Source organism: Tenrec ecaudatus, chromosome 6 (assembly GCF_050624435.1).
Source record: "Tenrec ecaudatus isolate mTenEca1 chromosome 6, mTenEca1.hap1, whole genome shotgun sequence".
Classification (NCBI taxonomy): Eukaryota; Metazoa; Chordata; class Mammalia; order Afrosoricida; family Tenrecidae; genus Tenrec; species Tenrec ecaudatus.
In genome coordinates this window covers 145,068,004-145,140,092 of record NC_134535.1, presented here as the reverse complement: position 1 = coordinate 145,140,092, position 72,089 = coordinate 145,068,004, and the positions used below count along the sequence as shown (strand labels likewise).

The 72,089-nt window shown below is 40.2% G+C and overlaps 1 pseudogene; it reads left to right on the top strand.

Annotated features, from left to right (window-relative positions):
- The first annotated feature begins 34,529 nt into the window (after positions 1 to 34,529).
- On the top strand, positions 34,530 to 67,708 carry LOC142451697 (small ribosomal subunit protein mS35 pseudogene; annotated as a pseudogene).
- Positions 67,709 to 72,089: the final 4,381 nt, after the last annotated feature.

Below are 72,089 nucleotides of genomic sequence, written 5' to 3'. Positions count from 1 at the left end.
ATAATACTACAATAATAATCACAATAGTCTGGTTCAATTGTAAACACATTGACCAGTGAAACAGAATTGAGAAGCTAGAAATAAATTCATCCAATTAGGGACAATTGTTTTTTTTAACAAAGGGTCAAAGACCATTCAATGGGGGAAAAGAATCTCTTTAATAATGCAAAATAAATAATACAACCTGAGAGTAGAGCACTCCTTTAACAACCAGCTATCCACATGCAAAAGAATGAAGTTGTGCCAAATGCACACCACATACGAACAATAATTCAAAATGAACCTGTGACCAAAGTACATGAATTATAACAGACAACTTTAAGAAGAAAACATAGGAGTAAATCTTTGAACTTGAATTTGGCAATAGATTCCTAGATGTGGCACCAAAACCAAAAGGAACAAAAGAAAAAATAAATTATCTTCAACAAAATGAAAAGTTTTTGCATCAAAGAGCATTATCAAGAAAGGGAAAATATATTCTACAAAATTGGAAAATAATTAGAATCCAGATTATATAAGGCCACGTAACTCCTGCAACTCAACAGCTAATAGATAAGCACCTCACTTTAAAAATAGACACAGGACAAGTGTTTGTACAAGACAAAATTGATCTATATATACCTGAAGCAACAAAGGAAGGAAGAAATCCAGGAATGGAGAAGAAACTGGATTATAAATCTGTTTGTTAATCATCACATCCATACAGATAAGCCCAGAAGAACTGGATGATGCCCACCCACCATTACTGAACATTTAAATCAAGGAATCAATAGCTCATTCCTGATCAAAGGAGGAAATGTGGGACAGATTCTAAAACTCTACAGAATCCAGACTTGCTGGCTCTATTGCTAAGGAAGAAACTATTAAATCCATTGACTGAGAAGAGTCTTGTAACCATGATCTAAAATTAGCCTAAAGCATCTTGATAATAAATTGGCAAAGAATATTCATTATGAGCACTGCGCTTAAAAAAATACTTTTATTGTTGGCTCTTGCATCACTTATCACAATCCATACATTCATCCAGTGTGTCAAGCAAATTAGCACATATGCTGCCATCATCATTTTCAAAGCGTTATCTTTCCACTTGAGCCCCTGATACCAGCTCCTCATTTCTTTCCCCTCCATCCCCCCTGCACTATCTTACGAACTCTTGATAAGTTATAGATTATTATTTTCATATCTTACGTTGTCCTGTGTTGCCCCTAACCCACTTTTCTGTGTTCATTCCCCTGGGAAGAGGTTCTATGTTGATCCTTGTGATTGATTCCTCCTGTAGCCACCCCCCACCATCCCCTAATCCTTCTGGTATCTCTATTCTCATTGTTGACCTTGACAGGTTTACCTATTCTGGAGTTTCTGCTTTGCGGGCTCTTCTCTGTAGCAGTGTGCATGTTCTGGTCTAACCTGATTTTTAAGGTAGAATTGAGGTCATGATAGTGGGGAAGCACCAAAGAACTAGAGGAAAGTTGTGGGGTTTGTGTGTGTGTGTGTGTGTGCTATACTGCACCCTGACTGGATCATCTCTTCCCTGTAACCCCTCAGTGAGGGGATGTCCAATTATCTACATATGGGCATTGGGTCTCCACTCCATGCCCAGCCACACCCCTAGCCCCATTCACATTGGGTATGATTTTGTTTTGGGTTTTACATCCCTGATACCTAATCCCATCAACACATGGTGATCACAGAGGCTGGAGTGCTTCTACCATATGGACTCTGTTGCTTCTAAGCTAGATGGCCACTTGTTTATCTTCAAACCTTTCAGACCCCAGATGCTATATCTATTAATAGCTAGGCACCATCAGCTTTCTTCAGCACACTTGCTTATGCACCCATTTTATCTTCTGCGATCCTGTCAGAAAGGGGAGCATCACAGAATGCCAGATTGTTAGAATAAAGTGTTCTTGTGTTGAGGGAGTTCTTGAGTTAAGGATCCATCTGCAACCTTAATTCTTAACATACAGGTATGAGTACATAGTTCTATGCCCCTCTATATAGATATAGATATAGGTATGGTATAGATATAGATATATTTACATATGAACATGCCTATATTTAGACTTCTATAAATGTCCTTTTCCCCCTGGTTCATTCCTATATTTCCTTTTACTTTCTTCTTGTCCCACCATAATGTTTAGCTTTCATTTAGGTTTAGTAATTCCTCGCTGCTACATTGTCCTTGATTAAGCCCCACTTGGGATCTACACCCTTCTCTCCATTGATTTTAGTTCACTTGTTGTTCCCTTGTCCCTGGTTTGGTTCCCCGCGCCACTTCCTTCTCCCACCTCCCCTTCGCTCATATCCCCCTGGTCCCGTTCTTTACATCTCCCAATTATTTATCCCGCCTATCTTATCTATATAGACATGCAGAGACATTAATAAGAGCAAAATCCAGTCAAATGGAAACAAAACAACACAGGAAGCCAAACCCAACAAAACAATAACAACAAAAAAATCCAAACAAAATAATAACAAAAAGAAAGTCACTGACAAAAACGGAAATGCCTATAAATAGGTCAAGGTCTGTTTGTTGGCCTTGATGAGTGTTTTCCAGTCGAGTCTGATGGGGTGCCACGCTCCAAAGTCTATTGTTGGTATTCCCCTGGAATTTCCTCACTTTGTTCCCCTTGCTGTTCTGTTGCGTGTCCTTAGTGTTTTGCCCCAGGGTGATGGGGTCAGATTGTGCACTCTTCCTGCACTGGGTCTCCAGTGTTGTTCCCCACAGCGTTATGGTTTAGTGAGGGACATCGTGTGTCATGGTGGGTGCATTGTCTGCTCTGAGCAGTAATATCTTTCTTGGGGTTTCATGGGCCAAGATCTGTTCTCCTTCTTCTCCATCCATTTTTGTTTCTTCCATGTTCTCTAATCAGAAATGCCCCTCTCCCCAGTTCTGTCCTCTGAAGTGCATTCTTCTGGGGATGGAGGGTGGGGTCCACATAGTTGGGATTGGGGCTGACCTCTCAGACCTCTCTATTGGTTCCCTGGTACATGCCGGTATGTTTTATTCATGGCTTGGTGCATCGGGTTGAAGTCTGGTCTCTCCCCCTCTCCTGTGGATATATAAACAATACCCTCTGGTTGGGCGGGTTAGGAGCACTGCACTTTTTTTTGCAACATTATCTACTTGTCAACAATAACTCAAAAACACACATAAGATGTTTAGAGAGGAGGGAGTCTAAGTCAATGGTAATGGAATCAAACTAGAAAAAGAAATCCAAGCTGCACTAAAGGTATTAGTGAAAAACAAGCCTCAAGTAATTGATGGAATAACAATTGAAAAATTTCAATAAGCAGTGGAAGTTCTCATTCACTTATGCCAAGAAATTTGGAAGAGTGCTACCTGGTCTGCCAACTGAAATAGATTCATATTTGCAGGCATTTCAATAGCCTCACATGTACGTGACAGTTGGACATTGACTAAGGAAGACCAAAGAATTGATGCACTTGAGTTATGGTGCTGGCAAAGAAAACTTAAAGTAGCATTTACTGCCAGAAAAAAAAAAAAACCAAAGAAATCTGTATTGGAAGAAGTATAGCCAAAATATACTTTAACAGTGACGATAAGGAGACTCCATCTCACGTACTTTGAACTTGTTATCAAGAGAGACCAGTCCCTGGAAAGGGACATTATGGCTGTGAAAGTAGAAAGAGAGTACAAAAGAGGAGGACTTTCTACCAGGTGGATTGGTACAGTGGCTGCAGCAATGAGCTCGAGTGCAGCAAACGTTTTGAGGATGATGCAAGAGTGGGCAGTGTTTCATTCAAGTGTGCAAAGGATTGCTTTGAGCCGGAACGGACTTGATAGCACATAAACACAGCAACAATAATAAATATTACGGAATTATACATGTAGAAATTGACTAATGGGTATAGGTTCTGTTGTGCACATATTCACCAAAATGAATGTCTTAATGGGCTAATAATCTGAAAAAATTTATCTAAAGATGATGTAAAATGTCCATAAATGCATGGAAAGATGCTTAACATCATTAGTTGAACATTGAAGAAAACACCAATCAAACAGCAATAAGGTATCACATTCCATCCATAAGGATCTCTATAATAAATAAAGTTGAAAATAAAAGTTTGCTAAAATTTGGAGAACTTGTAATCCTCATCCTTTGTTGGTAGAAATAGAAAATGGTTCAGTCAGTTGTGTATGTGGTGTAGAAGTGGTTTTCAAAAATTTAAGCATAGAATTCCATATAACCCTGCAATTACACTCCTAGGTATGTACCCCTAAAATTTGAAAGAGTTGCTTAAAATGCATCTTCATAGCAACACAAACCATAACCAAATGTCTACCAACACAGGTCTGGGTAAACAAATTGTGGTATGTGCCTACAATGGAATATATTATTCAGTCATTAAAAGGGACGGAGTACTGACACATGCTGCATCATGCTATATCTCACAAGCATTGTTCTAAGTGAACATAATAATCCACAAAAGGTCACAGATTTTATTACTCCATTAATATGAAATATCCAATATACATAAATGATCAATGATACGACAAAATTTGGTGGTTTTCAGATTCTGGAAAAAAAGGGAATGGGGAGAAACTGTAAGTGGGTTAATTGGGGAGTCATGGAAATATATTTTAACTAGTGATGGTAGTGACACAATGTTTTAAATATAGTAAATAAAGAGAATTGCTTACTTTGAATGGCTAATTGTATGTCATGTGACCTTCACTTAAAAAGATTATTAGGAAAAAATTAACGGGAAGGTAGAGGCAGATGAGAATAGACTCAGACTAAACCATGGGAGCATTGTTGGGGAGTCCCTTGGCAGTCTCAGGTTTTGTGACTTTAGGGAATTGATCCAGGATTGAGGCTGAATTGGCCAAGATAGAAAATGTGTGTTGGAGACTAACATGGGACTCTAGTCATTTTTAAGCAATCAGTCTCTGAGTAATGAAAATAGTTAAGCCTTCAGTTATTAAACAAAAGGTAGGTGGTTTAACTCCATCCCTGACATCTTGAAAGCAAGACCTAGTGATAAACTTCTAAAGTTCACAGCCCTTGAAAACCATATGGTTTTCAATCCTCCCCATGTCTACACACATGTGAGACATCGCAAATCAATCAAGGTCCCATTTCCAATTGAATATTTTATATTCTTTCCCACAGGTAAGCAATATTGCCACTTGAAATAGTCATAAGAATTGAAACTCCTTTCCCCTATTATGAATCATGCTATATCCAGAATTCCCCCAAATACTCCAATCTTTCCTTTGCATTGACTATTCCAAATAACTAGACTGCCTGTCCTACTGTCAAAAAAACTGCTTTTGCTTCTTCAATAACTCAGTTCACATGCAACTTCCTCTATAAAACCTTCCCCACAGTTATCTGAGCCCAGGTTGTTCATCCTCAAAATACCTATAACATAACATTAACAGACTGGAAACATCACAGCAGGTGATATTCATGATGCATTCTGATGAGTAGCTGGATGTCTGTCTGCTGTAAACTACACCCACAAATTGAAATAAGAATCATCTTCTATTGATCTCTGATTACTAGCATCCAATCAAACATGCACAGGATCAATAGTTTCCCACAGATGGTACTCATCTGCCTGGTTGCATGCTGGACCACCACATGTCACTAAATACTTTATACTCCTTTTTGCCTCTCAGCTCAAAACCGGGGTTGGAAGCATTAATTGAGAAACTAGCACACACACACACACTATATATATATATATATATACTCTCTGTCTCTCTCTCTGTCTCTCTCTCTGTCTCTCTCTCTGTCTCTCTCTCTCTCTCTCTCTCTCTCTCTCTATATATATATATATATATATATATATATATATATAACAATTTTCTCTTTGTGTGCCCCACTCTTCATTCCATTTAAAATCTGGACAGAAAGCCCTGCTTTCATTTTGCATTGCTGCCCTGTCTTATAAGAGCCCATCATAGTTTTTGAAGAGGCTATGTTGCGTAGTGGTTACAACATGAACTCTGGGGCCAGCAGGCTTGACTTGGAACCTTGGAACTTCTTGCTATTTCTAAAACCTTTTTGTAAGATTCAGAAGATAGATTATAGAAGTGGCCACGCAGAAGGGAAAAGGATTCATGAAAGGAAAAAGAGTGGATATAGGAAATATTTTACCCAGGAAGTAGCTTTTAGGAAGGGGATTTTTCCAATGCATTTGATATATGTCCTCATTGAACTCGATTATCTGTAGAGTACTACCTGCCAAATTCAAATATTTTCATAAGTATCTAGTTGTAAAGTTGCTTAGGACAGCATAAAGACACAAAACGTATGCTCTGCCCACGTGGATCTTACAAGAGGAAAAAATATATATGCGTACATGCACACTCAGATGTGCACAAAGGTAAATCAAAAGTATTGGTACAAAATCGTGGGGACCTTTATTAAACAAAATCAACCTTGAAGCGACTGTTCCTTGGTGTAGCCTCCGTTTAAATATGCACGTTTTGAAGGCAAAGCTGCCATCTCTTCTCCCTGAGGAATTCTGTGCTGTTCAATTTATACAATGGAAAAACATCCATTTGGGTATCCCTGCTTTCATTTTCTCTTAGTTTAGGGACAAAAATACGTCTGAAGGGGCAAGATCAAGTCTCCAGGGAAGATGGGGTAAGGTTTCCCAATGAAATGGTCATAGTGAAGTTCTTGATACTCTGGGAGAATGAGCAGGTACATTGATGTGAAAGAGGGGGGGAAAATACCTGAGATAGTTAAGGTTTATTAGGTCAACATGGCCAGTGAACACATGCGGGATTATTTGGAGGGCGGAGAGAGAAATGGCTTGATGAGCCTCACCTTTCTTGGCTCTAGCTCTTTGATCATTGGACCAGTGTGCAGCTGCCTTACTTCTTCTGTGCCTCAGTTTACAAGCTGCACTACCCGTGGGACACCTAACCCATAGACTGTGTAGCTGTAATTTGAGCTTCCTTCAAGACCTGCTCCACCAGCGACTGGAATATACATCTCTTGAGGCTGGGGACTGTCAGACCCTGTATCTGGCTGCCTGTTGGTGACCTGCCTTGCTGTTTCCTGCCTGTGGCCGGATTGTCTGAACTGCTCTACAGAGGACTACCCAGCAGCTCTCAAGACTTGAAAGAATTCCAGTGAATTAGCTGTCTCACAGAAGTGAGTTGCACTGAGCCATTTGTACTGCTTTATAGATTAATTAACTGTTTATTTCTTATGTTATCTATCAATAAATGTATATTAAATTATTAGTGCCCTGATTTTGTTTCTCTATGGAACCCTGTCAAACATAATTGGCACCAGGTTCTAGAGAAATAAAATCTTAGATATGGGATTCTTAAATTGTCTCTCCAGCCAGATTAGTTTTAACAGCACTGATAATGCTATTTCTATACCTAAAGGCATGGATAAGCCTGCCACTCTTACTAATCTATGGTGTGAAATAGCAAAGCTAGTGTATTCAGTATCACCACCGATGATGAGGTGTTGGTTAAAGGAGAGGCTTTGGGTGATTGTATGTTGGATATTTTTCAACAGTTTTGTCATGATGACAAGTATAGGCAAGCTGGTTGGCTGGTGCTCCTTACAATGGAAAGTGTGATTAAGGAGAGGAATGGTCTCAGAGCCTCAGAAGCACACCTAAGTGCTGAGTAACAGACTTAAAAGATTCCACCTGTGCTACAAAGGAGAGTCTTCTCCCCTCTAGTAATAGAGCTGACATTGCTGAGAACCAGGTCCAGAGTCTCATTATTCAGTGAGTGGCTGAATTACAATGGCAGTTGAATTTCAGATCTACAGCAGTGTCTGATAGCAAAGTTAGGGCATTGATCAGAAAAATTTGGACCCTGAAACATGGGATGGGAACATATGGGCTGATGATCCAGATGAGGAAGATATTGAGCCTTTAGAAATAATTGAGTCAGCCCAGTCAATAGATTCACCCAGCCCAGCTGAAGGTATTAATCCACTGTCAACAGAACAAGCCACACCTGAGCAGATTAGCCAAACTGTTCAAGCTGAAATGCCTGGTGGGGATGCATCGGTAGCATTGCCTTAGGGAGATTCCTTACAAGATATTGTTCAGAGCACCCGGGAAATACTCTCACCACCCATTATTTCTGCTAGACCTGTCACTGAAATTAAGGCTCAGAAAGCGCCTAAAGGTGAGGTTGAGATGATTACCCAAGTGCGCTCAATTACCAAAAGATCTGCTGGAGTTTTCCAATATGTATAAGCAGAACCCTGGGGAATATCCCTGGAATGGTTACTAAGGGTGTGGGATACTGGTGCATGAAATGTAATATTAGATCAGTCTAAGTTTCTGGATATGGGACCCCAAAGCACAGATTCTTCTTTCAGTGTCTCAGGGAGTGAGGCTAAGAGAGGATATAATTTCTTATTTGGTTGGTTCGCTGAAGCATGGACTGCCAGATAGCCTAGATTAGATCAACTTGAGGTACCTGACCTACCTTGGTACACTGTAGAAGAAGGCATCCAAAAGCTTAGAGAAATTGGTTTGTTGGAATGGATCTATCAGGATATACCCATAGACCCCAAAGGGATGTCCTGAGGACATACCCTTCACCCAACCATTAAAAAAAAGTTTGTGAAGTGGCCCCAGCATCTCTTTAAGTCTCCTGTAATTGCTATTCTTTATGCACCAAGATTGACAGTGTGCACTGCCCAAAGCGAACTCTGACACATGCCCACAATGGGGCTGATTGGGCCCCTTGAAAGATGGGAAGGCTGGGGCCCTTTGAAGGCCGACCCTGCTACGTCACCAAATGTTTATACTGTTAGTCTTTCTTCTATCCTTCCCCAAAGGATCCTGCAGCTTTTCACAAGAATGACTGTTCATTGGGGGAAAGGAAATATCAAAAATCAAAATTTCTAGGGGTCCAGTGGTGTGGGGCATGTCGAGATATCCCTACTAAAGTGAAGAATAAGGTATTGCATCTGTCTCCCACCACGGCCCACCCCTGACAACTAAACAGGAGGCACAATGCCTAGTGGGCCTCTTCAGATTTTGGAGGCAACGTATCCCTCACTTGGGTGTTCTACTTCAACCTATTTATCATGTAACCCCAAAGGACTGCAATTTTGAGTGGGGCTCAGAACAAGAAAAGGCTCTGCAACAGGTTCAGGCTGCCGTTCAAGCTGCTCTGCCACTGGGACCATATGATCCAGCAGACCCTATGGTGCTAGAGGTGTCAGTTGTAGATAAAGATGCAGTGTGGAGTCTTTGGCAGGCTCCTATTGGTGAATCACAGCGTAGACCATCGGGATTTTGGAGTAATGTCTTGCCATTCTCTGCAAACAACTACACCCCCCTTTGAAAAACACCTGTTGGCCTATTATTGGGCCTTGGTGGAGACTGAATGCCTCACCATGGGCTGCTAAGTCTCCATGAGATCTGAGCTGACCATCATGAATTGGGTAATGTCTGACCCACAGAGTCATAAAGTTGGACGTGCGCAGCAACACTCCATTGTTAAATGGAAGTGGTATATATGAGATTGGGCCAAAGCAGGACCTGAAGGGCCCAAATACCCACAGTCTCCACTCCTGTCACATTGCCTTCTTTATCCCCATCGACACCTATGGTCTCCTGGGTAGTTCCTTACCATACTTTAACAAAAGAACAAAAAGTCATGCTTGGTTTACGGATGGCTCTGCACGATATGCAGGTGCCACTCATAAGTGTACGGTAGCAACACTACAGCCTCTTTCTGGGATCTCCCTAAAGGACAGCATGAAGGGAAATCTTCCCAGCAACCCTGTGTTCCTCAGGCCTGGAGGTCCTGGTCCCAAAGAAAGGAACTCTCCCACCTGGAAACACAGCATGGATTCCACTGAACTGGCAGCTGAGAATGCCCCCTGGGCACTTTGGGTTTCTCATGCCTTTGGATCAACAGGTCAGGAAGAGTGTCACTGTACTAAGTGGTGTGATTGATCCTAATTACCAAGGAGAAATTGTACTGGTGTTACATAATGGAGGTAAAGAAGAATATGTCTGGAATCCAGGAGATCCCATAGACCGACTCTTAGTGCTACCATGCCTTGTGATTAAAGTAAATGGTAAATGACAGCAACCCAATCCTGACAAGACATATAATGATCCAGACCCCTCAGGAATGAAAGTATGGTTCGCCCCACCAGGCAAAAAACCACAGCCAGCTGAGGTGCTTGCCAAAGGCAACGGTAATACAGTTGTTCAGTAGAAGAAGGCAGTTCTACTTATAAGTTATGACCATGTGATCAATTGCAAAAGTGATGTTTGTGATTGTCATTGTATTTTCTTTATATGTGCTTATTGAATATCTTTCTTTTGTTCATGTATGATATATCAGATACAATTGGACTCAGTGTGTTTTCATTTATATGTAAGGTAGATTTTTGATGTTATGTATAAGTGTGATTTCATTAATGTCTGGAAATTACACATGTCTAAAGAATTCTGTGCTGGTACCAAGTTGGCAAGGGTGGATTGAGATAGTTAAGGCTTATTGTGCCAACGTAGCCAGTGAACACATGTGGGATTAACTGAAGGGTGGAGAGATAAATGGCTCAGAAAACCTTGCCTTTCTTGTCTCTGGCTCTTTGATCATCGGACCATTGTGCAGCTGCCTTGCTTGTTCTGTACCTCAGTTTGCAAGCTGCACTACCTGTGGAACACCTCACCTGTGGACTGTGTCGCTGTAATTTGAGGTTCCTTCAAGACCTGCTCCACCACACTACTGGAATATACATGTCTTGAGCTGGGGACTGTTGGACCCTGTCATCTGGCTGACTGCTGGTGATCTTCCTTGCTGTTTACTGCCTTTGGCCAGATAGCCAGAATTGCTCTACAGAGGACTACCCGACAGCTCTCAAGACTTGAAAGAATGCCAGTGTATTAGCTGTCTCATGGAAGTGAGTTGCACTGGGCCATTTGTACTGCTTTATAGATTAATTAACTGTTTATTTCTTATCTATCTATCTATCTATCTATCTAGCTAGCTAGCTAGCTAGCTAGCCATCTATCTATCATCTATCTATCTATATCTTCTATCTAAATATCTAAATTTACTAGTGTCCTAATTTTGTTTCTCTAGAGAACCCTGTCTAACATAATACCTTAACCCAAGTTTTTTTTCTCACAATGATGTTATAAATTTTCTTAAAATTTCTTTATATTAAATCCCGAAGACCATTCTGTGCTCTTCGAAAATATCTTTATTTTTCCCCCAATACAGTCAGCATAAATTTCTGAGATTAACTTTTTGTCTTGAATATGCCTAGACTTTCCGAAGCCTCTATTTTGAGTGTGTCTTGCTCTCTGGATGGTGTTGACAAATTCAGGATTTTCTCTCTACTATGATCCATTCTGCAAAATTGTCTTCATTTGTGTTAATATTGATTAAAAGAATGATGGAAAGATAAGTTATTGAAGCTAGTTGATCTTCTGTAACACTTTAGGCACCCATGGATCCAAACGCTTTCTGAGGACAAGATGTTCACTAAAAATTGAAGATGCTGACACATGTGAAGACCTGACTTCAGTAGTTGTATTAATGGTAGCATGGTCGTCCATCAGTTTCTGGACATCAGCCAGTTTCTGGACATCAGCCAGTTGATGGTCTTCTCTCTCTTGTCTCATCTTTGAGGTCTAGCTTAAAGTGCTCTTTTATGTAAGGCAGAATTCTTGAACACTTGTTGCATCACTTAAATTATTCAGAAAGATATATCCTTGCATTTTGTTAAAACTATATATAACTCTTGACCCAGAACCGTTTATATTATACAAAACTTATCCTCTTTTTGAAAGCACTCTCACAATGCTAAGAGAAGTGCATGTATTAGCTGAAACCTTAGTCACAACACTTTTTGACTTAGGATTATTTATTATTGCTGTTGTTATTAGATGCTGCAATGAAGTAGAGATATTAATGTGGTTCTTCTTGTCCTACCCTTTGTTACTTCCATTTCTTGTTTGGTATGGGTATGAATATTTGGGAATACATTGATTAGATTATATGTTTCAGCTGTGCATGATTTCTAACAAGGTTAATTGGGATTGTCATCTTGCTTGGTATAAAATGAGTAAACTCAGAAGCAGAAAGGGAGTTTTTACTACCAACAAGAGAGAAGAGTCAGGAGTGGAGCACATTGTTTGAAGCTTCAGTATCCCTGTGTATTTAACATCCTTGGTCCAAGGGGTAGCTTTGATACATAGGATTGACAAAGGAGAACAGCAGAACTCGGTGCCAGAGCATGAGACAGATAGATATACTCCCCAACCTACAGAGCAAATAAAGCCAAATGCTTTGGGGCAGGAGGCTGGCTTGTAGAATGGGGTGCCTATGCACACTTAGTTGGTTGAACTGGGTTGTTAGCTCATAAAACGGGAGCTGAGTGCCTTTGAGTCGAGGCTAATAGCAGAAGTGGCATGCCCTTTCCTAATTCGATGTAAATTGTCTTTGATGGTATAGTAACTGTTTATGATGTTGAAAAAAGGGTATTTGCAAAGAATAAATCATGAGTCTTATGAATTTTATCATGTCATCTCAGGCATAGTGTCTATTATCAAAGCCATATGTTCAAACTATTGATCCTTCTTGTTTCCAACGTTGAGTTCCTATCATCAGTAATTATTGCATCGTGATTGCATGCTGCAAAAGTTAGTCAAATCGTCAATTTTCCCTATTTAGCATTAATAGTTGGTGCATTTGAGTAATAGTCATATTATATAATAGCCACTAATAGCCCCAGAGCTACAAGGTCTTTTTTATAGATGTATGGATATTATTGATCACTGACAATGTTGTGCTTCAGAACATATCTTAAAATGTTCGTTTTGATGAGCAGCGAGATGTTATTCCTCATCAATTTGTCATTTTAAACATTGTAGACCATATGATTTTCTAATTCATAATGGCCAATACCAGTTCATTTCTGCTCACTGGTGCCTGTGGTATTTATCTTTAGTGTTCCATTTCATTTTTAATAGGTTATTGTTTTCCTAGATTCATACCTTGTACGTTACACATTTTAATGATTAGTGGATGTTTACATCTGTCTCTTCTCATTTTCAGTCATTCCACATTCCCGAATGAAAGTCTTGAAAGCCTTCCTGCATTCACACCGTTATGAGCGGGAACTGACTTCTCAGGAGTTCTACATTTTGTCCTTCTATTCTTCAGATTAAGCAGTCTCCACCAATTTTAAAGGTACCGATTCTTCTCTCTACCAAAGAGGTCATCTAGAGACTTTTCCATTTTAGTTATTTCACTCTGAACTCTATAGTTCCCACTCGGTTCCTTTTTTGTAGTATTAATCTCTTTATTGATATTTTCTATTTGATGGTGTCATCATGCATTCCTTTACATCTTTAAGCATGCCTTCCTCTAGCTCTTTGAATGCACTTAAAATAGCTGTTTTGAAATAATTGTCTTCAAAAGCCAACCTTTGTGAATCTGCGCTTTATCCTGCGTAGGAATCACATTTTCATACTTCTGTGTATATCTGTATGACTTTTGTTTAATGGAAATTTTAAGTAACAGTAATTCTGATACTGGGTTTTTCTGTTTGTTTGTTTTTTCCCGGATGTTGGTTTGATAATATCTAGACATTTTAAGTAGCAGTAATTCTGATACTGTTTTATTTTCTGGATGTTTTCTTTTTCCTGGACAAAATCTATGCAATAAATGAGAGTTTTATTCAACTAAACTCAGACCCATTTGGAGGAGCAGGGTGATGTCAGTCATTTAGGCCTAAGACCCCAAGGGTGACAGCAACCATCTTAAATGTTTCTTTCCAAGTTCTATTTACTAAACTTCTATCTGATCTACCATTTTTCTTGGTGCTGTGACTATCACAGAACTAGCTAGTAAGTGTATCCACACTCATTATTTCACTAAAATCATAACTGTTTTCAACAACACCTTAGACATGACCCCCTCCACACTTGGTTGCAGATGAAATCATTTCCTTCAGCGAGTGTGTGAAGTTCTTTGTCCATGACCTGCCTGTCGATCCCTACACAAATCCTCTGTTTCACTGCCATGGCACTGAAAGCAAGAACAGTGACTGGCTTCTCTCGGAGGGATACCCTGTCCTACGTGCAGGACTCTGGCAGGTGACCGCAGCAGCTGGTTTTCACAGTTGACCTTCCTGGTGTAAAGCCCTCACACTTTATGGAAGCTGGGCTCCATTCTTCAGGATCCAGTCATCTCACTGCCATGCTTGTGCTGCCGCTTCTATTGAGAGTCAATATTTAGTGGAAGCAGAAAGACATGTTTTCTCGGCTACATCGCCCCAGAATAGAGCTTCTGTTAGAGAAAACCGAGTTGAGGGTGATATATGTCAGCAGCCTGCTCCTACTAGAGTAGAGTGTGATCTCTAGACTGGGAGCTATGGTATGTCAGGCTTGTCTTCTTGGCTTCACATGCTTGGAGTAGTGTTTCCATCACACGGAGGTGAGGAGGGGAGTGCATTAGAGAGAACAGGTCTGGTCTCAATGGCATAGATGCTCAGTGCGCTCCTGATTAGCAGGTTTTTAGATGTTTCTCAGTTTTCTGTATGCCCATGGTATATTTTCCAGAAATCTTAAATTATTTTACATAAAATAAGCTTCGGCCATGTAGTGATTGTTTCTCTGGAGGATGAGTCAACTGTTCTCTACAACCCTATGCAGAAGTCACTCGGATCGGGTTCGGTAAGAGAAGAAATGTTGTGGACACCTTGAAGTCAGTGCACTCTGAAGGCATCCAAGTCAGGACTGCAGACTGTCCAGATGAGGCGTGACTACACTTCATAGGAAAGCCGCCTTGCTGACAGCTTGTTGTGTTGGTGGTATACTACATTGCTCATTCTCTCTTAAGCATGGAGCCACAGCAGAAAGACAGCATGCTACTGAAAAGGCAGTAAGATTCCTTTCAGAATGTCTTTCTGTCTTGGAAATGAAACCCCAAATGCCTAACAAGAGGATTAAGTCATTCTGATTACAAGCACCTGCTAGAGGCGGAAGAGAATAAAACAAACAATTCTTTTTAAACATATCCAGAATCTTAGTCTTTTACCTTGGAGACTAAAAACCTTGCAAATCCACTATGAAATCTCACAACTGAAAAACCACACATAAAAATATAGCTTTCAAAGGAAGCCCTTCAAGGAAATGATCAAAGGTCCATAGAGAAGAGAGGGAAACACTTTCAGAGGGAAAAAAAGGTAAGCAAGCAACTTAAATGTCAGGCAGAAAATGCAAGGTTAGGCTATTTGGAAGCTTGCAATTTATTTAACATTGAAATCTCAAGTTCAATTTTATACATTACCTTAATTTAGAGAAGTTATCACAGCACAGGGGAAAATATTGAAAAAGCTTCACTCTCCAAATACTGTAATTCTGCTTTAGAGTACATAACTAATGGCAGATGGTCAGCAAGGAGTAAGACAAACAAAGAATTAAAGGAATAAAGGTATGACTGAGTAGGAACGCAGAGAAATGCTTCAAGAACTATTGCTGAGAAAGCAGCCCAGGGGCATGAGGGTTGTGAGAGAATCTGGGATTCAGAGGCCATTCCATTCCATGGGAATCCCAGAAGCACCATCATCTCCTGGAACTCAGCTCTGGTGAAGTACAATATCAGTATCAACTCGTCAAGTCATAAAGTCAAGATCTCCTCCTGTTCCATCTCAAGAACAACCCTCTAGCATCCTCTGGCGCTGGTGAGTCCTCTGTTTTAACAAAGCACCATTAAGCACCCAGAGATGCCTACAAAGAAAGGCCTGGCAAACTACTTTTCCAAAGGAGCCATTGAAAACCCTTTAGGGGCACAGTTTACTCTGACATAGATCTACTCTGACACATGAGGGGTTACTATAGGTTAGAATGAAATTGACAGCAACTACCAACATGATGGTCATGGTGAGGGCATTGAGATGACAGCTCTGAAGGTCATTCAATTCCCTTCCACTTTATGATCCACCTTCCAGTATTTATCACCAAGAATTACTGATAGTTCTCTGTAAGGGTATAAGACACACCAAATTATTTAGAAATATTTTAAGCATTATAGTATCTACCACGGATCACAAGAATCCACCACTGGAGCTGACTACACCATGGAGAACAATATCAGCCTACCTTCACCGGGCAAAGGACCCCAGGTGAGCTGTGGGCTAAGGGTGGTCTATTCCGTAAGAGAAATGCAAATTAAAACAACTATGAAATACCACCTAACACCCTCAAAGATAGCCTGATTCAAAAAATCAGAAATTAACAAGTGTTGGAGGTGCTGTGGTGAGATAGGAACTCTCATCCACTGCTGGTGGATCTGTAGGTATCTACAGCCATTAAGGAAATCAATGTGGCAATATGTAAAACAGATGAAAATCAAACTGCCATATGACCCAGCAGTCCCCCTACTGTGCGTATACCAAGAAGAGGCAAGAAATCAATCATGGCCAGACATCAGTGCTCCAATGTTCATCGTGGCACAGCTCACAATTTCAAGGAGTTGGAAACAACCCAAATTTCCATCAACAGATGAATGGATCAAAAAACTGTGGTACATACATACAATGGAGTACTACACATCCCTACAAAGCAGTGATGGATGCATGAAGTACATTGCCACATGAGAAGAAACGGAGGAAATCATGCTAAACAAAGTAAGCCAAGCACACAAGGACAAGTACAACAGGAGTCCACTGAGGTAAGTGTAAAAAATGGGGCATACATTTCTGGAGTGAGGTCCAGGTACTATGGCAGGAGCCAAACACAATCCAGGGATGCATATGGAGAGAGAGAGAGAGAGAGAGAGAGAAGACATGAGTGGGGGAGTGTCACAAGTGGTGAGATCAATAATTACTTAACGCTCTTAGACATTTTCAAATGCTCAGTTTATTCCCTGCAAACACACATCAAACCATCTAAAAATAACTCAAACTACTAAGGATGAGAATTAGGGCAATGATGAGCATAGGGGCATAATGCAGCACTCTTTACACGTATCATTCTAGCATCATAGTGCCAACAAGCATTGCCTTCATCAGTGTACTCACCCCGGGTAGAGTTGGAGAGAGCAGGAGTTGATGTCTCCTTGGTTCCTAGCTCTCTGAAAAGTCAGTGTCTCTACCCAGGTTTAAATTGACAGTTTGGCTGGCTCTTTGACATCACCAATGTCCAAGTCATGTCTTATCGGGTTTCCCCAAACTCTAGGCGGTGGCTCCTTGGACCATCTGTTGTTTCCTGGAAATGATTCAACTTTTGGGCTTTGGATGGACTCCAGTGTCACACTTTATTTCTTCTCTAAAATGGAGTTTCTTGTGTTCGTTTCTCTTGAGGTGGCTGAACATCTTGCAAGGTAGTTCAATGTCTTGCAATGGAGTCCTACAATGCTCTCACCAGGGACCAGGGCGCTAATCCACCCAAGGGGATGGTATCGTTTATACCTCCACAGGAGAGGGAGAGAGAGACCAGATTTCAACCCAATGCACCAAGATGTGAATACAACATACCTGCATATACCAGGGAACCAATAGAGAGGTCTGTGGGCCCAGCCCCAATCTCAACTATGTGGACCACCTCCCTCCCCAGAAGATCGCACTTCAGAGGACAGCACTAAATCTACAGCTTGGGGAGAGGGGCACATCTAACTAGAGCACACAGGAGAAATGGAAAGGAATGGAGAGAGAGGGGAGGACATCCTAGGCCACAAAGCCCTGAGGACGATATTCCTGCTCAGAGCAGACAACGCACAGAGAGGATCATAGGGCCAGCCCCACCATGACACATGACATCCCTCACTAAACCATAGGGTTGTGGTGGACAATACTGGAGACACAGTGCTGGAATTGGGCACAATCTGACCCCATTACCCTGGTCAAAACACTAAGGGCATGCAACAGAGCAGCAAGGAGAGCAAATGAGGAAATCCCGGGGAATACCAAAAATAGACTTTGGAGTGTGGCACCCTATCAGACTCGACTGAAAAACGCTCATAAAGTCTAACAAAGAGACCTTGAACTATTTATAGGCTTTTCCATTTTTGTCAGTTGCTTTCTTTTTGTTGTTATTTTGTTTGGGGTTTTTTGTTGTTGTTATTGTTTTGTTGGGTTTGGCTTCCTGTGTTGCTTTTGTTTCTATTTGCCTGGGTTTTGCTCATATTAATGTCTCTACATGTCTATCTAGATAAGATAGGTGGGATAAATAATTGGGAGATGAAAAGAAGGGGACCAATGTTTCCAGGGGGATACGGGAGAAGGGGAGATGGGAGAAAGGAAGGTGGTGGTGGTGGGAGAAACCAACCCAGGGACAAGGGAACTAAAATCAATGGAGAGAAGGGTGTAGGATGCATAGTGGGGCTTAACCAAGGGCAATTCAGCAGCGAGGAATTACTAAACCTGAATGAAGGTGGAACATGATGGTGGGACAAGAAGAAAGAAAAAGGAAATAGAGGAAAGAACAAGGAGGCAGAGGACATTTATAGAGGTCTAAATAAAGGCATGCACATATGTAAATATATTTATATATAACAAAAGGGGAATATATCTATGTACTTACATCTATATGTTAAGCATTAAGATTGCAGATGGATATTGGGCCTTGACTCAAGCACTCATCAACATAAGAACACTTTGTTCTAATAATCTGACATTCTTTGATGCTCATCTTCCTGACACGATCACCGAAGCCAAAATGGGAGCATAAGCAAATGTGGTGAAAAAACTTGATGGTGCCTGGCTATCAAAAAATATAGCATCTGGGGTCTTAAAGACTTAAAGATAAATAAGCGACCATCTAGCTGAGTAGCACCAAAACCCACAGGGAAGAAGCACACCAGCCTGGGTGATCATGAAGTATCCATGGGATCAGGCATCTAAGACCCAGAACAAAATCATACCCAATATGAATGGGGGTAGGTGAGGGTGTGGAGTGGAAACCCACCTGTAGTCAATTGAACATCACCTCACAGAAGAGTCACAAGGAAGAGATGAACCAATCAGGGTGCAGTATAGCACCGATGAAGCACACAACTTTTCTCTAGTTCTTTAATGCTTCCTTCCCCCCACTATCATGACCAAAATTCTACCTTACAAATCGGATTAGACCAGAATATGCACACTGCAAAACATAAGAGCCCACCACACAGGGAATCCAGGGCCAACAATGAGAATAGAGATACCAGGAGGATAAGGAGAAGGTGGGGGAGGGAGGCAAATGCAGAATCTATCACAAGGATCAATATATAACCCCTCCCTGGGGGATGAACAACAGATAAGTGGTGAAGGGCACAGAGGACAATGTAAGATATGAAAATAATTATCTATAATTTATCAAGGGTTCATGAGACAGGGAAGGTGGGTGAGGGAGGGAGAAAAAATGAGGAGCTGATATGAAGGGCTCAAGTAGAAAGAAAATGTTTTGAAAATGATGATGGCAGCATATGTACAAATGTGCTTGACACAATTGTGATGGGAGCTGCAAGGGCCCACAATAAAAGATAAAAAGAGTCGGGCTATTCACTGCCAGGTCAGCAGGTCACACCCACCAGCACTTTTTTAAAGAGAAATAAGAGGCTTCCCGCTACTTAAAAAATTTACAGTCCTGGAAACGCTATAGAGGGTTGCTATGCGTCAAAATCATTTTGATGTCAGGAAGTTCATGTTTGATCACCCTTACAGTACCCCAGGCAGCCAACCCTTCAGACCCAGGGAATGATTTAAATGTTCTCTTTGGCCTTCCTACCCTTGATAGTCCCTGTGCTTTTTCACCTCCTCTGCCAAGTTAATTTCCACTGTTTATAAGGCTCAAGTCAAGCATTGCCTCATCTTGGCCACTTTCATATTTGCATCAAGTCAGAAACACCTCCTCTGGGCTCACCCAGCACTCAGGGCTTCCTCCTGGCACATTACTATCACCACCATTTCCATCGAGGAGCTTCTGATCACGCATATGTTAGAATAGAATTGGCCTTTAGGGGTTTCATGGCTGCGACCCTTTGGAAGCAGAAGAGGACATTTTCTCCAAGGTGCCCCTTAACATTTTAGTTGGTAGCCCAGTGCTTAACAACCCCACCCAGTCACCCTTTCCTGGTGAAGGGTGAGGTAGGGAGGCTTCACAAGTTCTGCCCTGGAGCCCTGGCACAGCGTATACTTATAGGCAACCGCTACTCTACAGCTTCCTCTTGGGGTGTCAAGAGCATGACTAGTCCTTATATCACAGCCGACTTCTTCCATTGCTCAAACCTGTTTCCACTACATTCCTTTTCGTAAGCTGACCTATAATAAACACATTGCATCCCAAATTCAACATCTGCTTCAGACACCCCAACCTGCCTCGAGGAATAAATGAGTAGATAAACAGAAATGTCCTTGTGTCAGAAGTGGCCCCATCATTATTCCAACACAGGGTACGCAATACAGCTCCCAAAACAAAGACTGTTAAGCCATAGAGGAAATGACATTTAAATGGAGATATAAGTAAGTGGGTGAACACAGCATAGCGAGGCACTCCGGGCATCCAGGCCAGACCTATGCCAAGGGGGAAAGTGGAAGGCCAGAGTGGAAGGAAACCAGGAGGAAGCCAAACTTGCTCAATTAGGAATCTAATCCCAAATGGAACCATAGCCCAATTTGCTAACCATAATATTTGTTCCCCTGTGTTAGGATCTTGAGTCAGACAGAATATTATACTCTTGCCATATACCCATGTCCAGATGGCTGGAATCTGTACAAGGGACTTTGTAGACATGATCAAGCTAAGGATTCTGGAACTAGGAGTTTATCCTGGACTATCTAGATGGGTCTGTCTTTGTTTCCTGGAGCTACCGTAAGAAAATACCACAAGGTAAGTAATTTTAAGAACAGAAAAAGTATTGTCTCACAGTTCTGGAAGTTAGAAATCCAAATCAGGGCATCAGCTTTGTTGATTTCTTCTACAGACTTTCAGAGAGCAACTGTGCTATCCCTCTCTCTTCTAGTAACTACGAGTGTGCCTTACCTATTTTATCTACATATTCACATGGTATCTCCCCCTGTGAGTAATTGCTTCCCATGGAGACATATTAATTGCTGAAAACTGAGCCATAGAGAAGAATTCATTTCTAGACCAGAACGCCTAATCTTTTTTTTTTTAAAGAAATCTTTATTGGAATAGAAGGCCTGGTCTTTCTCCTATAGAAAACTGGGGGTCTCAAACTGCTGACATTGGAGTCAGCAGCTCAACTCACAATCCACTATGCCACCAGGGCTCCTCCCTTACCTAATCTTTTTGCGAACTTTTGTTCCACATTTTTATCCAACTCTATCCATTGTAGTGAGAGCCCTTTCAGAGCAGCTGGTAATGGTAGTCGAGAACCATCTATTTCTCCTGTTCTCAATGTTGTAAAGAATGATATGGATGTAAACATACCTTTTGGGGGAAGTCTTAATTCAATACACAAAATGGACCAATGTAAACACAATTGCCCTTATAAGTAAAAGGTACAGAGGAACAGAAACAAAGAGAGACTTTTAAAATGTTACATTCTTGAGTTGTACAATTGGGGAAAAGGCAGCTGCCAAATGAATGTAGTCAACATGTGATCTGAAAGCTAGAAAAGGTAGAGGAATGGCTGATGCTCCCCTAGAACTTCTAGAAAGATCCCAGCATTGCTAGTACTATGAGATCAGCATACTAAGATCCATCAGACCAATGACTTCCAAAAGCATAAGATAGTAAATTTGTTTTGTGTTAAAAACCATTACTTTTTTGTAATCTATTACAATAGTAGTAAGAAACTAATACAGAACCATTTTTCAAAAATATAACTACCTAATGTTTTCTCATATCAGAAGAGAGAATAAATTCCTCGCATCTGCCTGTTCCATAAACGGACATCCTTCCCATTGGATTCTGTCAAATAATGTTTTATGGACAAGAAGTAAACACACAGGTGCATTCCAAATTTGGGTGTCATATAAAATAATGGGTTAAACATTAATATCCTTCAAATATGTGTGTTTATATTTGCCATTATATACATGTTAGCATTGGCCTTTCAATACTCACCAAGAATATTCGCCTTAATGCCAGGTTTATACCTGATTCATCGGGTGCATTAATATATGATTTCAACTTTCTACCCATCATATCACTCTGGGATAGCTATTACTGCTTCCCCTTACAAATGAGTAAACAGAATTGGTGAGATATCCAAAGCAAAAAATAAAACACACAAACAAAAATAAATATTGCTATAAGTCCAATTTACAGCGAAGCTAGAGAACAGAAAAGAACCACCCTCACAGGGGCTCCCAGGCTGTAAATCTTTAAGGATGTGGACTGCCACCTATATTTCCCACAAAGAAGATGGTGGGTTTGAACCACCATCATTAGCAGTTGAGCACTTAGCCATCAAGACTCCTCTTCGAGATCAGGTATCAAGCGTCAAAGAACAAAAAATCATATCATTGTAAATGTGGGTGAGTGCAGAGCAGAGACTCAAAGCCCATCAGTAAGCAACTGGATGCCCCCTTACTGAAGGGTTGTGGTGAGAACATGAGCCAGTCAGGGTGCAGGGTAGCAACGATGAACCATGTAACTTTCCTCTAGTTCTTAAATGCTTCCCACCCCCCATTATCATGATCCCAATCCTACCTTACAAATCTGGCTAACCTAGAGGATGTACATTGGTACAGATAGCAACTGGAAACACAGGGAATCCAGGACAGATGACTCCTTCAGGACCAGTGGTGAGAGTGGCGATGCCTGGAGGGTGGAGAAAAATGTGGGGTAGAAAGGGGGAACCAATTACAATAATCTATGTATAACCTCCTCCCTGGAGGAGGGACAGCAGAGAAGAGGGCAGGAGGAGATGCCGGACAGTGTAACATATGACAAAATAATAATTTATGAATTATGAAGGATTTATGAGGGGGCAAGTGGGGAGGGAGGGGGAGAAATGAGGAGCTGATATTAAGGGCTCAAGTAGAAGGCAAATATTTTGAGAATGATGATGGCAACCAATGTATATATGTGCTTGACACAATGGATGTATGTATGGATTGTGATAAGAATTGTATGAGCCCCCAATAAAATGATTTTTTTTAAAAGACTCCTCTCCAAACCCAACACTAAAATAATAGGAATTCCTCGACTCAACTCCATCATTTGGCCTCAAGGAAAGTGAGTGACTCCTCCTACAAGCCCCTTCCGACCACTCAGATTTTCCACCTTCCCATTTGTTATCCACACTCATTGTTCCACCTCTTGTCTGCCAGTTTGTCACACTGTGGTGACTTGAGCGTTGTCGTGATGCTGGAAGCTATGTCATTTGTATTTAAATGCCAGCAGGGTCATCCACATTAAATAGGTTTTAGCTGAGCTTTCAGACTAAGAACAGACCACAAAGAAACAATAAGCTATCCAATATGCTAAACTATGGAGAGCATTGCATCTTTGTCAGATACTATCAAAACCCCTCATGAATAGCAATAGAACAGTGTAAGGGAGAGTACCAGAAGATGAGACCCTCAGGTTGAAAGTCACTCAGAATATAATTCAGGAAGAGCTGCCTTCTCAAACTAGAATCTACCATATTGACATGGATAGAGTAAAGCCCTTGGGACCTTCAATAAATTATGGGGCATGGCCCAAAATGAGAAGAGACAGCTGAAAAACTTACTAATAATTCAAACTTGGAATGTATCAAGTATGAATCTAGGAAAATTGGAATTCTTCCATAATGAAATAAACATCTCTAGATCTTAGCAAGCTGAAATTGACTGGTACTGACATTTTGAATCTGAAAAACATGTTGTCCTGTGCCAGGAAGGGCACAATCAAGAGGAATGGGCTTGCATTCATCGTCAAAAAGGACATTTCAAGGTCTATTATGAAGTACAATGCTGTCTGTGATAGGATTATACGATCTTCAATTAAGAAAACCCTATAAATACAACTCTTATTCAAATTTATACACAGTTCATTAATACTATTGATACAGAAGTTGAAGAACTCTACCGAAATCTTCTGTTGGAAATTGATCAAACATACAATCATGATGCATTGATAATTATTAGCTATTAGAATGAAAACACGAGAAACAAAGAGGAAGCAATCAAAGTTGGAAAATATGTTCTTGGTGAAAGAAACAAAACTGGAGATTGCATGATACATTTTTGCAAGACAACAACTGTTCATAGTAAATACTACTTTTTCAGCAACCTAAATAGCAATTATATACACAGACGTCTCCAGATGAAATATACAAAATTCAAATTGACTGCATTTGTTTTCTTTACAATGAAGAAGTTCAGTATCAGCAGCTAAAACAAAGGCAGGGGATGAATGTGGAACAGAGAATCAATTGCTCATATGTAAATTCAGGTTGAAGCTGAAGAAAATCCAAACATGTCCACAAGAGCCAAAATATAACCTTGAGTAAATCCCATCTGAATATCAAAAATTGCATTGAACAATGAAGAAGGCAAACGATGGTTGAAAACACAGGAAAGAAAGAAAGATCAAGGTAGATGGTAAAAGAGATTCTGAAACATTCTTAATCATAGAGTAGCTCAGGCAAATGGAAGAAATGATGAAGTCAAGAACTAAACAGAAAATTTCAAAAGACGTCTCAAGAAGGCAAAGTAAAATATGATGATGAAATGTGTGCATCCCTAGAATTAGAAAACCAAATAGGAGGAACACACTCAGTGTATCCTAAACTGAGAGAATTAAGAAAAAAATTAATTCAAGCCTGGGGTTAAATTATTGAAAGATTCTTTGGGCTAGATATTGAATGCTGCAGCAAGCATCAAAAGAAGATGGAAAGAATACATAGAGTCACTGTAGCAAACATAACTAGGAGGAGGTAACGTATAAACAAGAACCAGTAATACTGAAGGCAGAAGTTTAAGCTCCACTGAAAAAGTTAGCTGTAAACGAGGCCCCAAGAATTGATGGAATGCCAATTGAAATGTTTCAACAGCTCTATGAGTCCCCAGAAGAACTTCTGGTGTATGCCAGGAAATTTAGGAAAGTGCTACTTCCCCAACTGACTGGAAGAGATCCATATTTGTACCCATTCCAAAGAAAGGTGACCAGAGAGAATGCTAAAATTATACATCAATATCACACAAGAAAAACTTTGCTAAAAATCAACTATACATTGACAGGAAGCTGCCAGAGGTCCATGCTGGATTCAGAAGAGGATGTGAAAAAAAGAGATAGTATTACTGTTGTCAAATGAACGTTAGCTGAAAGGAGAGAATACCAGAAAGATGTTTAGTTGTACTTCAATACCTATGCCAAGGCATTCAACTGTATGGACCATAACAAAGCATGGAAACCTTGAGAAGAGTGTGAGTTCCAGAACACTTCATTGTGCCCATGTGGAGTTTGTACATGGATCAAGAAGCACTAGTGCAAACAACAAAGGGGACCCTTGTATGACTTAAAATAGGGAAAGGTGTGCATCGGTGCTGTATTCTCTCACTATACTTATTCAATGCCCATGCTGAGGGAAGTTAATTATATGGAAAAAAAAACATGGCATTAGGGTTAGAAGAAACCTATTAATAACCTGCTAGGCAGATGACACAACTTGCTTTCTGAAAGTGAGAAGGACTTGAAGCGCTTGCTAATGAAGATCAGGACTCCAGCCTTCATAATAATTACAACGCAGTGTAAAGACCCAAATCCTCACAAACAGATCAATAGGTGACATCACAATAGAGAGAGAGAAGAATGAGATTGTCAGCAATTTTCTTGTTTGGATCCACAATCAGTGTTCATGGAAGCAGGAGTCATGAGATCAAATGACTCATTGAATGGGGTAAATCTGCTGCAGAAGAGCTCTCTAAAGTGTTGAAGAGCAATGAGGTTACTTTGAGGACTAAGGTGAGTGAGGTAGTTAGTTTATTGTGCCAACCTGGCTGATAGACACATGTGGGGTTAATTGAAGGGTGGATAAATGGCTCGTTGAGCCTTGCCTTTAGAGTTCTAGGGTCTCTTGCTTTCTCATGGCCACACCAGGGTGCAGCTACCTTAGCGAGTTAACTGCTTTTGCCTGCAAGGCTCACTTCCTGCAAGACATCCCTGAGGAGAAACCACATGGACCTACCCCGATGCAGCCCTGGGTGCTGGAGCAGTCGTGTGGAGACCCCTGTCAGCACTGAGATGCTTACACATTCACTGACTTGGCTTTCCTCCTGCAGTTGGCATCATTGCGTGTGTTTTGTGAGATGGAGGGGGACTTTGTGGATTGGTGTTGGACATATGGGTTAATGTTGGACTTGTAGGCTTGGACAGCACTGGGTTGGGATGTTTTCTTTATGCGCATTTAACCTTTATGTAAAACTCTTTCTTCTACCTGAGTTTCTGTGGATTTGTTTCTCTAAAGTACACAGACTAACACAGTGTGTCTGACCCAACCCAGTATTTTCAATTGCCTCATAAGCATGTGAAAGTTGACAATGAATATTGAAAGTATAACGAACTGACAAAGGTACCAAACAATCAGTGCTGGAAGTATGGCCAGAATAGTATTTGGTGGCAAGGACAGTGAGACTTCTCAAGTACTCAGAGATGTGTGTGGGTGGTGGGGGGGGGTGGGGTGGGGGGGGTGATGCTTTTATTATTCACTTTTATAGTAGCTTAGGTTTCCACTATTGGCACAGTGGTTAAAGTACTCAGCTCCACACCAAAATGTCAGTGGTTTGAGCTCATCAGACACTCCACAGGAGAAAGATGTGCCAGTCTCCTTTTATAAAATCAGAAGCCACTCTAAAACAGAGGTATGTGTCTGTAATTATTTAACATATCAACACATCGTATTAGTGCCTATGTATAGTTTCATTGTTTAGGCTGTCTTTAATGATGATCCAAAATAACACCTCCCAGGTTCTCACGCTGCCTCCATTACATAATTTACCACGAGCACTAAATCATGTCAATGGATGGTGGGGACCTATCTGAAGTTTTATTATTTCTTGAAGCAAAGTACAAGAAAGAAGCCCTTTTGAGCTTTCATCCTCCTGCACTAGAGCTAAGACTTTAAGGAAACAAACTCTTTTCCACCCCATTTGGCTGTCACTTTGTGATCCAGAGGGATAAAAGCAAGATGCATGGAAATTATCCTTTGAAAGTAGGAAAAGAGTTGCTCTCTGTTCCAGGGGACAAAGGACCTGCTATTCTAGCAGTGTACCGAAGCTGCAGCCTTGTCTGTTGACCAGTGCTTTGTGTTTGTAAAGGCCTGGAGGCAGCTTTGGAGGTTGGTCAATCAAGTGACCCCATTGGAGGTGGCCTCCCAGAGATCACCCTTGGATGTAAATGGAGAAATAATGATGGTATTAATAACAGTACTTAATAATAGTACCAGGTATTAATAACAGAACATAAGAGACAACTTCCCAGGTACTGGACATTATCGTACACATGTTTCTAAGCATTATTGCAATTATTCTTCATCAAGCCTAAAAGGCAGGCACTATTATTGTGCCCAATATACAGATGTGAATACTTAGCTTAAAGAAGATTGATCAATCTGACTCAAATATTTCAGATATTTTGACTCCCAGTCCTGTGTTCTTAGCCATCATGAGAATTCTTCTCATTGACTAGGATATTGTTGCTGCTGCTGCTGCTGCAAGGTGTCATCAAGTCAGTTGGGACTCACAGCATCAGGATGAACAACAGAACAACCCACCGCCCAATCCCGTGCCATCCTCATATTATCATTTTGTTTGGGCCCATGCTTATAGCTACTGTGCCACCCCATCTTATTGATGGTCTTCTTCATTTCCACTGTCTTGAGACTAGTCCAAGCATAACAGTCTTCTGAAAGGACTGATCTCTCCTGACAGCACGTGCAAAGTAAATGACACAAAGTCTGAATGTCCCTGCCTCACCTATCAATGTTTTATTATGAATATTGACTTCCTTTCTTGGGGTGATTGCTCAAATAAGGATTTCACTCGATGCTGTTTTTAAATTATATAGCATTGATATGAGTGGTTTGGGGCAACCATTTGTAGAAATAGAATTAATATGTTCAAGGAGTGATAGAAAGGAGTTAGGGACTAATTTAATTGACTCAGTGCTTCTATCAAACAAATACTACAAGTGGGCGACATAAAAGAACAAATATTTGTAGCCTCACAGTTCTGGAGGCAAAAAGTACAAATAAATCTCTCAGCCATGTGAGCTCTTTCCTTATGGGCAGTTACAGTGCTCATTGGTTCTGTCTTCATCTGGCATCTATCTTCCTTGTGTGTGCGTATCTTTGGATCAAGCATAATAAAAACCCAGTTTATGAACCAGATAAACCGCAACCACCTGTTAGGATTCCAACACATGATTTAGAGATAATACATTCAATCCATAAAACAAGCCAAGACTGAACTAGGTTCAGAAGGATTTTAGTTTCAATGAGCATGTATCCTCAACAATTGTTCAGAGATGGCACACGAGTCTAGAATAACTGGCTTTATTTGGCACCTAGGAGACTACTCTGATACTGGATGAAAAGGATGAGACCTGATGTTAGGGGACCCAGGTGTAAATTCTCTTTCTCGCCTGCATCTTGTAGAAACCTGAGAAGAAAAAGGCATCAATCTCAGGGCATTAATAAAAATTAAACACATCATGTGTAGAGAAACTTGGGATTCAGGAAAAGTGGATTGAATCTGACTTCCAATTAAATCTAAAAAGATAAATAAATAACATTTCTAAAGGGAAATCATTCTGACACCTGTTTGTTTCAGAGCAATATCATTATTGTCAGTTTAAATATTTTTCTACAAGATGGTAGCAGGTGCTTAAGAAGTCAGAGGCATTCCTGTCGAAGTACTGGGATTCAGTGGGGGGGAGGCAAGAGGACCAAGACAGCCCTTCAGGCTAATTCTCAAATAGCCTTTAGTATTTTCCAAAAGTAATATCAGGGCTCTGAGATTCAATATCTACTCGTTATTGTTTAAAATTTGACTAGAAATTGATATTTTAAAAAGTCCTGTCATATACCCTTGCTTATATAAGTTTATTCTAAATATAAACATGTCCTTAAAAAGTGCATAAGTGATTTTAAGAGCAAATTAACATGGATGATTAACTTACCCCTCCCCCACCACTTTCATCATAAACATTTTATCCAATATGGCATTTATTATCTCACTTTAATATTTGACTATCCACATTAACATAAATATTGTAAGTCACTTAAGTTCCTTCCTAAACCTAAAATATTTTCAGTCAATAAGAGTGCATAAAATATTCACACTGCCCCCACTATCATCCCAATTCTGCCTTACAAATCTAGCTAGACCAGAGGATGTACACTAGTACAGACAGGAACCGGAAACTCAGGGATTCCAGGGTGGATGATACCTTCAGGAACAGTGAGTGGCAATACTGGGAGGGTAAAAGGAGGGTGGGTTGGAAAGAGGAAACTATTATAAGGATCTACATGTGATATCCTCCCTGGGGGACGGACAACAGAAAAGTGGATGAAGGGAGATGTCAGACAGGGCAAGATATGACAAAATAATAATTTATACATTATCAAGGGTTCATGAAGGATAGGGGAGTAGGGAGGGAGGGGGAAAAATGAGGAGCTGATGCCAGGGGTTTAGGTGGAGAGAAAATGTTTTGAGAATGATGAAGGCAATGAATATACAAATGAGCTTTACACAATTGATGTATGTATGGATTGTGATAAGAGTCGTATGAGCCACTAATAAAACGATTTTAAAAATGTTTACATTGCTAAAGACAAATCAGGTGTGTAAGCAAATGTGGTGAAGAAAGCTGATAGTGCCCAGCTATCAAAAGATATAGCATCTGGGGTCTTAAAGCCTTGAAGGTAAACAAGTAGCCATCTAGCTTAGAAGCAACAAAGCCTACTGGAAGAGGAACACCATCCTGATCATGAGATGTTGAAGAGATCAGTTATCAGGCATCAAAGAACAAAAAATCATATCATTGAGAATGAGGGGCATTTCAGAGTGGGGACCCAAAGCCCATCTGTAGACAACTGAACATCCCCTTACAGAAAGGTCACAGGGAGGAGACAAGCCAGTCAGTGTGCAGTGTAGCAACGATGAAACATACAACTTTCCTGCAATTCTTTAATGCTTCCTCCCCACCCCCACTATCATGATCCCAATTCTACAAATCCGGCTAGACCAGAGAATGTACACTGGTACAGATAGGAACTGGAAACACAGGGAATCCTGGACAGATGATCCCTTCAGGACCGTGGTGAGAGTGGCCATACCAGAGGGTGGAGGGAAGGTGGGGTGCAAAGAGGGAACAAACTACCAGGATCTACATATAACCCCCTCCCTGGGTGACAGACAACAGAAAAGTGGGTGAAGGAAGATATCATACAGTGTAAGATATGACAAAATAATGATTTATAAATTATCAAAGGTTCATGAGGGAGAGGGCAGTGAAGAGGGAGGGGAAAAATGAGGAGCAGATACCAAAGGCTCAAGTAGTAGACAAATGTTTTGAGAATGATGAGGGCAACAAATGTACAAATGTGCTTGACACCATGGATACATATATAGATTGTGATGAGTTCTATGAAGCCCCAATAAAATGATTTTTAAAATGTATTTTCACAATTCTTCTTTAAGGCACTTGGAGGGGTTGGCACAAGGTCTACTCACAAGCAGCTTGTAGGAACCACTGCTGTATAACCTGCATTAAAATGACCTGGACGTCCAGGCACTACTGATGGGGAAGATATGTGCAAAGACTTGTTCCTGTGGCCAGGCGGCCAGACCCTCACCCAGACAAATAGCAGTAACTTCCAGACACCCCAGTCCAAGGAGAGCAGATCTGAATCCCGTCAGGAACTCTATGAGCATATAACTGACATGTTTCTGAGGAAACACCTTAGTCACAGGTGAGATGACAAGGAACTGATGGACAGCCTAGAAAAGAACAGAGGAGAACTCTGGGACCAACACAGGGTCTTCTCAAATCATTACAACACATTTCGGTGAATAGGACAAAATTGAGGCAAATGCTTCTCAGGCCATTGGTAAATTGGTATTTATTAGCTTTTATTTGTGTTCACATTTTGTCATTTTCTAAGCCCAAGCCACTGAACTCTGGTGACACAGTGGTTAAGCACTAATCAGCCAACTGATAGGTTGACCATTCATACTGCCAGATGATCTCTGGGAGAAAGATATGGCATTTGGCTTCAGGAAAGATTACAAGTATGAAAACCCTAGAGAGAAGTTCTAATCAGCCTGAACAGGCTTGGCTATAAGTCAGTGAGATAGTTAAGGTTTACTGTGCCAACCTGGCTGACAAACACATGTGCGGTTAATTGAAGGGCAGAGAGATAAATGGCTCTGTGAGCCTCACCTTTCTAGTTCTCGGGTCTCTTGCTTTATGGTGGTTGGACCAGGGTGCAGCTGCCTTAGTCAGTTCCCTGTTTCAGCTTGCAAGGCTCACTTGCAGTGAGACATGCCTGAGGAGAAGCCACATGTACCTACCCCAATGTAGCCCTGCATCTTGGAGGAACAGCATGGAGACCCCTGCCAGTGCTGAGATGCTTACACGTTCCCTGACTCAGCTTTCCTCCTGCAGTCGTTGTCATTGCGTGTGTTTTGTGAAATGGAGGAGGACTTTGTGGATTGGTGTCAGACATATAGGCTAATGTTGGACTTCTGGACTTGGACAGCACTGGATTGGGATGCTTTCTTAATGTACACTTTCCTTTTATATACAACTCTCTCTTATATACATATGAGTTTCTGTGGATTTGTTTCCCTAGTTTTCCAAGACTAACACAGAATGATTCAATGGAAACTTTGTTTTTTCATAATCATAAACTAAGAGATCATAAAAAGATTAAGCATATAAGTAAAATGGATAATGTGACACTTAATGGGTATGCGACCAAAGAAGTGTGCAAACTATATATATATATATATTGTAAATACAAGTAACTTTTATGAGGGAAAGGGAAGTTTCTGGCAATACAGTCTCAGATAGTACACGCTATATCCCTGGAAAGTGTGCAAACAACGTGGTGGGGGCTGTGGGAACGTTTGCGACCCAAAACAGCTGATTCAAAGGAGCGGGAAAACCACATGGGAAATGGCCAGAAAGAGGAGTCCACAGAACCAAAAGAGAAGTCCTGGGACAACAACAAAAAATTGGAGAGAGAACCCTGAGAAGGCACATCTACGCAAGGTTGGCACACAGGAAAGACCCTGCCCTCTGCCCTCTGACCTGTGAGAGAAACTGCCCTCAGTCCGTCCTTTTTATCCCCTTCTACCCGCAGGTGAGGGGCTGTGGGGGGTGTGATTGAGGTATTAGTCAATCTTAATGGCTGGGTTTAGGCACATGTGTGGTGTAATGTTGCTGGTGCCTAGTGAGCATGCCCAGGTTGACCGTCACCTGCTCCTAGGTGACTTTGGTCTGTGAATGACCAGCTTTGGAGAGTGCTCATAGGTGTCTACGTGCCGGATTTCTTTCAAACCCCTTGACTGCGGCATGGCCATCTGGTTTTCATTTAATGTAGGCATTTGGTGGAGACAACCACCTGTATACCCAGCCTTCCTTTCTGTCAGTCATGCGATGTCTTTCATTTTTTGACCAAGGCAGATAGCCTCCAAATGCAGATTCCTGCCGGGAGCGATTAAGCCAATCAAGAACCACTTCAATCTGAGCAGAAGGATGTATTAGAAGATCAGTAACTGGATTGATCTGGATTTATTAGATCATTCTCAGGAAACCTGAAGATTGTCAACTATATATTTTAAAGTTGCACACAATTGAAATGCTATAAATGGAACTTAATCACTATTGTTTGTCACTTGTACATGTTTATGTTTATGTGTGTGTAATACATTATAATTCATAAAGATTACTAAGATTCCATAAAAATTTTGCTGAAACCCGCTTTAGTGACATCTATGCTGCTTCCTAATGTCTTTAATATGCTTCCTTCAACGTATAATAAGCAACATGTGACTTCTCAACCCATCTAATGTCTGATTATATTCCTCTTCAAACACCAATGCACAATGATTTCCAGGTGGGTTCCAATACTGTGTATTCTTCTTCCTGAAAGTCAATTCGTTCAGTTGAAACCAAATGTCATCTTGTTGTAAGCCTTTCCTAGACTTCTCAAATAAACAAACTCACAAATTGAAAATAAATCTTTTTGCTGCTATGTGTTTCCAAAGATGGTCACTAAGATAGAATATGAAATTGTAAGTCAAGTGAATAATACTTGTAAACATAGCTCTTGTTAGGGTTGTGTTTAGTTGTTATCAAGTTGATTTTGACCTTTAGTGACCCATGTGTGCAGAGCAGAGCTGCTCCACTGGGTTTTCAAAGTTAATTGCCAGCATATCTTCCGAGGCATCTCTGGATGGGCTTAAACCACCAACTTTGGGGCTAGTAGTAGGCCAATTAACTGCTTGCTACTCCTAAGCACAGTTCTAAAGCCTCCTGACTACATACTCCATCAACCAAGATCACAATGGGCATTTGGAGTCTGTGCCAACAATTTGTTTTCTTCTCTCTCTCTCTCTCTCTCTCTCTCTCTCTCTCTCTCTCTCTCTCTCTCTCTCTCTCTCTCTCTCTGTCTCTATCTCTATCTCTATCTCTATCTCTATCTCTATCTCTATCTCTATCTCTCTCCAGACACAAAAGCTCATGTGCACAAGAAAAAAAATCACAACTTTCAGCAAAAACAACCTAAAATGGCACAGTTCAAAGACCGGAAAGAAATAACATATAAACAACAGGAAAGAGAGGAGAAGACCTTATTGTCACGCGCGACCCTCCCACGGCGGAAGATAAGAGGATGAACGCGACACACGACGAGACAAATTGACCAGGATCCTTCTGATAGCGTGATAAGCGGAGTTTATTGAGAGCTGCCTCTAGATCCGAGGTCAGCTATGGAAGACCCCGGGCAGGCTAAAAACCCTGGCTTATATATGCTTCGGGGTGACGGGGCTCTCTCAGATAGGCGCAAAGCTCTCCTGCGTCAAAGTCCAGACTGAGCGCATGCGTGGCATAACTTGTTATCACTAACCCTGAAGATAAGGGCGCGGTCCATCGCCATCTTGTAATGGCGTCCACACCTTATTAGAACAACTGGGAATTGAATTTCCTAAGAAATTATCCAGTTAAGTCAAGATTTGTGGTTCAGTGCTATCCTCACCAGCCACCTGAGGGATGTGCTAGGTTGAGTCTTTTGCCTGCCCCCATATAAATGCTTGTTCTTCTCCCTCACAGCTGCGCAGTGGTCTCTGTTGGGAAAAGGTTCTCTAAGAAGCAAGCAATCTCCACAGAAAGAATCTCTTGGGCAGCAAGTATATGTTCATATTAAATGTTAATTTGTTCAAATACATGATTTACAAGGTTCAAATAAGGATGCATAATATAAGATAGGCCAACTCCACACCAAAAGTGACACGCACCCACAGGTCTCACCACCTCAGTTTTATGGAGTGATCTTGAAGTGGTATGATCTATCAGTCATGAAGATTTGTGCACCAACCACTGCCTCATAAACTATGCAGCATCACATCCTGGGGACAGCGCCAATGACTATCCCCCCGTTTATGAAAACACAAGCACATATTGAAGCTCAGGAATGTGCTGGCATCCCTGTCAGCTTCCATCATGTTAATGTGCTCACTTTAAGGCAACTTGGTAAAAATTCATATGAAAGCCCAGCAAAGCTAACACTGAAAATGAAATAAGGTAGAAAATAGGGAATAATAGGGCATCATCTGAAAAGATTGACAGAAGACAGCTCCTACAGACCTTGAGGAGCATGTGATAAATCTTGACATTTAGCCTAAATTGGTGAGGAACATTGAGAGGTTTTAAGCAAGACTGTAACAGAATCCACGTTACCAATGTAAAGAATGACTGCTTCTAGTGGCTGCGTGGTGGAGGGGACATTGGGTGTTAGTGGGCGAGAGAGATGATACATTAGAAAAAGTCAAATACCTATAGCTTTTATCTCATCCTTTGAAGCCCCTGAGCCCTGAGGTTAGGAGTTGGGCTATAAGCCACAAGGTTAGCAGTGTGAAATCATCAGCCATTTCCTCAGGAGAAAGACTAATCTTCCTACTCCCATAAATAGTTACAGCCTCTGAAACCCACAGGGGTAGATCTTCTCGGTCCTACATGTTTGTTCTGAGACCCAGTGGACTCAACAGCAGTGAGTGTTTGAAGTTCATGTCACAAAATAATGTCTGCATGTTTTCCAGGGAGCCTTCCCATCTTGTCCAGAATCTCCATGAGGGCAAAAAAACAAGACCTGCCATTTTCTTGACATCAGTGGCTACACTTAAATGCAAAAATCTTTATTAATTCAATGATGAGAAATTCACATGCCAAACTCCTCCAAAGGAGGCAGGGATGGTGAATTTGTCTTTTTATACAGTGTCGAGGCCCATTATTCAAGACATGCAGCTTCCTAAGGATGTCCACCGTCCTCAATCCTCTGACAAGGAAACTTTCCTTTTGTGAGACAGCATCGCAGGGCTCTATCTAAATTGTACACTCTCTATGGGGGATCTCTTCCTTAAAGATGATCTCTATGGCCTGTCCTCATTCGACAATTCTTTCCACTCCTCCTTTCCATTGTCCCACTAAAACAGAACCAATTGCTGCCAAGTTGATTTTAATTTATGGACAGTTCATATGTGTCATAGTAGAACTGTATTTCATAGGGTTTTCAATGGCGGACGTTTGTTTTTTTAAGAAGTAGTCCGCCAGACCTTTCTTCCAAGGCACCTCATGGTGAATTCAAATTTTCAATTTTCAAGTCAGCAGTTAAGGCCATTGACTGTTTGCACCACTTCAAGGCTCCATCTCACTAGCTACACCTAAATAGTGGGCTGCTAACCACAAGGTTCAAACCCACCGGCCCATACCAGGGAGAAACAGAAGGCTGTCCGCTCCTGTCAAGATGTACAATTTCAAAATCCCACATAGAGCTGATGTGATTTAGAGTTGACTTGATAATGATGGAGGCGAAGGAGGCCTGATGGCACAATCATAAACAGCTCCTCTCCTAACAAATTCCAGCATTTCAATCCCACCCCTGAAGCTCTCCAAAGGAGGAAGATTCGGCAGTTACATCCATACAAATGCACATCTCTGAAACCCTAGGGAGTAGTTCCACTCTGTCATATAGAGTCTCTATGAGTTGGAGTTAAGTTTGTCTTCGTGAACTATGTTATTTATACCCATGGACCTTTCTGTCCCTTGAGACAGTGGGCAGAGACTCACTCTTTCAAGGTGGATGGTTAGAGGTAAGAAGAGCTCACAACGTTGGCTCCTGGGTGTTGAACTATATTTGTAGACATACCTGTGGTACCTATAAGTACCTAGGTAGACACCTCCTCTGTTAAACAGGGCTATATGTGGGGCTAGTGTCATTCTCCTCCCTATACTTGTTTAGCTTGTGGGTCTCTCCACATACCCACTCAAAGATTATGATTACTGTATTGTAGGATTCTATATGTATAAATATATTTGCCTCTGTAAATATTCATATGTCTTTTGTAAAAGACAAAGGTCACTAGAAAGACGATCCACAAGCAGCCTGTGAGAAAGGTGTTTTTCAGCAACTTTATTGAGAAACAATTCATAGGCCATAGAGCTAACCCATAAACTGCTTAATGGCTTTGAGGATACTGAGGGGCATCAAAAAGCTCATTCCTTTATTCCACTTTCCAGGAACTCTTTGAAGCCCCTTTGCATTTGCAGGGTTGTGCAGACCACATCACAGTCAACTTTAGAACATTTTTCTCACTCCCAAAGAAATCTCATTCCTTTCAGCAGTTACTGCCCATCCTCCATTTCCCTAACACTAACAGTCTACTTTCTCTATCTAAAGGTTTGCTTATTCTGGGCATTTCTTATAAATAAAACAAAACAAGACCACTTGCCACCAAGTAAATTCTGATTTGTGGTGACCCCATGCATTTCAGATTCCTTAGGGATTTCCATGGCTGTGGTCTCTACAAATCAAGGACTGATGGAAGCAAAGGGTCTGTGCTACACTACTAACAAAAGGGTGACAGCTCAGACCTACACAGCAGCACTTCCGGAGAAAGGCCTTGCAGCCAGGAATGCCAACGGAGCACAGGTTTATTCCCAAGCAAAGGCGACCACCAAGAGTCAGAATCAGGCTTTTGTTATACTTGTTTGAACTGCGGAGTGGATTCAAGCCATCAATCTTTTGTTTAGCAGTTGAGTGCAAACAATGTTTGCCACCCAGGGACATTATCTTATGGAGAAAATCATATTACTATATTCCTATGTTATTATATATTATATTACTGTGTGACCCATTTTATCTAACCTCTTTCACGAAACATAAGCTTTTCAACATTTATATGCACTGTAGCATGTACTAGAACATCCTTTCTTGTAACCATATGGAATCTGAGCCATATTCCATTGTACAGATATACCACATTTTGTTGACCTATTTATCTGTGCATAATCCTTTGAGCTACTCTGAATAAAGATGTTATGGATTCCCATATACAAGTTATTGTGTCAACATGTTTCCATTTCTCTTTATACCTGGTGGTTGAATTGACTTTTGGAGAATTGCCAAATTGTTTTCCCAGGTGGCTGTGCCATTTTATATTTCTAAAATGAGTATATAAACAAAAAACAAAACAAACACACTGCCATCGAGTCAATACTGACTTATGGCAACCCTGTGGTTTTCCAAGACTGTAACTGTTTATGGGAGTAGAAAGCTCATTCTTTCAACCAGAGAGTTGCTGGTGGTTTCAAAATGCTGACCAGGAAGATTGTAGCCCAACTCATAACCACTATAATATCAAGGTTCCAAAGTTCAAGTGAAAGGTTTTAAATTTAAGAAATCATGCCCAGTATTTTAAAACAGTGAAATGGTTGTAGATAAATGTTGACATTCTCAAGAATAAGCAATCTTTTATTATTATTTCCTTAGAACACTGGATGCCCCATTTCTCCACTAAATTCTACTTTTGCCTTTCTCCTTTAAGATAAAGCAAGGGGCTGTGGAGTTGATTATGATTCATGGAGGCTCCCCTCTCTGTGAGAGCAGACCTTTTCTTCATACGTATGCAATGGCTGATTTGGGGGGAAATAAAACCAGACCTTTCTTCTACGGTGCTTCTAGGTGGCCTTGAAGTGCTAACCTTTCTGTTGGCAGCTAAGCTAGTAAACTATTTGCACCATCTAGGCGATACAGAGAATTAAATTGTGTTGAAACACAAGAAACAAACGAAAAAACAAGGGGGGAAAAGTATAAATTAAAATTCTGCTCATTAGACAATTATTCCTTCTGCTGATATAGGGACCCTATGAGTCAAAATTGGCCCAATGGCAATAAGATTGTTTTTGTTTTTAATGTTGTTTATATTTGTTTGTTTGTTAAATTAGGCTCAAAACGTACACCAACCTAGTTTTCAAGGAATTTATTACTTTTATTTCAAGACTATGACTTGGTGACTACTTACAATTTTGAGAAACCAAATTTCATATATATATATATATATATATATATATATATATATGCCACATAGGTAATCAGTTCTTATTATTCATTGATATTTAAAGAGATGTATGTACACACACATTGAAAGGTTTATATTTCATCTTTGTTGTCCTTCCATTTTCATCTATTTAGAGGTTTCTGTTCGGTGCTGTGTTTACTTTGCTACAATACTTTTCCAAGCATATAACTTATATTTCAAGCACATAAGTTAAATATATTTCTTTTGTACCTAAAAATATACTCCATTCAGTTGATTGCATAGAGAAGCCTTTTTGTATACTTCTAATCTACCTTCTTCTAAACTCCAGTGTAGCAGAGCAGAAGGCAGATGTCAGTCTCGGTCTATTTCCTTTGAAAATAACTTATTCTTTCCATCTGGAAGATTCTGAGTCCTTTCTTATACTTGGAGCTCAAGGATTTTATAAGATATGTGTCTTTTCTTACTGCCTGGAAATGTGTGTGACATTAGTTTAAGGAATGTTTCATCTATTATTCAGTTAATGTGTCTCCCTGTTATTTCCTTTTTCATCCTCTTAAATGATATTGTCCACTTGTCATCTCTCTTGAAACTAACTAGTAGGTAATTTTCCCTTGTATTTTCTATATATTTGTAATTTCAACCTATGTTTCTGCAATATTTATTTCACTTGGTCTTCCTAACTAGTAATTCAAGGATCATTAATAAGTTAAGGAGCTCTGGTGACTTAGTGAGTTCTGAATTGTGCTGCTAACATCAAGGTCAATAACTCGAAACCACCCACCCCTGAGCAGGAAAAAGATGAGGCTTTCTACTCCCATTAAAACTTATAGTGCAGAAACCCACAGGAACAGTTCTGCCCTGTCGTGCAGAGTCACTATGAGTTGGAATGGGCTCTGTGACTAATTGCAATGAGTTTGGTTTATTTTGAGACAGCAACTTAAGCAGAAGGAAAAGTCAAGCTTTGGTTGCAATACTGAAAGATTCTTTGGGCAAAATATGGATCAATGAAAAAGAATGTGTAAAGAATACACAGAATCACTGTACCAACAAAAACTAGTTGACGTTCAACTATTTCAAGTGCTAGCATATGAGCAAGGGTCAATAGTCCTGAAGGGAGAAGTCCAAGCTGCCCTGAAAGAGCTGACCACCAACAAGGTTTCAGGAATTGATGGAATACTGACTGAAATGTTTCAATGAGCTGATGAAATATTCACTCATCTATGCCAGGAAATTTGGAAGAGAGCTACCTGGCCAACTGACTGGAAGAGATTCCTATTTGTACCCATTCCAAAGAAAGGTGACGCGAAAGAATACTCAAATTATAGAACTATATCATTGATATCACATGTAAGTAAAATTTTGCTGCAGATCATGCCACAGTGGTTACAGCAGTACATTGGCAGTGAGCTGCCAGAAATTCTGGCTGGATTCAGAAGAAATGGAATAAGGGACATCACTGGTGATGTCAGATGGTTCCTGACTGAAAGCAGAGAATACCAGAAAGACATTTATGTGTGTTTTATTGACTCATTCAATTGTATGGATAAAAAAAAGGCTATGGCTTTCTTTCAGAAGAATAGGAATTCCAGAACTCTTCATTGTGTTCATCCAGAACCTTTACACGAATCAAGGGAGGGGAAGTTATGCAACCTGAATAAGGGTGTGTTGGGCTGGGTTGGCAAAGGAAATGAAAACAGTCTCTCTCTCTCTCTCTCTCTCTCTCTCTCTCTCTCTCTCTCTCTCTCTCTCTCTCACACACACACACACACACACACACACACACACACACACAAAAGAGCTTTATATCAAGAAGGTATCCCAGTCCAGTCCAATTTAAGTCGCTGGATCCAATGCTAGTCAGAGCCCTTTCAGACTCACATAGCTGTAGGATACTGAGGAAGAAAGGTGAAGGCTTAAGCAGGGACATCACAGACCTTTGGATGACAAGCTGGTGCATCCAATGTTGGTGAATACATGTCAGGGTACAGGGAACTCTCAGGATTGGGTGGCCCATGGGGGGCTTCCCTGGGAGGCAGATGCATAGTCCCGGTGAAGTCCCAGCAAGTAGGAAGTCAGAGAAGAAGGGGAAATTCTGTGTTTCTCCTCTAAAAAGGCCATACCTCATGAAGACATCATCAGTCCTATACATTCACACTGGGTCAGGTTGACATGTAATCTAATTGCCACAAAGGGAATATTTTATTATCTAAAATCAAGAAAGGTATGAATCAAGGTTTTATTCAATCTGTAGCTGACCAGTTTTCTGAGAAGCTAAACTGTATAAGGAAGATTTCAGACTCAGGATTGTAGGAAATTTTACTAAGAATCTGTAAGATGCAGATGACACAACCTTGTTTGCTGAAAGTGGGGAGGACCTGAAGCACTTGCAGATGAAGATGGAGGATTATAGCCTTTAATATGGATTGTAATGTAAAGAAACTTTATGTAAATAAAACAAACATCATTGTAAATGGACTAATAAGCAACATTGTGACAAATGGAGAAAAGAATGTGGTGGATTTAATCTCACTTGAATCCACAAACAATGCTCATGAAATCAATAGTCAAGAGATCAAACAATGCATAGCACGGAGTAAATCTGCTGCACAGGACCTTCTCCAGGGTACTGAAAAACAAGGATGTTATTTTGAGAACCAAGGTGTGTCTGATCCAAGCCATAGTATTTTCAATGGCCTTATATGCATGTTTTCAAGAAGACCAAAGAAGAATTTATACATTTCAATTGTGGTGCTGGTGAAAAATATTAAAAGTATCATAGACTGCCAAAAGAACAAACACATTTGTCTTGGAAGAAATAATGCCAGAATGTTCTTTAAAAGCAAAGATGCTGTGACTTCGTCTCATATACTTTGGACATTTTATCAGGAGAGACCAGTCGTTGAAAAAGGATACCATAGTTGGTAAAGTAGTATGGCAGCAAAAAAAGAGGAAGGCCTTTGACAAGACAGATTAACACAGTGGCTGCAATAATGGGTGTAAACAAGAATAGTGGGGAAGACAGGATGGAACCAGGGACTCTTTCTTACAGTTGTGCATAGGGTTGTTATGAACTGGAGCCAACTGAGTGGCACTTAACAATAACAAGTATTACCCTCTATTCTTCCATTTTAATCTGAGTATCTTAAAGAAAGGCCTCTCACAAGGAAGATTTTGATTTATTCTAACAACAGAGTCTCTTACGACTTCCACCAGGGTATAAACTCCCTCAGGGTGAGTTTCATTCACTCCTGTAGTCTCAGTTCCTGGAATAGTCTCTCTCGTATGACATAAGTTCTCACGTGTTATTTGAGGGATATCATTAACAGTAATATCAGCTAACATCAGTAGATTATCTTCATTTAAAAAGTGTTACTTAAGCAACATACTAGCCTTTTTGGTATTGTCCCCATTGTTTGGTGGGTGAAGCCAAGACTTGCTCAAGAAAGGCAAGGATGGAAATGATTGGGGTCCTTCTATTTCTTAGTCTGTGTTCTTTGCACCTAATTGTGCTGCCAGCTCCTCTTCTCTGATACCTTCTACTATGGTGTGAGCACATTTCATTTTCCTTTCCATTTAAAAAAAAGAAACAACCTATCACAGTGGATTCAAGAGGTTCTAGATGCCAAAATGACACAGAATTCCTACCATCACCAGCTAAATAACCAAGCATTGTCATTCCCTTTAGTAGAACAGAATTTGCCTAATGTAGCTGTATTAGTCTGGGGACTTTAGAGAAAAAAATCCACAGAAACTCATGTATAAGAGAGAGTTTTTCTTTATAAAGGTTAAGTGCACATCAAGAAAACATCCCAACCCAGTGCTTTCCAAGCCCGCAAGTCCAACATTAACCTACTAACCCATATATCCAACACCAATCCATGAAGTCCTCCTCCATTTCACAAAACAGATGCAGTGATGACGACTGCAGGAGGAAAGCCAAGTCAGTGAATGTGTAAGCATCTCAGCACTGGCAGGGGTCTCCACAAGGGTGCTCTAGCATCCAGGGCTACATTGGGGTAGGTCCATGTGGCTTCTCATCAGAGATGTCTTGCAGGAAGTGAGCCTTGCCAGTTAAAGTAGGGAACTGACTAAGGCAGCTGCACCCTGGTCCGACCATCAGAAAGCAAGAGACCCAAGAACAAGAAAGGCGAGGTTCACTGAGCCATTTATCCCTCCACCCTTCAATTAACCACACATGTGTTATCGGTCAGGTTGGCACAATACACTAACTACCTCAGTAGCTGAGAACATAAATGCTTCACAACCACGAGTTAAAAGTCCCGTATCCCAGGAGAGAATCTTGCTGACATGGTGAGCTCGAGACAACAACATTATAGGACAAGTAGCTCCAGGTCAAATTTATTCATAGTCCTGGAGGAAACCTTTATGATCTTGTCGACTGAGGAAAAGGTAATGTCTTTATATTACAGGGGAAAGAGAGGTTAAGTCACCAGCCCAAGGTCACAAAAGTTAAAGAGTCAATATGAGCTAGTGAACACGGGTTTTTATTCTGGCTTCCTAGATTACAGTATCATCATCAGAGGAATGATGAAGATAAAGGTGGCAACTGATGATGCCAATGGGGTGAGCTCTGCCACAGCACAGTGAGTGCTCTGTGTGTCAGGTGCTGTATATGAAGTGCTCCACACATTTTATCTCCTTAAATCCTTAGTGTTATCAGTTCTATTAGCTATAATTTAAAACAAGTGTAAAACTTTCACAAAGTCACATAGCTAGAGAGTACTGAAATTATCAGACTTTCTGCCTCTGTGTTATACAACCTGAAATCCAACAAAAATAAGCTATTTGGTTCAGAAGATAAAATGAAGAATCAGCAAAAATAGCTTATTCTCCAGATACAGAGCTTGCTTCTCTAGCTTCAAGATCCTCAAATCTCTCCTCTATCACAAATGTTCCCCAATCCCAACAAGTGCTTCCCGTTGTGACAGCAACCTTAAGTCACCCAACTACAGTCATCCTCTCTCCGCTTGGCCCGGAGTTTACACTGGCAGTCTTTTGGGGACACTGATGTGGCAGGATGATTTACAAAGTCAACCCTCCTAGTCACTATAAATGATTTCCTTCTTTCTCAATTCACTCCTTTCCCTTCCTCCAAAGTTAAACACAAAACTATCGTCATATGATCTATACATTCTACGCTGAGGCACACACAGAGACATGAAAGCCCTAATGACAGAAGCCATCACAAAAGGACAAGTATGGTGTGCTTTCATTAATATGAACTTGAGATCATGGGGAAAAGAGCAAGTCATTGCTTAGGAAGCACTGAGTTTCTGATTAATGTGATGGAACATTTAGCAGAGAACATAGTGATGGTTGTACAATATGCTTAATGTCCTTAGTGTCACTGAATTATATATGTGGAAAATATTAAATTGCCATGTGTTTTGTTATAGTTATAGTTATATTTACAAGAGTAAAGAGAGAGAGAGACAACCTTTCTACTTCTTCTTAACAACTCAAAATCATCTATTTTAGAAACCATCCCTTACTCATTCAATGGCTTTTATACCCTAGTCCGAATATTCCAAACCCTGCGCTGAAAGTATTATAACTTATTCTTCAACCGTCCTCTTCTACTGCCAATAGCCTGCATATATTATCAGAGCTGGGATCCTGTCTAATAAGTAGTTTCTGTGCACCAAATTCTATTATAGTTGTTGTGCAGGCTCAAACCCAAAAGAAGGAGAGATTTTTCTGAATGCAGATGCTGAGAGACTCTAGATTAGAGAAAAAGTGACCATGAAACCAATATGAGAGACATTATTTTATTATATTTGGGGTCCTAGAGCACTGCTTCTTTAAGAACAGCATAGCCTCTTCAAGCTGTTTGGAAAATTAGGAAAATTTCCCCTGAGGGGGCGTCCTCTGGAGCTTCCTTTTATAAAGACAGCGAGGTGTTATACCAAAACTAATGAAATCATTAACACCATGATTACAGCATACCCTGAAATCATATGACAGCCAAGAAGCAGGAAGTACTCACACTGCCCTGGTCCTGGTCTGGCTCACACTGCTCTGGTCCTGCTCTAGCTCATAGGCCTACAATCATCAAGATTACCTTTCCTATATATCATATGAGCACATAAAAGCCATTCAATAAATATGTATTAAAATGAATAGTTGACTGGATAAATAGTGTATAATATTCCTATTTTGTAGGAACAAGGTTAGGACATGCAATTTTGGCCTGACTAATCTTTCAAACCACTAATTGCCATAGAAATATTCCACTTACAGTGATCCCATGTATACTTGATAATTCCTGCAGAGCCTTGTTAGGGATGAAATGAAAGGAGAAACATAAGTTCTTTTTAGTCCCCTCCTAACAAGAATAGCAACAAAACGATCTGTATAATACTACCGATGTGTGTTCCCATTCCATTTCTTCCTATAGATACGGGGTGGGGGTTGAGGGTGTAAGAGTTAGTCTGCTGTAAATCAAAATACTAGAAATAGAACATAAGGTTTAGTTGGTTAGAAATCCAAAGTGGAGTTTTCTGTAGCAGGATGTACCAGCCCTATACACCAGGCAATGAAATTCCCTTCTAGATTTAATCAATAGGAATGGTCTGCCTGTGGGCAAAATAGGTAGTGATGACTGAAGCCTTCCCCATTTAGATAGGCAGTGAAGCAAGGTATCCCTGGGAAAAAGATACTCCCAGGTCGTTTCCTGCGATCATTGCTTTTTGTCAATAATTTTGGGTATTGTTTCTTGTGATCCTTGCAAAACATGCTCTTGGTCACTAAGTTTAGGGTGTATAACTTGCTGGGTTTTCACTGAATTTTCAAAGTAGTTTGGAGGTAGCAGCCCACCAGTGTTTCTGTCTTCTGCTTGCAGAATAAACTTAGAGCTTCCCCAATCAACTGGGTCTCTGCCTTTGGTTAAAACAGTGACAGGCCATGCCATTCGTGACCTTTGCTTCTGGCAACACTATCAGGAACTGGTTACTACTCAACAACTTAGGAATGGAGGCTCCTTTCAATGGCCTGATTACACTACTGAGCAATGCTCCATGGTAGCCTTGAAAGGTAAATACAGTGTTTCTCTCTCCATTCAGAGTGATTTATGAAATCCATTAGTGGCCTACCAAGCTTGACCTCAGATTCCTGCCCTCACCCAACTTTAAACTCATTGTCATCAAGTCAATTTCGACTCAATGCTTTGAACCACGAGGGATTGAAACACAGGCTGCATAGGGTTCCCAAGGGTGTCATTTTCATGAAAAGGAGACTGCCACCTTTTTCTCCTGAGTAGTGGGAGGCGGATCTGAACCACCAGTCTTTTGGCTAGCAGAGATATGCTTAACCATGCTGTCACCACTGCTCCCCAGCCACCTAAGCCGGCTTCCAAAATATAAATCCGAAGACAATGATGTCACAGAATTTCAGGGAAGTGCAGAAATTATTTATCTCTCTGCTTTCTCTACAAAAGTAATTGTTATAGACAAAATTCTGGTGAAGTCAAACCCTCAGAATTCCTTATGGGGCCTCCAAGCGTTGGACCTGATGAGACAGCAGCAGGTTGCTTCTTGTGATTTTGGAACAGATCAGTGGGTCCCGAAAGGCAGATATGAGGAAAGGTGTAAACTTCAAACAGGTAGCTCAGGGGACCTTGTGTTAGTGATGAAATCGTTTTACATCTTGATTGTGGCAGCTGAATACAGGACTCTAGGAATGTATCTAAATTAACAACCCTAAACATTCAAACCAATGAATTTTATGTAAATAAATGAATATATTTTACATAGTAACAGCTAGAATGGTATTCATAATTCTTTTCTAATTCACTGTACTACGTTTATCATTCTCATCCCTGTATCATTTCCCAGGCACACTGCCATGCTCAGAACTTGTTCTCAGAAGGCAAAGCATTAAAAGAAATATGAGGCAAATGAAAAACTTTAAACAGACATTATTAATTGTTAATAACTCATGACTGACACCAAGTGTGTTTTTAATACAATACTCTTAAATACTTTAAGTACATTCCCATTGGATAGATTGTCTAAAGTCTCCTGTGTTATAATTCACTTACTATTCAGATAAAGAGATAAAGTGACTATTAATGTGCCTTTGCCATAAATAATTAACCTCATTATGGGGGAAAATGGGAAAGCTGGTTTAAAAAATGGTTCCTCTAATAGTAATTGATATTTATCCTCCCTGTCTCTCTAAGTACTAAAAGCTGCTCATAATACTTAGTGCTGTCACTAAGAGAAAAAGGACTTAATCCATCATAATTTCACATGACGTATATATGGATTGTAAAGTGGGAAGTCCTCTTTTGCTCTTCCTAGAATAGTAAGCTTCCAAAAAATCGCTCTGCAAAGATTCCCATGCAAGCACCACTTTCTCATGTCTTGGCTTAAAGGAATATATCCTTCACACTATGATTATAAATCAAATCCCCATTTATTTAATCTGGCCCTTGTGTTATTCCTTAACAGATTTCAGAGATTTTTTAAAAAGGATTCAGATCCCTGTACTTTAAAGTCTCTTCAGTGATACCAGCCTCTATTTGCCCTATAAAATAGCCATTTCCCCAACCTCTACTGGGATGAGGGTCTGGATGGAGTCATTTTACCAATAATAACACAAATTTCAATGACTCTTGTGCTCATCTGCTCATAGGCAATCATGTGTCACCTGTAGAGACTCATCTTGTGGGACCTGGAACCCTCTTCTACTGGTAGATCCACAGGGGAGCTTGTGAAATATAGATTATTATTCAGTTTATCTGGGGTATGAAGGCAAATCATCGGCAAAAACTGAGCAAACATCGTCATCTCTGCGATTCTGACTCCAAGCCAGAATTGAGAGGCATGGTTATACATGGTTTCATTACCGGAGCTGATCGCGCCATCATTCTCCCAGGGAGTAACTGCTGGATTTGAACTGCCAACCTTGCAGTTAGCAGCTCAATGCTGAATCCAAAATGCTTCTTTGGTATTTGCTTACTAAAAATTAGCACTCATTATTTTCACTTAAAGATCTATTGACTGAGCTGAAAAGAGAAGCTAAAACTCCATTCCAAGATGTCAAAATAGTTTACGATGTTTAAATTATTAATAAGCTGCAAAGGATTTTACCAACTCGAGCTTTGTCACTTTCTGTAGGCAGGTGATTCATCTTAGTTCATGTTTTTATTTAGTCATTTTCTTCCTTTCATCCCCCGCTTCCTGAGAGGCACGGCCCCTTCTTGAATGTGTAAGCTTTAGAATTTTAGCATTAATACCTACAGATGGCCATTTTGAATTTACTGTCACTTGCTCTTCACTTAAAACTAGGCAGGCATAAAAGGAGTTATGATCTAGTAGTCTCAGGTATGATACTGTGAACAGTCATACCTAAATTTGCTCTGTAGAAGACATTTCACTAAGGATGAACAAGTTTATACTTGTAACAACCCTTTAAAGTAGTACTGTTGTCACCCTCATTCTACGTATGAAAAAACTGAGCCATATAAAACATATAGAAATTTAACATACCATATATACTCTAGTATAAGATGACCCGGATAACTACCAAGGTACCTAATTTTTACCACAAAAACTGCACTAAAAATGTGCTGAAAAGCTTGGTTTATACATGAGTAGATATGGTATATATGAACTTTAACAAAATATGTGAAAAGCATTTGCCTTCCCAAAGAGCAGACTCTTTATACATTCCCATGCCTGTTAGAAAACTATCATTTGGAATCATTTTGTAAGCTAATGGGCTGATTCGGTGAGTTTTCAGATAACTGGACACCCCTGGCTAGGGGTAGAGCCAAACCTGTCAATCAAGTAATAGCTTGATGATACCTTCTTAGCTTTCTGTGCTTTTGTATAAGAGAAAGGGACTCTGGAAACTACCCTCTCTCTGCCACTTTGCCTTCCTGCTTGCTGGGATTGTGCTGTGCACCCTGTGAGTGGTGCGCGCCCTGCCATATTTCCAACAATTCTACTCTGTACCAACCAGCCTGTGATTTTCCTGATTCCCAGTTCACTAACCTGCAGCTCTGTGCATCTGAAGAGGCACCTATGGACAAACATCAGACTTCAGGTTTGCGTTGGACTGGGCTTGGATACCCTCTGCATATAGAACTACCTCTTGATATAAAACTCTTTCTTATACACAGATAAACATCACTGGGTTTATTTCTTTTTTAATCTTTTATTAAATGTTTTATTAGGGGCTCATACAACTCTTATCACAATCCATACATACATCAATTATATAAAGCATTCTTTGCCCTCATCATTTTCAAAGCATTTGCTCTCCACTTAAGCCCTTTGCATCAAGTCATCTTTTTTTCTCCCTTCCCTCCCTGCTCCCCCCTCCCTCATGAACCCTTGATAAATTATAAATTATTATTTTGTCATATCTTGCCCTGTCTGACGTCTCCCCTCACCCCCTTTTCTGTTTTCCGTCCACTAGGGAGGAGGTCACATGTAGAGCCTTGTAATCGGTTCCCTCTTTCCAACCCACTCTCCTTCTACCCTCCCAGTATCATCACTCACACCCCTGGTCCTGAAGGTTTCATCCGCCCTAGATTCCCTGTGTTTCCAGTTCCTATCTGTACCAGTGTGCATCCTCTTGTCTAGCCAGACTTTCAAGGTAGAATTCAGATCATGATATTGGGGCAGGGGCGGGGAGAGGAAGCACCATCAGCTTCCTTCATCACATTTGCTTATGCACCCATTTGTCCTCAGTGATCATATCATGGAGGTGTGCACGCAATGATATGATTTTTGTTCTTTGATGCCTGATAACTTATCCCTTCGGAATCTCATGATCACACAGGCTGATGTGTTCTTCCATGTGGGCTTTGCTGCTTCCGAGCTGGATGATGGCGTCTATGAGAACTGAACATTACATTCTGTATGCATGATCCCTCTTTTGATCAGGTTTTTTATTCATAGTCTTCTATGAAGCTTAGATCAAAATGGCAATTTATGGCTGTGTGGCAAAGAAGGTAGTTGTTTAAGGAGACACTAGGCACATGTTACATAGCCGCCTCCTACTCTTGACTCTCCTCCTTTCTCTGTGGTTCCAAGCCGGGCGGGGGGGGGGGGGTTGCTTGTCGAATGTTGGGTGACTCCTTGCAAACTGTGAAGATGCCAGGTACTATGCTTCAAATTAGGAGTTGGCTAGAAGCACTAAACGTAATATTCGGCCAATTAACTGGTATGTCCCATGAAAACATTACCCTCAACCTCCAAATCGCACGAGCTTTTGGTTGTACATCAGCAGCTACTTTTGGTTATTGTAAATGCGTGTCACCCAACCTATGCTAACTCAGCTTTTTACTAGGGTACCACTTATTGCCGCAATGACAGCAATTGGCTGTGCAACTTGACCCTTAGCCAACATGGTATTTCTACCACAGTGAACGCTCCCCTTCCCCCCACCCCCCACCCCTGATAACTAGTAATAGACTTTGTTCTCTCTACCTTCGCCTGTTTCTGTCTTTTTAAGAGGATCATAGACTATTTGTCCTTTTGTGACTGCCTTATTTCACTCAGCAGCCTGTCTTTCAGCTCTGTATTGTAGCATGTATTCGGACTTCACTTTTCCTACTGATTGAATAGAATCCCATTGTGTGTGCATTTTGTTTATCCATTGATCTGTGGATGATGATCTTGGCTAGCGTGAGTAATGCTGCAGTGAACATTGGTGCACATATCTGTTGGAGTCTCTTCAAGCCTTTAAGACCCCAGATGCTATATCTTTTGATAGCCGGGCACCATCAGTTTCTTTACCACAATTGGTTGTTCACCCGCTTTGTCTTCAGCAATTGTGTTGGGAGGGTTAGCATCATAGAATGCCAATTTAATAGAAGAAAGCATTCTTGCATTGAGGGAGTACTTGAGTGGAGGCCTAATGTCCTTCTGCTACCTTAATACTAAACCTATAAATATAGACACATAGATCTATTTCCCCATCCTCATATAAATATATTTACATATGTACATGTCTTTATCTAGACCTCTACAAATGCCCTTTGCCTCCACTGGGTTTATTTCTCTGGACTCCTCAGCCTTCCACACCTAACATTAACAAGGGTAACAACCACCCTTTCAGTATCACAATGTAGTCCTATTTCAAGGATTTTCACGGATACTCTATTTATTTATTTTCCTTGAAAGGATTACCAACATCTAATAAGGACTATGACTCACCACCTGATAATGTGTTTTCCTAATGATGATTGATGACAAAATATTAAGCATCACTTTCTCATAAATGTCTTGATTTTAGTTGCCATATCCCAATCCCTTAATCAATGTTTGTTTTCCCTTAATCTCTATAGTAGTCTAATAATATATTTATATAGTCCTTAGGAAAAAATGAACTTCTTAGCTCCTCATCCTGAAGCCATGTGGTAGTTCCATAATTTCATGTCAACTTGAAGCTATATAAAAGGTAGTAGTAGTATTCAAACTGTTCATCGGGCCACAGCCTACTGGTGCCTCCTTGCGGGCATGGACTTCTCATAAGGAGGACCTGGGAATCTCCCTTGCAGACTGACCATGATTGCTACCAGGGCCACTGCCATTGTATCTACATGGCTTTACACCTACGGGCCAGTGATCTTCCTTCATTCTGCATCATTGCACGCAGCTATGTGGGTCTGAAGAGGGACTTGTGGACTAGCATCAGACCTATGGACTTGAGTTGGACTTGGCTGGGAAGTTTCCTCCATATATAATTACTTCTTGTTATAAAGCTCTTTCTTACATGTATGTGTCACTGGAATTGTTTTAACCCAACCCAGCAGATGCCACCTTGCTTTGACCTCTTCCTGCTTTTACAAATTTTAAGCTCCTTGCGAATGGGCATACTATGTTCTACTGCTTATATTTCCCCCGAGTCTCCTAATTCCCAAATGCTTTCTTGTTCTAAGAAGATAATAAAACCCAAAATACAAATCCTACTTTGATTAAGTCCATTCTCACTCGCAATGACTCTATATAGGGTTTGCAAGGGACAGATAGCCTCATCTTTCTCCATCTGAGCAGCTGGTGGTTTTGAACTTGTGGTTAGCAGTCCAACTGTTAGTCAAGAGCCCCATCAGACAATAGAAGGCCACAATAGGGAATATTGGGACCTTCGATGCTGACATTTCATCTTAGGTACTTTAGACTTTTATTGTGAGAGACCAGTCCCTGGAAAGGGGCACCATGCTTGGTCAGTGAAAAATAGAAAGACCTTCTCAAAGATAGATTGATGCAACAAACATAACAATAGTCCTGAGCATGGCACAGGACCAGACAGTGATTTTTTTTGTTGATGTTGTTTGTTTGTGGTTGTTGTTGTTATTCTATTGTGCACAGGATGATTGAATTAGAGCAGATTCAATATCTCCTAACTATGACATCATCTTGTCTAAACTTTGCCAGTAAAAATCGATCAATTCTTGATCTCTGTCTTATTAAATATATTGTCCAAGGTGCAGCAAGTTGATGTATTAAGTATGACAAGACTTCATTTGACATGAAAATACAAAGAAAAAAGTTTAACTTAATTAAATCTAATAGTAAATGAGTCTGGATTAGTTATCAGGAACTACACTATGTAGTCATGACAGAAAGAGAAAGCTTAGTTCCTGACTTCTGGATTTATATCACACTTTTAAAAATAAAATGCTTTACAAGAGGATTTCTAAAAGTTCATGGAACTACCTGGTGTACCAAGACTTGCAGGTGTCCTAGAACTATGGCCCTGTGGGCCACATGAGACCCACCAAGGACATTTATCCAGCCTGCCGTGTATTTTTGCCCCATTTGCTTTTTTACTTCAAAATAAGATATGTGCAGGTGCATAGGAATGTGTTCATAGTTTCTTTTTTTAAAACTATAGTCTGGCCCTCCAACGGTCTGAGGGACAATGAACTGGCCCCCTTTTTAAAAAGTTTGAGGACCCCTGCTAATGCAACATACCGGCATGAAGCTGATTGGCCCAATGTCAACTACATGTACCCCACTCCCTCCCCCCAGAGGAATCCACTTCAGAGGACAGGCCTGAGGCTCCAGTTCAGGGAGAGGGACACATCTGATCAGAGCACACAGGAGCAAACACAGGGAAGGAGAGAGCGAACACATCCTGGCCCACCAAGCCCCGAGGACAATATTCCTGCTCAGAACAAACTATGCACAGAAAGGACCTTAGGGCCAGCCCCTTTGGAGAGGAGGAGGCAGGGGAAAGGAAGTGGGTGATAACAAACCCAGGAACAAGGGAACAACAAGAGATTAAAAATTGATGGTAAGGAGGGTGTAGGATACCTGGTAGGGCTTGATCAAGGGCTGTGTAAAGGAGAGGAGTTACTGAAACCCAAACAATTGAAAGCTGAGCGTGATAGTAGGACAAGACAAAAATAAAAGGAAATGGAAGAAATAACTAGGAGGCAAACAGGCATTTATACAGGTCTAAAAACAGGCATGTACATATGTAAATATATTTACATATAACAATAAGGAAATAGATCTATGTACATATATTTATGTGTCAAGAATTAAGGTAGCAGATGAACATTGGGCCTCTAATCAAGTATTACTCAAAGCAAGACCACTTTGTTCTAATAATGTGGCATTCCATAATGCTCACTTTCCTGACACACTGAAGACAAAATGGGTGCATAAACAAATGTGTTGAAGAAAGCTGGTGGTACCTAGTCATCAAGAGATATAGCACCTGGGTATTAAAGGTTTGAAGATAAACAAGAAACCATCTAGCTGAGAAGTAACAAAGCCCACATGGAGGAAGCACACCAGCCTGTGTGATAATGAGGTGTCGATGGGATCAGGTATCAGGCATCAAAGACTCAGAACAAAGAATCATAACAATGTGAATGAGGGGCAGTGTGGAGTGGAGACCCAAAGCCCGTCTGTGGGGAATTGGACATCTCCTTATAGAAGGGTCACAGGAAGAGACACGCCAGTCTAGGTGCAGTATAGCACGGATGGAACATATAACTTTCCTTTAGTGTTGTAGTGTTTCCTATCCTCCCCCCCACTATCATTACCCCAAAACTACCTTACAAATTCAGGTAGATCAGAGCATGTACCCAGGTACAGATAAGAGCTGGAAATACAGTGAATCCAGGACAGATAAACCTGTCAGGACCAATAATGAGAGTGGTGATATCAGGAGGGTAAGGGGAGAGTGAGAGGAGAAAAGGGGGAACTAATCATAATAATCTACATATAACCACCTCCCAGGTGGATGCTCAACAGAAAAGTGGGTGAAGGGAGACATCCGTCTGTGTAAGACATGGAAAAATAATAATAATTTATAAATTATCAAGGGTTCATGAGGGAGGGAGGGTAGAAGAGGGAGGGGAAATGTGGAATTGATACCAAGGGTTTAATTAGAAAGAAAATGGTTTGAAAATGATTCTGGCAACAAATGTGCTTGATACAATGGATGGATGGATGGATGGATGGATGGATGGATGGATGGATAGATGGATGGATGGATGGATGGATGGATGGATTATGATAAGAATTGTACAAGCTCCCCATCAAGTGATTTTGAAATAAAATTTATTCCTCAATATATGTACCATCAAGGCCAAGAAGTGTCTTAATGTAAGTGTACATAAACAATGACTCCAGCCCTTTAGTCCAGCCATAAGAAGTGAGGTTCCTGGGAATTTATTCATGTCAATGCAGTCTTTTAAAATCATTAACTGGAAAAATGGGTATCCTTTGAGGTTTCTGAAAAGTTAGGAAACAAAAGGCACTCAGGGATTTTGAAGTGGAAGCCCAATGATTTCCCATCACAGCTCTCACAAAAAGTGCCTTGCTTGATTAAAAAAAATGAGAATGCGCATGTTGTGCTAGAAAAGGACTCTTTGGTGAAACTTTCTCAGGGCGGTTTTCTGCTACAGCTATGGTGAACTTTCTCAAAACACTCTAATAATAAGAAGAAGTTATAGGTCTTCTGTCCTCCAGAAAGTCACCAAACAGAAATAGTAAAGACAGAAATAAAACACAGACGGAAAGAAAACATTGAAGAAGGAGGTTGCTGTGTGGTTGTAAATGAGGGTTTATCCAACTCAGTATGTGAACGCATGGGATCGAATTCATGTTGATTTGTATTGTTCCTGATTAAGAAGTTGATGCTCAAACCTCATGACCAGTGCTGATAGCTATCACCCACTACCACCATTGTTTGTACTTAAGTACAACTGTAGCCTATTTGGAAATTAGTCTTTTCAAGAATCCTTGCCAGCTAACAGATATTTATAAATCGAGCATGTCATCGCCTTACCCACTCATATTTTCTCAACTGCCTCAGAACACGTACTTTCAGTTTCCTTATTTTCGTTGTCACAAAGTTCGGGCTGCATATGGCTACGCTAGTTGATCTTGTAACCTGCGCTTTCTCAGGCATGTGATGAGAAATATATTGCTTTTTCTCGAGGTGTAAACACTCAAGTATGGTTTTTGGCATGTTTTCCTCCCCAAGTTCAATTCCACAGGTTTAAACATAAAAATAAATGTATGCTTGAACGACATTTCACCAAAGAGGACATTCAAAGAGCTATCACACACATGAAACGCAGTTCGGCCCCATCAGCCATGGGAAAGAAGCAAACTCAAACCACGCTGAGGCGCTATTTTACTCCCATCAAGATAACAAAGATTTTAAGAAAATAAAAAAAGACAGAGGAGAGTAAAGGTTGGTGAGAATGTGGGGATATTATAACTTATTCACTGCTGGTAGGAATACAAAAGGACACTGTCATTATAGAAAAGAGGATACAAGTCTTCAAAGAAATAAAAACAGAGCTAGTATATGACCCAGCAATTCCACTCCTAGATAAATATATCCAAAATAAAGAAAGCAGCAACTCAAACAGAAAAGTAGTGTCAGTTTGTTTGGGCGCTATTCCCAATAGTGGACAGGTAGAAATTACCTAAACGCATATCAATAAAATGTAGTACTTATAACCCTGATGGAATACTACTCAGCTGGTAGAAGAAAAGAACTTTTGATGCATGCTCCAGTGGGGTTGGATCTTGACGATATTATGCTGAATATAATAAGTCAGTCAAAAAAGGACAAGTATTGTGGGACCTCACTTATTTCCAAGGACCTCTGGTGGAACTTTGGAATAAGCTCTAGACTGCTACCTCAAGGTCAGGGGGCAAATCCATCAGCTGATCTTTGGAAGAAAGATGAGCTGTCTTCCCCATAATGATATGTAGTCTTGGAAACCTGATTAGTAATTATAAGTCAGAATAGATTTGAGGACGGTGAGTAATTAAAAACAACAAACCCCATAGTATAGAAACCAAAGAGGACTAGTGTCTGTCAGGGTGGAAGAAAGAGGTGAAAAAATTGCATTGATTAAGGATATGGCTGCATAGCCTATTCTTGTAATTTATATCCATAAGTTATACAGCTGTAAAAGCCCCACTTGGCAAAAGTTGCATGTCAGAAAAACTTAACTACAACAATAAAGTAGCTGCCGAGATTATGAACAATCAAAACTTCACAGACTTTGATTCCTTGGCTTGGAGATAAAAGGTCATGGTTTCACCAGACATTCCAATTAATCGGTCCAATAACACATCTAGTGCTTGTGACGGTCAAGCTTTAAGCAATCTATTGTACCTGGGTGAAGGTAGAGATGAAGGGCAACCTATCAATCAAGTCACAGACTGATGACACATCCTTGGGATTGTAGTCTACTCTTTGTATAGATTGACAGTATATAGTATGTGTGAACCATCTCACTTCTATTGCTGGATCTGGATTTTTGTATCATCTTAGACCTCCTGTTTTATCGCCTGCCTCTCCAAGGAACTATCATTGGGCTGCTGACCTTGACTTCTTTGGGCCATCCTCTGATTCACCAAGCTCTACATCTACAAGCCTGTGATCTTTCTGCTTTATCTTCTTGCTTCCTGTTCATCAGCACCTCCTGTGACATGTATCAGGAAACCTCCAGTTTTTATCTGAATCATGGACTTAAACCAGTCTGGACTCACCCACTTCTACAACTGTTTGAGCCATTTCTTGATATAAATCTCTTTCTATGCATACAGATACAAGTCTCACTAATTTTGTTCCTCTGGAGAGTCCAACCTAATACGGTGCTGATGCTCTGTCACCTAGTTCAATGCATAGTGCCTGGAGACGTAAAAGCTTTCAGTTACTCACCAAGGGACAAAAATTGATCTCTATTTACCTGGAGCAATAGAGAAAAAAAGAGAATCAGAGATAAAAGTAAGATACGGACTATGTGGATAATTTCCTCCAAGAGCAAGTATGTTCTTTTGCACGAGACCAGAAGAACTGAATAGTACCTGCATACTTTAACTGGACATTTTGATGAAATATTCTATAGAAGAGACCTAACAGAAAATTCAGAAGAGAATTTCAAATGTTAATGAATTCCAGGCTTCCTGGAGCCTTGGGGATTGGGGGACCCTTTAAGCTACTGCCCTCAGCTAAGCTTTATCCAAAAATAACCCCTAGATTATTTTTTTAACTAAACAACTGTTTAGGTAAACTAGTGAAAAAATGACCTTGAGCATTATGTTCTTTCAACAGCCCTTTTGATTTTATGGGATCAAAGCAATAGCAGTAGCTCTAAAAATTAGATCGGAGCATCAAGTGGCAGCGACTTTCTGTTAACGTGGAAGACTTGATCCCAAAAGGCTGGTGAGCAGGGTCACACAATTCAAAGAATGCTATCAATGTCGCTAAGTTGCATATGTAAAAAATGGTGTGTGTTTTATATTTTATGGTCTTAAGGAAATGGCACGGGGTCTTATCTGACTGCTTTAGCTGTAGAAGGGGAAAGGAGAATGTAATATTGTATATGAATAGGGATACTTTCCATGAGGTAAAGGTCAGACATGCCTCCCCCCTCCTTTACCTTATTCTGACACCAACCATCCCTTTACCCGCACCCTGCTGCTCTGCCAGATTTAATAATCTGTTGCAATTGTCACACAGAATTTATGGACAATAGACTTGTGATTACAGAGTTTAATAGGGAAGCTAATATGTGGAAAACTAACACTGAGGGAGATATAATGAGGACTATACTCCCTAACTTATAACAGAGAGAACCTGGAAAGCTAGTATTCCACAGTAAAAAGCCGCCACTTTGGTAAGTTAGAGGTAAAGTCCAAGTACATTATACTGCTTTAAATATCATTCCCACAGATTCTCCCCTAACAGCTCTGCTGCCTTAGAGTGAGCACCTGGCTGATTTTATCTCCGTATAAGAGCAGATAGCCTTTTGTTCTCTCTTCCCACGTGTCACCCAGTCACCCTCATACCTTCCCCCAATGCAGGTATTAGGTTTTTTCACCTGTGTGCTCAGGGGCCTTAATGTAAATACCACCCACCTTGTGATGCATGTAACTTCTGAGTATGCATGTCCTATGGCTACCTAACTATGTCCCAAGATAGTAAAGGTTCTCTCCACCCAGTTCCATGTGGTCCATCAAGAGGAGCCGAGGTGAGCACGCTAACACAAAATGTGTCTGACTCCTTTATTTTACTCTCTCCTATATTTCTTATCCTCTATGAGTTTACCATAATCTTTTTATATTATCTCCATACAATTGCATCTACAATTGCGTCCAATTGGTTATTGGAGGCTGGTTTCCTATGACACTAATAGGTTACAAATCATGGTCAGAAATGTTAAGGATACAGTTCTTTTGTTCACAGTTCAGTGCTTCTTGTCAGGACATCACTCTCTGATCCTTGGCTTTTAAGCCCTTGGCCGCTGCACTGCTCCAGAAAATATTGCATAGCTCTTTTAGTGCCAAAGGACAATACACTTTGCTCTCAGCTTCCTGCCCAAAGACATTCCGCTTTACTCATTCACTGCTGTTCTGCCTCATGATCGCGGATGCAGTCACCATTTCTGTGTACAGGCATTTTTGTGTACAAGGATCATGGCTTTTCTTCCCTGATGGCTGTAGGATTTTCTCCCCTTGCCTTTGAACTGGTTCACTTTATATCCAGTGGAATGACAAAACTAACAAATCCCTCTGAGTTCTTTCTTTATTTGCATGCATCCACCCTGACTTTGGGTGGGATTACAAAGACGATTACAATGAAAAGCCATACCAGGTCATTTCACTTCACTGAAATTCTCAAGAGCAATAACATTTTTAAAAATTAAACATTGAAAATATATAATCAACATTAAATGAATCAATTGGCTTGGGCTAAAGTATATAGGCAATCATTTATGGTGGTGTAATGCATATTTTTCATTGTGAAAAGATACTAGTTTTGATAAAGTCTGTACTTTCTGCTATGAATTATAATCACTGTTAGCAGAAGACACGCTGAAATACTGCAAGTGACTAGGTGGTACAAGTGATTCCTTTTGTGAGACAGAAATCACTTGTATCTTAAAATCTCAGATCACTCACTTTTACTTAACTTTCCTAGGAGGCCCTTGCTCTGATAACCCAGAAACCAGCAGTGCACACATATCCAACCTAGCAGGCAGTGAGGATGCTTCTTTAAATCAATCCAGATTACCACCTGGACAGACATTATCATCTCACCAGAAATTCAGACACATCTGTAGTTACCCCAGAAGAACATTAAACAGAGATATGTACTTACAATCCCAGCAATGGCCTACTCTTCAGACAGATAGTGAGAATTCCAGTGCAGTCAGATTAGCAACCAGTGGTCCGCAGGGTCTGTTAAATTGGATTCTCTAGGAAAGCAAAATAAGTGATACTTATATAGATATATGAAAAATAAATATCTGCCATGAAAATGGTTCACAAGTTGTATGAGCAGTAAGTCCACTGCACTTCAAGTTTGTGGCTCAGATGTTAAGCTAGAGGATGTCCTAAACCATGTAAGTGATAGAGCCTATGGACAAAGTAGCAAGAAGATGAAGTAGAAAAACCACAAGTTTGTGGATTTCAGTAGATTAGGCCTGTGGCTAGTAGTCAGATGAATTCAAGAATGACAGACTCTGATGGTGATCAGGGTTGACAGGCAATATGATAAGCTATTGATATCTCTTAGGGTCAGCAGACAATATGGCAGGCCATTAGTTCAAGAATTAGAGATTGACTGAACATATATGAGAAAAAAGCCATCAAGAAGAATGAATCTCTCCATAGTATCTACTTAAACATCAAGTAGGCCAAGCGACTGAGCATCCTGGCCCAGCAAAGGTGACACAAAATCTATCAGAGACAACAGATACTAACACATCACATTAAAATCCAGACAAAAGGGTTTCAGCAAATGACCAAATTAAGGAACAAAAAATCTACTAGATGAAAAAATAGTAATGAAACTACTTGATAAATAATTCAAAAGACTAGCACAGACAAAACTATGGAAAACACAGACAAAGCAATACAAGAACTCAAGAAAACATTACAAGAACTAAATGACAGCATAGGTAGATAATTAGGAATTATACAGAAGAAGCAACTAGGATTCCAAAAGATTAACAATAAAATTTCAGAATAGATAATTCAATAGAAAAATACAGGAGTAGAATTGAATTGATGGAAGATAAAATCAATGAAATAGAGGACAAAATTCTTGCTACCAACTTGTTTGAGAAAAAATCAGGAAAACCAAATAAATACCTAAATAAAAATAAAAGGTGAATACAGAATAAAGAGAAGTTAGGACTTATGTGGGACACCATCAAAACAAACATTTTACAAATGATTGTCATTCCAAAATAGGAAGCAAAAAAGAAAATTATTGATATTTGCTAGCAGAAAACTTCCCTAACATCATTTTGATAGGCTGTTTTCTAGAAAGTCAAAACCACAACACTGATATATGTATAAGAAAGAATATATGTGTGTGTGTGTGTTTGATATATGTATGTATCAAGAAATAATTTTATATCAAGAATGCAGCCAAGCCTATCCAAGTCAAGCTCATGAATCTAATGCTAATCAAAGCCCACTTCAGACTCATACAACTGCTCATGGATGAAGTAGGAAGGTAAAGGTGGGAGATGGGATATCACAGGTTTGCACAGAATCACAGGAAATTCAGGATCCACATGAATATGGCAGGGCATTGACACCTACCACAGATGGCAGGCCACAGGGGCTGCCAACCCAAAGCCAGATACACAACCCAGGCAAGGAAGAATGAAAAGAGGGGGGAAAGAGAAGTCCTCAGTGTCCTCTTATTAAATCATCAAACTACAACCTGATTGAGAGGTGGGACTCCATCCCTAACTCTGCACAGGCACTTTAAATTGACAAAAATTGAAACCATCACACTCATGCAAGTAAAGGAAACATCCATCCATGAAGCTCAGTAAACCATACACACAAAATGATAGCATTAAGCTAATACCTATAGATTATTATTGTAAGATAATATTGAGACCAGCTCTTATTTTACATTACGAAAGGGGATAGATGGGGAACCTGATCAGCAATGAGAAAACTTATATACAAAGGGATAGCCAAAAATTAGGGTATGAGGATCCCTGCAGTATAGACATTCCAAGGCCCAGACCTTTATTAGGGACAGGCTTAAATACTTTCCCTGCACACAGCCTCCAACACATGACAAGTTTACATACAAAGGGACAATTCACCATTTGAAGATTTAAAAGGAAGCATTAGCACATCAACGAAGTTATTCCTACATGGGAGGGATAGATGAAGTTGGCAACATAAAGTCTGCAGACTGCTGTCTTCTGAAGCTTTAATCAGGTAACAAGAGGCAAGTGTCTGTTTATCTCAAACCAAAAGCTCCAATGGCTGAGATATCAGCATTCTCCCACAGGCCATGAACCATGAAGGTGGTGCTCCTGTGTCATTTACCCAAGGGGAAAATAACTTTGCTCTCACAAATTATGACCATAAATTGCTTAAATGCATCAGTAAAGAGACAGAGTGGCAGAATGGATTTTTATAAACAACCCATCAACGTACTGTCTACAAAAGAATAATGTTAGACAAAGAAACATAAATAAACGAAAACTTAAAGGATGGATAAAAATATATCAACAAACAACCCCCCCCTCCAAAAAAATGAGTGGCAATATTAATCTGTTATAAAGTAGACTTTCAGCTTAAGACACCATCATAAAAAGTAAAGATATTATATAATAATTAAAAGGTCAGTCCATCCATTTATACAGGTCTGTACACATGTAAATATATTTATATATAATGATAGGGAAATAGATCTATGTATATATGTTAGTATTAAGGTAGCAGATGTACATTGAGCCTCTACTCAAGTACTCTACTCAAGTACTCCACACAAGAACACTTTGTTCTAATAATCTGGCATTCTGTGATGCTCACCTTTTTCCCACTATCATTGAAGACAAAATAGGTGCATAAGAAAATGTGGTGAAGAAAGCTGATGGTGCCTGACTATCAAAAGATATAGCATCTGGGTCTTAAAGACTTGAAGATAAACAAGCAACCATATAGGTGAGAAACAACAAAGCCCACATGGAAGAAGCACACCAGCCTATGTGATCATGAGGTGTCCCTGGGATCAGGTATCAGGCATCAAAGACCCAAAATAAAACCAAAAAAATCCTATCTATGATAATGAGGGGGAGTGTGTAGTGGAGACCCAAAGCTTATCTATAGTCAATTGGACATCCCTTCACAGAAGGATCACAGGAAAAGATGAGTCAGTTAGGGTGCAGTATAGCACCAACAAAACACAAAATTTTCCTCTAGTTCTGTAAATGCTTCCCACCCCACCCCTCACCCCCACTATCATGACCCCAATTCTACCTTACAAATCCGGCTAGACCAGAGCATGTGCACTGGTACAGATAAGGGCTTGCAACACAGGGAATCCAGGACAGATAAACCCCCCAGGACCAATAATGAGAGTAGCGATACCAGGAGGGTAAGGAGAAAGTGCAAGGAGTAAGGGACAACCAATGACAATATGACAATAATTGACACATAACTTCTTCCAGGGAGACGGACAACAGAAAAGTGGGTAAAGGGTGTAAGACATGACAAAATAATAATTTATAAGTTATAAGCTACAATGGGGTTTATGAGAGAGGGAGGGTGGAGGAGGAGGGAAAAATTGAGAAGCTGATACTAAGGGTTCAAATCGAAAGAAAATGTTTTGAGAATGATGATAGCAACATATGTACAAATGTGTTTGACACAATGGATACATATATAGATTATGATAAGAGCTGTAAGAGCCCCCAACAAAATTATTTTTTTAAAAGGTCAGTCTATCAAGAAGACTTAACCATATTGAATAAATACCGTATGTATGCATATATAAGCTGAGTTTTTCAGCACATTTTAATACACTTATTGTGGTAAAATTAGGTGCCTTGGCTGATGTTTTGGTTGGCTTCTACTCAAGCACATAGGCACATATTCAATGACATTCAATATTTTAAAATCTTGAATACCATTGAAAAAGAGTGTTAGTTCCACAATAATAGTAGGAAACTTTAATATATTACTTTTGATGATGTACAAGATAACTAGCAAGAAATATAACAAAGATATAGAAGGTCTAAATGCTACAGTCAACCAAATATACCTCATAGACATATGTAGAACTACCCAATATGAGCAAAGCATGCATCATTTTCAATGTACATGAATCATTTTTTTCAAAATATACCACATTTTAGGCCACGATGAAAGTTTCAATAAAATCCAAAGCATTGAAATAACATCACTTTCTCAGATCACATGTTGTAAAAGTGGAAATCAATAGCAAGAAGAGCAAGGGGAAAGAATACAATGCATGGAAAGGAATATAACCTTCTTTAAGACTACTAAATAATAAAAGAAAACAAAGATGAAATTATTTTAAATTCCTAGAATAATGTGAACGTGAAAACACAAATATCCAATCCTTTCAGACAGAGCAAAAGCAGTACATAGAGATCAATATCTAGCAATAAACATATATACCAAAGAAAGAAATGAGGCAACAACACTAAAACATTAATCCTACAATTGGAGAAAATAGAAAAAGACCAACTGAAAAAGAAAATGGTCATAAGAAGAAAATAACTAAGAAAGATTAGAAATAAATGAGAGAATAGAAAAATATAGAAAGAATCAAAATCTGGGAACCAATCACAATGATCCAAATATAACCCGTTCCAGAGGGACAGACAACAGAAAAGTGGATGAAGAGAGACATTGGTCAGTGTAAGACACACACAAAATAATAATAATTTATAAATTATCAAGGTTTTGAGGGAGGGAGGGAGAAAAAAAATGAGGAGCTGATACCAAGGATTCAAGCAGAAAGAAAATGCTTTGAGAATGATGATGGCAACATATGTACAAATGTGCTTGGATTGTGATAAAATCTGTAGGAGCCCTCAATAAAATGATATAAAATAATAATAATAAAGAATCAAAACCAGAAGATGGCTGTTTTAAAAGTCAATAAAATTAATAAACCATTGGTCAAATTGACCCAAAAAAATCATAAGGAAAAGTAAATAACCAAAATAAAAAATGAGAAGTAGGGTCCTTCAATGGAACCAACTGAAATAAAAAGGATCACAATAGAACACTATGAAAACATATACCCCCAAATTTGAAAACCTAGAGGAATGGACAGATTTCTAGAATCACACTGCTTACTTAAACTAACCAAAAGGAGGTGGAAAAACTGATCAGACCCAAAATAAGAGGTTGCGGAGGAATTAAAAACAAAAACAAAACCCCAGATGGATCATGTGACTTCTCCAGCAATGCTGCCAAACCATCAGAGAAGGGTTCATACCAATACTATACAAACTATTGCAGAGTATAAATAAGGAGGAAACGATCCAGAATTCGTTTTCTGAAGTCAGCACACTCTGACATCACAACATAAAAAGAAAGTACAAATAAACATTTCTCATGGATAGAGATACAAAAATTTGCAACAAAATTCTAGTCAATAGAATCCAACAGCATATCAAAAAATCCGACATCATGACTAAGTGGGATTCAAACCTAGATTAAAGAAGGAGACATCAGTATAAACTTGTGTTTAGCTTTACAGAGATACAAGTGGTTGCTTACAGAAGTACTTAGAGATTGGTGTAATATGTATTCAACTAATGTGACCCTTTAGTCATATGCCCTTATGGATTATGAACTCTAGCCCGTAGGCCTATATTGTAATCTCATTTTGGAGGGAGTTCTCTGTTACAAGAGTAAGATGAGATGTGTTCAGTCTCCATCTCAGTAGAGGGTGGGAGCCCAGTCACCACCCTTTGTTTAAATAGAATAATGATTAGCCTACCAAGTACCAGATCCTCGGTCTGCTAGAAGACACAAATCATGAGAATCATTACTCTGCACATAAGAGCCATCTCAGAAGCAGAAACACATAGAGAAATCCTAGACCATCAGAAACACACTCAAAATTTCTGTTTGAAGTAGCAGAGGTCAAAATCACAGGCCACAGAGGGTGCAGCAAGGAGAAAATGGCATGGAGGTAGGGAGCCAGGCTGAAACCAGAGGCTGAGGCATGGAGTCCATGAGACATCTTTCTCCCTTGAAGAGGGCGGTGCGTTCAAATTACCAACCTTTCAGGTAGCATTTGAACACTGGAACAACTGCACCAGCAGAGATCTTTGCATATACGGTTGAACAATATAATAAATGCACACACACACACACACAGACAAAGCAAGACCATGAAACAAAGCTCATAGAATAGAAGATGACTTGAAGACAGAAGTCAGTATCATTACAGAACCAATAAATAAATTGGAACCAACGAGGATCGGAAATGACATATGTACTTGAGAATTAATTTTTATTTATAGGAAAAATTTAAGAACAAACACAATAAATGCAGACCTAAAAGATGAGAAATTTAAAGCAGTTGGAAAAAATTGATGAGTAGGACTTCAAAGTAGCAAAATTAAAAATTACTGGTGGTGTTAAAGTAAATGAATCAACAAATATAACCCAAGCAGTGTAATGCCATAAGGGAAATTTTCCCTGAATGAATTGTCTTTAAATTGCATTTTAGAACAAAAAAGTATAGTCTCTCTCATGAAAACTTGACAGAATTTTCAATACTGAAATCTCTCAGGAATAACATATTATGCTCTAAGCAGAAAGAAAACCTTACATTTTTCAGGAAAGAAAAAAGTTAGAATAATGTATGAGGAGAAAATATCAGGCAGACTTCATGATTCTCCAGAAGCATAGAAACAGTGGGTATGTAATTTTGTAATCTTATGTTAATATTCTGCTCCTGGAAAATTTAAAAATAATACATAATAAAAGGGACTTTTCATGACATATCATAAAGGGAATTCTGTCATTAATTCTACTACTCAATGTTTTTTTGTAAATTATTTTCTTGGTCGTAAGAAAGATCTTGTGAAGAACTGGAAACACAGGGAATCCAGGACAGATAAACCCCTCAGGAGCAAAAATGAGAGTAGCGATACCAGGAAGGTAAAGGGAACGGTGATGTAGAAAGGGGGAACCAATCACAAGGATCTATATATAACCCCCTCCCTGGGGGACAGACGACAGAAAAGAGACATCAGACAGTGTAACACATGACTAAATAATAATAACCTATAAATTATCAAGGGTTCTTGTGGGGGTGGGCAGGGAGGGAGGAGAAAAACGAGGAGCTGATACCAAGGGCTCAGTAGAAAGAAAATGTTTTGAGAATGATGATGGCAACAAACATAAATGTGCTTGACTCAATGGATGTAATTATGGATTGTGATAAGAGTTGTACCAGCAGCCCCCAATAAAATGATTTTTAAAAGAAAAGATCTTGTAGAAATAGAATAATCATTGGCCTACCAAGTACCAAGGCCTCTCTCTGAATATGAATATTTACGCTGTACAATTTAAGGAGGGTACATAGCTACTCTCCGGCTTGTCCCATCAGTTTTAGATATAGCATTTGTTTCTGAAATATGTATATGAGATTGTGCATCTTTTGGGGAGACTCACGTAATACCATGTAACTATAGATTAATTTGTTTCTTAGGGTTGCTAGAATTTACTACACTTGAACAAGGGATGACAAACCTGAGAAGGAATTAGTCATAAATATTTTAAGCTTTATGTTCACCGATACTTAACTCTGCTGCTGGAAGTATCAAAGTAGTCATAGACAATAGATGAAAGAATTGATATGGTGGCCTCACCCTAATAAAACTTTATTTGTAAAGCAGACACCCGGTTGAATATGACCATGTGGGGCAGTAACTTGCACAGAACCATAACTTACAGAATCACAACTTTGCCTATATTATGTCAGAAAGACTGTTGAACGATTCATTTGTAGTTTGTACACATTATTGAATTCTTAAGGAAATGGAGAATTTTCAAAGAGAATAACCGTCTTCACGGATGCTGCGTGCCTTCTCTGAGAGCGAGCCAGTGGGAGGCTGTGCCGCGGACACGAGAAGGTATTAAAACTCCTAGAAATGAAAGACTGATGAGAAGACGGGTACTACCTCCTGGGACAGAGAAAATGGCTGTTGACCAAGACGGGCCTGGTGCTTACTCTGTTGCAGGACCTTTTAGACCCCCTGCTGTGCCTCTTCCTCTTCAGTTGGGGGTAATCCAGCAAAAAGGGGAGTGCCCATGGCAAAGGAAGGAAATCTAGAGCTTTTAAGGATCCCCAACTTTCTGCATTTGACACCTGAAGCAATTAAAAAGCTCCGTGAAGCTCTTAACGATGTCTGCACTGAGTGGTCAGCTGCACTAGGCGGGGATGGGAAATGGGAGAAGCATGTTCCCATGGACACCGACACCGCTGACTATGTCTCATCAGGACCGTCGTTTGAAACCCTAAAGCACAAGTAGTGACCTCAAGGGTTAAACTTTCCAGTCTCGATTTAGATGATCATGCAAAGAAGAAACACATTAAACTTGCAGGGGAGCGATACTGCAGGACCACAGATGTGCTCCCCATCAAGACAGAGAGGTCTCCTTGAAAGCAACAGAATTGTGATTAAGGAAAGCATCTGCTAACGGTTTTCTACCATGAATCTTGGAAAACTGAAGAGTGGGAGAAAAATAAGACTGAGGCAGACATGGAGGAGTACATATGGGAAAATAGCCCCCCTCAAAAAAAATGTCCTGGAAACGCTTCTCCAAATTAAAGCTGCCAAGAAGAACACGGAGGTGAACAAAGAACTCCTTGAGAGTAAAGAAGTTGAAGACTACAAAAAGGCTGTTGTCAGTCTCAAGAATGAGGGGGAACCAATACAATAGTAGCACCTCACCCTGCTAAACAGTCATTGCAGGATACCCATCTTTCCAACATGATCACTGAAGACAGACGTGTGTGTAAGCAAACGTGGTGAAGAAAGCTGATGCTGCCCGGCTATCACAAAGATATAGTGTCTGGGGTCTTAAAGGCTTGAAGGCAAATAAGCGGCCATCTAGCTCAGAAGCAACAAAGCCCACAGAGAAGAAGCACACGGCTTAAGTGAATACAAGGTGTTGAATGGACCATGTAGCAGACACAAAGGAACAAAAACAATCATTGTGTGATCACCTTTCTCACTTAATCGCTGAAAACGAAAGTGTGCATAAGCAAGTGTGGTGAAGAAGGCTGATGGTGCCCGGCTACTGAGAGATATAATGTCTGGGGACTTAAAGGCTTGAAAGCAAACAAGCGGCCATCTAGCCCAGAAGCAACCAAGCCCACAGGGAAGCAGCACACCAACATAGGTGACCGTGAAGGGCAGAGACCAGGTCTCTAACAACAAAAGTGGGGTGGTGGTAAGAATCACATCACCGTGAAAGAGGTGGAATGCGTGATGGGGACCCAATGCCCATCTGTAGACAGCTGGACACCCCTTCCAAAGGGGTAGTGTGGAGGAGATGGGCCACTCAGGGTTCAGTGTAGCAACAATGAAACTAAAAACCTTCCTCTAGTTCCTGAACGCTTCCTCCCCTCCCAATCATCACGACCCCAATTCTACCTTGCCTTGCGGACCTGGTTATACCAGAGGATATACAGTGGTGCAGTGCGGATCTGGAGGCACAGGGAATCTAGGACAGACGAACCCCTCAACACCAGCGGTGGGAGTGGCAACACCAGGAGGGAAGGGGGTGTAGAAAGGGAGAACCGATCTCAGAGATCTATGTGTAACCTCCTCTCTGGGAGATTGGCAATGGGGAGGCGGGTGAGGGGAGATGCCAGGGAGTGTAAGATAAGATATAATAATTATTTATAAACTATCAAGGGACCAGGGGTGGGATCGGGGAGGGAGGGGGACAGGGGAAAAAAAGGGAAACTGAGCTGATACCAGGAACCCAAGTGGAAGGTGAATTATGACAATGACGAGTGCAACGAATGTATAAGGGTGCTTTGCTCAATTGATGTATGTACAGACTGTGATAAGAGCTTTATGAGCCCCAATAAAAAGATTTTTTAAAAATAGTAATAATAATAAAATGAAGAACTAAAAAAAAACCAAAGAATGAGGGGGAAATTGAAGACACCATTTCGCAGTACAAGGAATCAGTAAAGAGACTATTGAATTTGGTCTGAAGTTAAAAAAATGCATGGTTTATTAATATTCTTTGTATATCAGTAACTAATTTGATGTAAAATAAAAACGTTTTTTTAATGACCTATAATTCTAATGTCCAACTATAGATGCTATTTAATATTGACATATTTCCTTTTTTTAAGTGTATTGTTTCTCAGGTGACATCTTAACAATTTTACATCTTGGTTTTTTGTTTGGCATTGCATCAGAAGAAATTTCTGATGCAATTAAACTTTTGGTTAACATGACTAATAGCTGTAAAATTCTGTCATGTGCTTGCTTATTTCAAGATGTAATTGTTTATCTCCTGTGTTTTAATATTTGGATAATTTGCATTCTAATGAAATGAACAATTGTACATTTTATACATCTCTAGTTACTTTTTAAGGAGTCCTGACACCATAGAGCTTATACGCTGGGTTGGTAACAGCAAGGTCAGCAGTACTAAACGACCAGCCACTTTGCAGGAGAAAGACCGGGCTTTATAAAGAGTTACAGCCTCAGAAGCCCACAAGAAGCAGTTCTACCTTCCCTCATACAGTGGTCATGAGTCTGAATTGACTCGGTGGCAATGAGCGCGAATTACTTTTTAGGATGCATTCATAGACACAAAATTACAGAGTATGATTACTTGTGAGGCTGTAAATCACCATGCATGATGGGATAAAATTTGTAAAGTTGTATATGTTCATTTTACATCTAGGAATCACTGTCCCCTTCAGAAGAGAAATGCCCCCCAAAAAGTACATTTTGAATTAAATTTTGAAATGTCCATCCAATGCAAGCAGTGGATTACTTAATGAAAAGCAAGTTCGTTTTGCTGTTGTTCTACGGCAAGACATAAGACATTTATTGCTTCAGCATTAAGGCAAGAGAGGTAAACACCACAGCAAATTTCAGAGCATCGTAATTAATCATCGTGGACATTTCATTGTCAGTGAACATAAATCTAAAGGCTAGCACTTTGCCTCCGTGAGAGCTAGGAAACCAGCAGAAACATGGAGAGAGGAATTTGATACTTGTCAGTGACTGATCGGTACTTTTCACTCCTCTTACAAATAAGTAGGAGAATGTTGCACATGAATACCTTCTACCTTGTGATTTATTTCCTTCACCAAGAATTGCTCTCATCTAGCAAAACTGGAGCAGAAGCTTTCTCCCTGCATCTTAGTATAAAAATGCCAAAAAATAAAATGATCTAAATATCAATATAAATCACCCCAGAATGCAACCAGCTTAAAATGACCCTGGTACATATGGCCTACTGAACTGCCTAGAAACATTGACCATCTCAAGCTGGGTGGGTGGTCACCATGTTCAACATTATTAAGGCTGGAAAACAGCAGAGAGGCTGCCATCTCATAGATCAGGATTCGAGTCCCATCTCTTCCCGTTTATTCGTGTGTGATCTGGGACAATTTAAGTCCCCAAACCTGTCTTCCGCTGCACAGTAGTAAAGAACAATACCTGTTTCTTAAGCTCTAATGCAGAGTCCTTGTTGTTAGGTGCCTTCCAGTCGGTTCTGACTCCTACTGCACCAATGTACAGCAGAAGGAAACATCGCCTGGACCTGTGCCATCCTCGCAATGGTTCTGTGTTTGAACCCGCTGTGCAACCTAAAGACCAGAGGTTCCAAGGGGCCCAGAGGCCTGCTGCAGGGGACACTGCTTCAGAAAACCCAGGCACAGGTAACCAGGCAGGCCACAGTTCTACACAAGGGGTCACCTCGTTCAGCGTCAGCTCTGGGGAAGCTGGTTCAGGTAGGTTTTGATGAAGACAGCCTGCCCCAAAGTGACGGCCAGGGTTCCTGGAAAATCGATGATTGTTCAGAAACATTAGTTGAGTTAGAAAGTTTCTTGCTACATTGAAATGGTGGCAGACTTTTATGATATGTCTCTTTTAAAAAATTAGTAATTCTCTTAGTAACAGCAAAGGTAAAATTTACCTTTATATTTCACTGGATTTAACTATCTTAAATCCAGCTACCTTATTCTAAAATATTAGTGTCCTAATCATGATGTTTCCATAGCTCTCTTTAATTCTATTGAACAAAGAGCCAGATGAATAGTTTTAAGACCTCATAAACAAATACCTATCCAGGACAGCCCTGATCTAGGTGAATTTTTATATGATCAGCAAGGACTCACATTCTTGTGTTTGTATAAAAACCAGACATCATCTCACTATGCATTTAATACGCACTGTTGCTGATTCTTTCACTTTTATTAAAGAAGAGAAATGATTAAATCCCCATAAGGTACATATTAAGAACTCCCTAAGAGTGAGTAGACATAATATTGTATGAGACACTTATTGAATTCATCAGAGCAGTGGATGAGGTACATAGACTCTGGACTTCTTAAAAATGCATGCTGTTGACTTAGATGCAGGGCTTTCATGCAAAGAATTTCCATTGGAACCCTTTAAAAATAGATACTGTGATATCTTCCTGACAGATGAGCATGATGATAGGAAATCTGTTCAAGTCCACAATGCAAATTCACTGTGGGGTTTTACAAGCTAACAGTAGGGTATGTGGCTGCCAAAGAGATTTCCAACCTCTTCACTAATCCTAGGGTGTGTTAGTGAAAGAAGGGAGAATTTCTCACAGAGGAATGACCCTCTGTCGAATTGCAAGAGTATCTAACATGCAAGCTGTGTCGTAAGTATGCCCTTTAATAAAATGCTCAGAAGAAACCAGCGAGGCAGTGTTAAAAGGATGGTAGGAAAGGTGCAAGAAGCATATGACGTCAAGTGAAGTCTTACACTTAGCTGGCCCCCACTGAGGGCAAAGAGGATTATCTGGAAGCTCAGTTTGTCTTGGTAGATTGACTTTTGTACGAATGCACCCAAAAGTCATTGATTCGTGAGTGCCTGAGCAAGCCAGGTGGTAGATGATCAAGGAAGAAAGAGGCTCCTGTACTCCAAAGTAGGGACAGATTATCTAATTACAAGTATATCTTGTTGAGAAACTCTTCACTACAGGTTAGTAAGTAACCTCACCGAGTGTGTGCTTACCTTGCTTATTGGGTATTGTACCCTTACTAGGGATTGTAAATTTGAAAAGTGGTTTTCATTCTGTTGGAAGGTGC